The sequence below is a fragment of the Nicotiana tabacum genome, chromosome 1, assembly GCF_000715075.1.
Source record: "Nicotiana tabacum cultivar K326 chromosome 1, ASM71507v2, whole genome shotgun sequence".
NCBI lineage: Eukaryota > Viridiplantae > Streptophyta > Magnoliopsida > Solanales > Solanaceae > Nicotiana > Nicotiana tabacum.
In genome coordinates this window covers 187,383,077-187,455,165 of record NC_134080.1, presented here as the reverse complement: position 1 = coordinate 187,455,165, position 72,089 = coordinate 187,383,077, and the positions used below count along the sequence as shown (strand labels likewise).

Here is a 72,089-nt window from a genome sequence, read left to right as displayed (position 1 = left end):
AATCTAATATTTCTAAACTACAATTAAAAGTTAGTGATGTTAGTCATTGGGTTGCCTGCCAACAAGCGCCTGATCTAACGTCGCGTCACAACGTGAATCACTTTTTGATTCCACCTTGAACTTATGAATTGTACCCCTAACAGGGTATCCAGTCTATGGCTATGCTCATTTGGTGGGGCTACAAAGATAACCAGACCAAGTAATAAATTTTTCACTCGGCACTTCTCGGCCTTTAGATGAGGAATGTAATTTTTGCTTTTTGGCACAACAAATTCAAGAATATAGGTACTTTCACCCTCACTCTTTGACTCCCCCATAGGCTCAGATAGCTCGATTACTATCTTACTATCTAAACACAATGTGAAAAAATGATTGGAATGAGGTCTAATGCTCCCTAACTCATGAATTTTACTACTATTTACATCCTCATTTATACACACACTCAATTCTCCTAAAGTAATGTTATCTACTCCCTCACATGACTCTAGAGCACTCTTCTAAATATTGGCATCCTCAAGAAAAACATGATCTAATGATTCGTATTCTTGTTTTAGCTCCTCAATTTGGTCTAGAAGATTTTTTTCAGCTTCATAGAACTCATCACTAAATTGTTGGCCGTTACACGCATCAACCTTTGCACTCAAATTTGAATCCAAGTTATGCACGACCAAGCTAAAATTATCAATTTTTTGTGCAAGCTCATCTCTTTCCTTAGACCACTCTTTCATCAATGTTGTTAGTAAACAACGTTGTTCCGTAGATTTCCCTAATCGAGAATATTCGTCCCAATACCAACCCTTACTCTCATATTCAAATTCAGATCTCCAAGAGGTGAGGCCATGACTATCCCAAAAATACGGGCCATAAAAATCTTCCATCAACCAAGCGTCTTCATCATTAACCTTACCTCCGGATATTTCATCTCCATATGTCATCCTGAGAGAACTAGAAACATACTAAGAGAAAAATCAAATAGTTATAAAAATAAAATATTTACAAAAAAAGAAGAAGAAAAATAAAATCTTGTAAAGATAAGAATAAAAGTCTGATCTAGAAAATAGTTAATTTCTAAGTCCCCGGCAACGGTGCCAAAAACTTGTTGCGACCAAAACACTCACGCAAGTGTACGCGATCTTCAAGTAATATAGTAATAAGTAGAGTATCGTTCCCACGAGGACTTGTGATTAACTTATCGACTATGCAAACTCAAACAATTATCAATTCAAGCTAATTCATCACAAAATACATAAATAACCAATTTACAATTTAACTAGTAATCGAACAATAAAACAACACAAAGTTTATTACACCACTTATGAAATTTCTTTTAACAATTAATAAGAGAGATATTTTAGGGTTATGGGCTTGCTAGAGATCATGCTATGCTTTTAGCTTAAAAATGATTTATTGAATTATCTGGATTATTGATTATAGGGTTGATAATATCCATAAGAATCTGTCAAATTCTTATGCACCTATTCAAGTTAAATTAATACCTATATTTATGTGGCATTAATATTAACTCAAATGCATTTACAATTCCTATTTTTCAACCAAACAAGGCAATTAAGTATAGTTCTATCTTAATTGCGAATCTTTCACCTGATGCCCATGATCCAGATCTTGCTCTATTTGATTCTATATGCATTCAAGAATTTCCTTTTTCAAGTTTAACTCAAGATTCATAAATAGTATTTCACTGTTAGCTACGCAGTAAAATAATTAACAGCAGAATCAAATAAGCAACCCTTAACGATAAATTCAAGATCATCAATTTAAGCTTCAAACAACATAATCATCTAACACCTATAACCCCAGAATATTTGGGTTTTTAGCTACTCATAACCATACAAACATCAACAATATAAGTCTTAAACATCAAATAAATAGATACTAGAAGAAAGTTTACAAAAACTCTTTTAATCCTTGCTCCAAAGTGTTGTCTCCTCTTGATTTTGATCCTCCAAGATGGATCTCCTCCTCCTTTTCTCTCTCAAATCAGGTCTGCCCCAATAATGGATGCTTTTACCCTTTTTAATCGTGTAAGAAGGGATTTTGACAATTACACCTTTTTAGACCGAAATAGAGTAGTTCTGTGATTTTTACACGTCTGCGATGCCCCGTGCGACGCGTACATGGATTGGATAGAGGCAGAATACATTTTAATGGAGCAAAACAATGCAACACGAAATTTTGCACTGCCGCGGCTCCCCACACGACGCGGCAGTGCAAATTTCTACGCTGCTTTATTTTTTCATTTGTTTTGCTATCCGGGCTTGCTTTGCGACCCCTGAACACGATCCTGACTTGATTTATTTAGCTTTTACTCAGACTTCAAAGCCCCAAATTCATCCCAAATTTAATTCTTAAGTCGGAATCGCTTCCTGCAAGGCATAAAGCATGAATTTAGTACAATTCATTATTATGTAAGCTCAAATCTTTGTAAAATGCAATAATTAAAGTGTAGTTACAACGACTAAAACACGATTTTTTAGCTTGTGATCAAAAGCCTTGGTTTCATGATATCAAGGAATATTTGACAAAAGGAGAGTACCCGGAGCTTGCTAATCCTATTCAGAAACGCACACTTTGGAGATTGTCCAACAACTTCTTTCACTGCGGAGGAATCCTGTATAGGAGGACTCCTGATTTGGGATTACTGAGATGTGTCGACGCAAAGGAAGCATCCAAGCTGCTAGAGGAAATTCATGTTGGGACCTGCGGTCCACATATGAACGGTTTTTTGTCTTAGCAAAAAAGATACTCCGGGCTAGTTACTTTTGGATGACCATGGAAACAGATTGCATCCAATATGTACGGAAATGCCACCATTGTCAGATACAAGCAGACATGATAAAGGTACCTCCAAATGAGCTTAATGCAACAAGCTCACCATGGTCGTTCGCCGCTCGGGGGATGGATGTTATTGGACCAATCGAGCCTGCTGCTTCCAATGGGCATAGGTTTATCCTGGTAGCCATAGACTATTTCACCAACTGGGTAGAAGCAGCATCTTACAGAGCAGTGACTAAGAAAGTCGTGGCAGATTTTGTCCGCGACCGCGTTGTTTGTCGATTCGGAATTCTAGAGTCAATCATTACTGATAATGGCTCCAACCTCAACAACGACTTGATGAAAGCTATGTGTGAAACTTTCAAAATCAGACACAAGAATTCCACAGCCTACAGGCCTCAAATGAATGGAGCAGTAGAAGCCGCCAACAAGAATATCAAGAAGATATTGAGGAAAATGATAGAGAAGCATAAGCAGTGGCACGAAAAGTTATCATTTGCTCTATTGGGGTATCGCACCACAGTCCGCACATCAACTGGGGCAACTCCCTATATACTGGTTTATGGTACAAAGGTTGTCATTCCCACTGAGGTAGAAATTCCTTCCCTAAGGATCATACAAAAAGCTAAGCTCGATGATGCAGAGTGGGTGAAAAGTCGTTATGAGCAACTAGCCCTTATAGAAGGAAAGAGAATGAATGCAGTCTGCCATGGTCAACTCTATCAAAACAGAATGTCCAAAGCCTTCAACAAAAGAGTCAAACCAAGACAGTTCACACCGGGACAGCTGGTGTTGAAGAAAAATTTTCCGCATCAAGATGAAGCCAAGGGGAAGTTCTCTCCCAACTGGCAGGGTCCATACATGGTTTACCGGGTTTTAACAGGAGGAGCCCTCATACTTGCAGAAATGGACGGAGAAGTCTGGCCAAAGCCGATTAATTTAAATGCAGTCAAGCGTTACTATGTGTAATCTTTATGCTTCCCTTATATGATGTAAACTGAACTACGCCTGACCTGATTCCCGTTTAAGAGGGAATACGTAGGCAGCCCTATGGGTTCGGCCATAATTCAATAAAAATTTCATCCCCCCCTCCGATTGAAAACTGGGGCAGAATTTTGAGGATGACCCTCAAAATTCCGAAGTAATTTTAGCCGATCATCGCAAGCAACAGTCAGAAGCATCAACCCATTACACTGGGGTAGAATTTTGAGTAGGACCCTCAAAATTCTGTACCAAGAGAGGTTGCAATGTCCCGAACCACGTCACAGTCGTCGGTTCATCTAAAAACCATTTTTAATTATACACTTATGTCATACTTTTACAAAAATCTTTGCATGTTTATTATCGAAACTGCTTTGTTTAGCAACACTACCCCAATGATACAGACAGTATCACCAAATCAAAGCCGAGCAAGTCAAGCAAAGCCAGCAGGTATACGAACTGACCTTCCCCCCTTACAAAACTCACGATTTTTTCTTTGGATGCAGGCACTAGGATTGCGAAATCATCAAACATACTATACACCCATGGGACAAACAGAACCGTTGCACTTACCAACATTTGCTATCCGCACACACCAGTGATTTTCCATCCGACACGATGCTCTCAGTAATCACAATATTACAATCTGCTATCAGCTAAGAAAACTCTACTATCATTCGTCATTTCATTTTGCATAAAGCTATTATTCTGCTTTCCGAGACTAAACGCTATCTCCATCTGCATATGTATTGCATAAAGGCTACCATTCTACCTTCCGAGACTAAACGTTGTCTCTAGCTACATTTGCATTGCATAAGGCTACCATTATACCTTCCGAGACTAAACGTTGTCTCCATCTGCATTCTTGCATAAGGCTCTCATTCTGCCTTCAGAGACTAAACGTTGTCTCCATCTGCATTTGCATTTCTGCATAAGGCTACCATTCTACCTTCCGAGACTAAACGCTGTGTGTATTTGTATTTCTGCATAGGGCTACCATTCTGCCTTCCGAGGTTAAGCTCTACCTCTCTCTGCATTTGCATCTTGCATAAGGCTATCATTTTGCCTTCCGAGGCTAAGCTCTGCCTCCCGTTTTCTTCGAAACTAAGCACTATCCCATGCACTATTTATTTTGCTTTTCTTACGGGCTAAGCTCTGCCATTCAAATCGCAAGACTAAGCTCTATTTTGTCCGTATCATACTACTTAATCCTTCATGGGCTGAAATATCGCCAACTTATCCAAAGGCGTCATCATTCGGAGGCACCATCTTCATAGTCCGAGAACACCATGTCATAGCCTGAGGATCCCTTTCAATTTTTTTTTGCATATCATTATTCAAAGGCATCATGGTTCGGATGCACCGTCCTCATAGCCCGAGAGCATCATTTCATGGCCTGCGAATCCTTTATCATACGCTTCATGGCCCAGGACATCATGGTCTGAGGACGTCATCCTAACCGTCCAAAGACGACATTCATGGTACGACGAGAATTTGCATCATGTTTAAATTTATGCACAGTGTATGCTTGTATTGTTCCTAATTGCAGGTAAACCGGCCAGCAACGGCCATCCCGGCAGGAATGATCCCGCTCCAGTTCCTGCAGCCATATCAAACCTAACCATTCCCACAAGCCATCCACTCACCCCGCTCTGGATATTACGTCCGTTCTTGAAAAGTCTCCATCGGCATACTCCGCTGACGGATCTTGAACTACATACAACCTGATTTATGTAAAACCAGGGATATGTAGGTAGCTCAAAAGCCAAGGTGCGACCTAAACCTCTTCAAACCATTTCGCTCGGTCAAAATTGGCCATCATATCTTTACCCGACAACTCTTTCATCCTTCCCGGGTAAAGAGGGGCAGCTGTTGATACCCAATTTTTTCTTATATATTTTCAATATGCAAAATAGCTTCAATACCATATAAATGAATACATAAGCATGTCCAAATATTTTATTATTTTTTCATAATTTTTAAAGGTTTTTAAATCGATTTATTTCCCCTTTTCATCCATAAAATCCCAATAATTATGTCCATAATTATTATTTTTGATGATTAGTATATTGAATCTTTATATTTATGCCAAAATATGGCTAGGGTAATTTTTACATATTTCTACAATTTTGTTTAGTATTTTTTAAAAGCTAATTGCATATAATTGCAATATTAGCCTTTTTAAGATTTAATTGTGTTTTATATCCATAAAATTAAGCCCTGTATTTTTAAATTGATATTTACATGCCATGAACCATTTTAGTGTTTTCAATTTATTCTCAGAAATTTATTTACTATTTTTTATAATTTAAAAACGGGAAAATTAGCTATTTAAATAACAACCCATTTGTATTTAATTTTTAGCCTAAATTTAACCCCAAATCACCCCCAATTTCCCCGGCCCAATTTCAATTAAACCCGACCCCAACCCAATTTCAACCAACCCAAACTTGGATTCCCCACCTACCCTTTTAATCTAGGTCGTTGATCATTCAGATCAATGGCCACCATTCACCCTTCCATAATTAAACTCAAATGACCCCTTAACCTAATTCACTTTTTGCCAAACGCCACCCTTGAATCCCTCTTCTCTCAATTCTCTCTGCAGCCTCACATAAACCCTAGCCACCGCCACCCTAATTCCTTGCAATCCCTACCTAATCCATGGACTCCCATGGCTGCTTGAGAGGTGTATCGGCCTCCTATGGCTCCTGGGTGTTTGCTTCCGTGATTTCATGGCCAGATCTCAAAGAGATCTGGTCCAGTCCTTGCTCAACCGCCATCTCTGGTCTTTTTCTGGCCACCTTTGACTGTTCAAGTCAGATCCACGGCTTTTCTGGCTAGATCGGTAACTTTCAAAGTCTTTCTCACTTTTCGGGGTTCTCTGAAACCCTAGCTTTAAGGTCTTTTGATTTTCTTTCAGATCTATCTTAGATTTGTGCTTATTACGAACTTCTCAAGTGTTTTCTCTAAGGTTCTTCGATTTTCTTTCAAAATGACTCTTCATTTTTCAACGATTAGGGTTTCTTAAAACTCTTTTTAAGGATCTCTCCTTCGATTTTCAGCATCGTTTATGATTTCACTATGTTCAAACGACTTATTTACGCTTTCCTTCTACCTAATTCAGTATGTTGAAAACCCTGGGTCTTTTTGGTCTTATCCTAGTTCTGAAACTGTCCTTGTTTGTTTGAATATATACTTGTTCGATTAAGTTCTTTTTTCTGACTATCTTTTCCTTGTTTGACTTATCTGATTCTGAGTTCTTATCATCTCTTAAACTCGACTACTGTTGAAGCCCTAATTTCTTAAAAGAGTTTTCCTCGCTTATTACTATGAGTTTGAAGGTCTTTACTTGTTTCTGACTTTCTTACCTGTTACTATGTTTTTCTTCACTTTTGATTCTATGTGACTACTTGACCTTGTTGACTATTGTGCTTCGAGTAGTTCTCTTTTACTACTGAATCCTAGCTTATTCCTGCTACTACTGTATGTTTGTGTTGTTTCTTTTGCCAATGTGTTTGGCCTTGCATGTCTGATACTTTTGTTCATTCTATTTATATGTTGAAGTGCAGAATCATGTTTCTTTCTTGATTGATCTTGATTTCCTCAATCTCATGACTGATTGCAAAGGGTTCCCTTATAAACCCTAATTTTTTTACTCATTCGTTTAAAATTAATTGATTCCTTTCCTTTACTGTGATGTTTGATCTTGCTGAACCTTTTCCCAAAACTAAGCATATTTTGTACTTAGTCTCAATTATTTACTTTATACTTTTACTGCCCCCTTATATGACAATAATCAATCTGTCCCAAACTGATTTCTTTCCTTAATTAACCATGTTAGTATCCGTTAAGCAGTGATTCCTTAATTAAAGGGAATCACCTGTGTTAATTGATTCTGATTGTGATTTTTTCCATGTTTGTGTTAAGACTTTACTTATTACCTTATTCTTCACTCGTTTTCAAAACTATAAATACCCACCCTCTCTTCTTTCAAAGACAAACAATTTGAGTTCAGAACACACACTTACACTCAAAAACTCTCTCCTTCTTTACTACTACTTGTGCTATTTCTTTGTCTAGCCGGCTGAAAGCCAAGGCTAGACTGTGGAATCTTGCTTGCTTTATCTTTCTGCACTTTGTTTCTCTACTGGTATGTCCTAGTTAATTTTTTAAGCCCCAACAGCTACATACTTCTTTAGTTGCTTTAGTTTCTTTCACTCTTGCCTACTTCTGCTCATGTTTCTGTGGTTAAGTTACATTATTAGCATGCTGTAATATGTTCCTTTTTCCCTTAGATTAATGCTTCTCCTATGTGTGTTTTAAAGCATATTATGTATTATGAACCCCAAACCCCCATATCCCCTCTATGTGCTTGTGTTCCTTTGACTGGTTTATGGCCATGCCAGCATTAGCTATTGCTATGCATGAACAAACCAGACCCCTGCTGGGTTCATGTCCTTATAGACAAATGTATCCCCAAAACCCCTTGACCCTTTTGAATGACTACTGATTCTGTGTAGTTTTGAGTTTTACTACTACTACTAATTTAAATCGCCTTTGTCACTAATTGCTTTCAAAATGGACTGTAAGTCTAGTTTTTAAAAATAAATCTCTTTTTTCAAACTATGTTATGCACTTCCACTATATTCTTAGAATATAGGTTCTGCCCCTCTTGTGTGAGCCTTGCCTTGGGATCCTTGAGCTCCCTCTGAACTTGGACACATAAGGGTTGGCCCTTCCATACTGCACTCATTCTATTTGGTTATGTAAATCTGGGTGTGAGCACTACCCGGGATCCTTTGAGGTCCTTAGGGAACTCTGACACACCCAGGTATGAGAAAAGGATTTGAAATATTGGCATTGAAGTGGTTCATTATATAACTCAGAGATGAAGTCAAGATTAGGCTTCCTTTGGTTATAATTTCTTATTTCTGCACTTCTTTTGTAATTCAATCATTTGGTCTGTAATAATTTGTAAACAATTATGGGGTGATTAGTGAAAAGGGTGGGTAGTTGTATATAGTGGGTAAATTGGGTAGATAACATGCCTATATGGTCTATTTTGATTCCAAATATGGTCTGTTAGATAATATGCCTATAGGATCTGCTTTGGTTTAAAATAAATTCTGCATGCTTTACTTTCACAATTAGAAACCATGTCTATAAGGTCTAAATGGCTTTAATAGTAGAGATCATGCCTATAGGATTAAAATTCGTTTTATAATTAGATAGCATGCCTATAGGATGTAAAGTAATTGAAGTTCAATTTTTCATTATAGCATGTATCCAGATTCGTTTCCCTTAGAGATCATGCCTATAAGTCCAAAGTCAGTTTTTAATAATTAGATACCATGCCTATAGGATTTAAAATCAGCTGTAATAGAAATCATACCTATAAGGTCTAAAACCAGTTTAGTTAAAAATTAGTTTGACTCGTGCCTGTCTGAATCAGATTAAATAACCTACTCTTTTTGTGTTAATCAATATCATTAGAAAGCATACCTATAGGATCCAAATCGCCTGTTTAAAATTAACCACTGCTCTACTGCATTCTTAATCAATATAGATATTATGCTCATAGGACATCACCATTGCGCCAAGGCAAGCCTTAGGTAATTACTTAAATAAAACTGGAACTACCTTTGTTAATTACCAACTGCTACAACCAGCAGGCAGGTCTGATTCAGACTTCTTTTCTGAGTTATACAATGAATCTGGTTCTGACTCAAACTCTGCTTTAGGATTTTAAAATTCAGACCTTAATTGTGTTTAAGTCATGCTATTTATATGAATTGTTTGCGGAGGTATATATGAGCCCTCTAATTGTTTATATGTTCCCCTTAAAATGCAGTCCTACGTGTTTTGTATGTCGCATTAGCCTTTTTACCTTTAAACCTAAGAGTCAACCTAAAATCCTCCCTCTTATAGGAATAGTAGTCCTAAATTCCTCTGGGACTGATAGGAATGGGACGGGTAATAGCATGCAATAGATGTCGAGACCAATGTGCGCTTTAATACCTTAATGGGGTGGGAAGGGTAGATATGGATATGATGACCGGTGCGCTAATACCACGTGTATCCCCTCTTCTGAGAAGTGTCATACCGGGTATTGCATTGAGGTGATTCATATTATAAACAAACCTAGGACCCCCCTTTCATTTTTTACAAGCATGTCTAGCTTATAACTCTTTTTCCAAAACCCTGCCTTTTAATAATTGTTTGCACTTGTGTATTTAACCTTAAATCCCCTATTACTTGAGTCTTTTATTTGATTACTTGCTAATTGCACAAATTCACAAAAAACTATCTGGCTGGGAACCACACTAGTGGATCCTGAGGGGTGCCTAACACCTTCCATTTGGGATAATTTCAAGCCCTTACCCAATCTCTCGTTATCAAACCTAGTTGTAAATGAACTCTATGGGTGTCCTAATGCGCCTTAAATCATTAGGTGACGACTCTTCAAATACCCAATTCCCAAAAGGAACAAGTCATTATACCCCATGAATGTCAAAACCCGGACTCATCTCCGTTGGAAGGGAAAAAGGGGGCGCGACACATAGGACTGAAGATTTCAGACAGCTCCAAGAAGAAGTAGCCCGACTACTCAGCAAAAGACACCTCCGAGAGTTCCTTAGCGACCGAGCCAAAAATCAGTTCCGGGAAAGAGAGGCGAACATGAAAAATGAAACAGATGAGCCGCAACATTTCATCCACATTATCATTGGAGGGATCGACATCCCGCAGGAACCCATTGTCAAAAGAACAAAAATATCCATCACTATGGAGAAACGAACTCGGGGTTACATACCCAAAAATGCTCTCACATTCAGCGACGAGGATATCGAAACCCTGTCTCAACCTCATAACGATGCCTTGGTAATTTCTTTCCTTATGAATATATTTCAAATTAAGCATGTTCTTGTTGATCCAGGTAGCTCGGCCGATATTATCAGGTCGAGGGTGGTGGAACAGCTCGGACTGCTCGACCAGATCGTGCCCGCCTCTCGAGTCCTCAACGGATTCAACATGGCCAGCGAAACACCGAAAGGGGAAATCACCCTCCCGGTCAACGTGGCCGGCACGACCCAAAATGCCAAATTTCAAGTCATCGAAGGAGACATGAGGTACAACGCCTTGCTCGGAAGGCCATGGATACACTGCATGAGAGTAGTGCCATCAACCCTTCATCAAATGATGAAGTTTCCGACGAAGGACGGAATGAAAACCGTGTATGGGGAACAACATGCAGCGAGGGAGATGTTCGTGGTGCACGATGTGGCACCGGCATCGACGCCTTCAACATCGAAGGAGCCAAAAGACAAGCAAACAGTAAAGTAGCAATTGCGAGACACATTCTCGGCTACACCCGAATAAAACAAGCAAAGTACCATGCCACTTTCCCAAAACAAATGTTTGAAGCATATCGAGGCTTAAAGAGCCATCACCACTAAGGTATAACCATCTCCCTTTTTATTTACATCTTACACTAAACTTTGTGCAGGTGTCCGATCAGAACAGTCGAAGTGATGTCCAGCTCGAAGACCTTAGGTTTCAAAGCATGCGTTGCACTCTTTTCCTTCGATCGAATTTTATTCCAAGAAGGGTTTTACCGGCAAGGTTTTTAATGAGGCAACACCTATATGCTACCTAAGGAGAACTCAACAAATATTCAAGGCTTCTCTTCAATCAACCTCGAATACTAGGGTATCCCGCCCCCGGAGATCACCTCCTCGGAGAAGTCAAGAATGTGCCAAAAAGGGTCTCGATAGGAAAATGATGTATCAGGCCAAACGGTCGAACGAACCGTGTCCACATATAATAACCGAACCCTTGACAACGAAAACATGTATACTTGTGCCAAGTAATCAAAGAATATTTTTTCCTCCAACGAGACACTTTGCACTTCAAAGAAGTATGCTACATTTACGAGAAATGGCTCCAGATCCAAAAAATCTCCCGAACATTTGGGGACCGACATCAAAAACTCGAAGCCACATGACCTCCGGGTCGGAAACTTCGAACTCGTAAGCCCTCAATGAGGCAACATCAAGTTTACAAAGAATAGCTCCAGAGCCAAGAAACTCTCAACGTTTCGAGGACTGTCAAAGACTATCATACATCGAGCTATCAAAACTCAAGGGCGTAAGACCCAAGCGGGCAACCTCGAGCCTGAAAGCCCTCTATGTGGCAATACTAGAAAATGTAAGACCTTCATGAGGCATTATCAACAGTATAAGACCTCTATAAGGCAATACCAAAACTGTAAGACCTCAGGCAAGGCATGAGTTACACTTGTACCAAGTAACCAAAACTGTAAGACCTCAAGCAACGCATGAGTTACACTTATACCAAGTAACCAAATCTATAAGACCTCAAGTAAGGCATGTTAAAAATTATAAGACCTTACAAAAGGCATAAATCCCGACCTTAAAGTTAAGGCTATACATTCGAACTTGTAAGACCCCTAAAAAGGCATACCCTCGATATAAATGCCGAAGCTACTTCACTCGGGGACTGAAAGGCTACAGCCAAATGCAATGACTATGGTCACAAGGCTTCGGCCAAACTAACGCGACTCGGGGACGCCCGACCGTCACTATAAAATTACATGCCTTCAATTACTTCGAAAAAACTTTGAAAAGAACTAGTTAATCAGGCTACCCTCGGCATAAGCAAAAGAGCTTCGATCATATCAGCTCCAAACAATAGGCTTCAAAACAATTCAGCCATCGAGCGAAACCTCTTAAGGTGCTCATTTATCGCTATATAATGGCTCACAATCGAGGCTCTTATCGAGTCGTCAAAGAGTCGGGCGATTAACGAGGGAAAATAAAGCCCACATTAGAGGTCGTACCGATCCAATGTGTAAGAGCCACTATCACCAGCCCACATTAGAGGACGTACTGAACCAATGCATAAGAGCCACTGTCACCAGCCTATATTAGAGGTCATACCGACCCAATGCGTAAGAGCCTAAGAGCCAGCTTAAAATTCAAAAACATAAGGGTCAATGAGCTCGAGTCTATCCCGATTCAGAGATTGAGCCCAAAACAGTTAACTAAAAATACTTAAGGGCAAATGCGTAAGAGCTTACGAGCCAGCCTAACAAGCCTCAGGGCAAATTTGCCAACCTAAGGGTTTTTACCTCGATGTCCAGTTCACCTGGCGAATCATCGACGAACGTGTAAATTCAAAACAAAAAAGACATACTCAAGCAAATGGAAATTCACGGAATGACAAAACCAAAAAGTTTCTTTGTATATGCATACATGAAACAATGCAAGGCTACATTTACAAAGTTCTCTAAGAACACTGTACAAAGAATCAAAAAGAAAAAAGCCTAGTCTATTTTCCCCTCGGGGACTGCGGCCCCATCGGCCTCTTCTCCATTATCTTTGACATCAGATACAAGAAATTTGGTGTTGTATTCATCCGCCTTGGCCTACGCTATCTCTTTCAAGAGATCGAGCCCCTAGCGTGAATTTATTTGAGGGTTTCCCTCTGAGATTTACACCCGACGTATTCATTGCTTCTGCTCTCCCGATCGGAAGCCCTTCTCAACTTAGCTCGAGCATCTACATTGTCTTTTAAATAGACGGCCACTTTCTTGTCGGCCTTAGCCTGAATCTCTTTAGCTTCAGCCCGGGCGTCCACGACCTCGGTCTTTATCTCCAAAAGGTCAGACTCGAGCCTTGCAATCCTGCTCGTCTGAACCGAGCTATTTTCACAAGTGTTCCAGAGCTGTATCTCGAGGGAAGACACCTTGGCCAAAACATTCTTCTTGGCCTCAGTATGGGCACCTATCTGAGCCCTTAGCTCGTTACACTCATACTTAGCCTGGCCAACCTCGCCCCAAAGGCATTCCAGATCCTCTATCTTGCTCTACAACTTAAGTATCAAAATATTAATCTTTGAGGATGGAAGAAGAAGCATGCATTCCCTTGGAGCAAAGGTTACCTGTTTCTCAAGGTGCCTTTCGTAGTTAAGGCTTCGATTCGCCTCATACCGCAGGTATATCAACTCATCTCCCCTTTTGTCATAAAGAAGCCTGAGGGATTTCTCCCCGTCCAAGGCTTTTCGCAACTTGGCTTCACGACGAAGCATCTCAGACTTAAGCTTGTCAAAGGCCTACGAAAAAGGAGCTCAATAAGGAAATAAAAGTGCAAAACTGAAAAACCAATACAGTCAGCCAAAACTCACCACAGAACAAAGCCGTTGAGCCTCCTCAAAATTTGAACGCACACCTGCTGGCTTGGTTTCGTTGGCTCCAATAGAACCGCTCCTAATAGGAATATGATCGTTCGAGACCTCGCTTGAGTTAGGCGGCCCCTGGCTTCGAACACCCCTCGAACTACCTTCGACGGGAAAAGAAGACGGTGGCAGAAAATCCTTGACCCTCAAAGTACCTTCGATGGGAAAAGAAGACAACGACAAGAGGGGAACCATCTTTCTAAGGCCAGAAGCCTCGGGTATTGCAAGCTCAGTCGAGATATCTTCTCTGGGCCTCCGAGCAGGGCTTGCCTCGCTATGATCACCCTCATTCTTCGAAGACTCCTTCCGTTTGTTATTAGTCCTTGATCCAAAAGTCGATGACTCTTCCTCCTCCCCGAGGGGCACGGTCTCTTCTCAGAAAATTCTCTAATGCCTGCGGTAACGGAGTTAGTACACATAGAAGAAAGTACATTTTAAAGAAAACAAGTCACATAACACGTACCTTGATGTTTTGCCTCCCATCTACCCTTGGACAGATCTCGCCACTTGCGCGTGCTCATCATAGGTCGATCAAGCTGCCAGTTCCTGAGACAAATTTGCCAGGTCGGGAACCTCGTATGGCATCCACGGGATTGCTGCAAAAAAGAAAAGAAAAAGAAAGCATCTTTACATAATCCGCCTCCACCATGGACAAAACTAATAAGAACACGAGTGTACCACTTACGTGTAAAATTCCATTTCTCAGGAAATGGAAGGAACTCTACGAGGATAATATCGACAGTCTGCACTCGGATGAAATGACTCATCCACCCTCGATCCCCATCTTTTTCATTGCTGGCAATAAAGGGCCGAGTGGATCGACATCGTAGAGTAATCATGCCTCGATGATGCAAGGTTCGGTACAATCTAATAACATGGCTGAGTGTGAACTCGAGCCCGGCTTTATTTGAAAAATACCTTATCATCAGCACTATCCTCCAAAATGACGGGTGAACCTGTGCCAGGGTAACCTGATATCTTCTACAAAATTCGAGCACGACCCTATCGAGAGGGCCCAATGCAAAAGGGCACGTGTATAAGTTCAAAAACCCCTCGACATGAGCCATGATGCTCTCTTCCGGGGAAGGTACCTGCAGCACCACCTTTTCTCCCCATCCGCAGTGTTTTCTAACTACCTCTAGGTGTTCCTCCCCTACTGAGGAGATAAACCTCGATGCATGCTCCCGATGGCCCTGAACATTGGGAGGTCTCTCTAACGTAAAGTCCCTCATCGAGACAAAGCACCTCGAAGTTAGCTCACCAGATATCGGTGGTGTACCACCGACCGAGCACGAAACAGAAGCGGAACTCTTCTCTCCTTGGTGAACAGATTTGGACGTAGCAGCCATAGCTATGGTAAAATAAGAAACGGAAGATGAAGACTTGGGCGAAAGCTATGAGTTAAAATGGTAAGAGAACTAGCACAAAGAATAAGAGCTCTATAAAGGGGACAGTTACTCAAAGTAGTGGAGTCCTCAGATAAGAAATAAGAAAATGCATATATAGAGCAAGCAACGACTGTTTGCTTATCCTGAAGGCCAATTAATTCTAACCATGTCAGTGCTATTTTTGGGGAAGGGTATCCAATGGGACCACCCCGGTCGCTGCACAACCGTGTCACATAAATGATACTGTCACACAGCGTTCTGAGGCCGTTGAGACCCCAAGGATTTCTGTTATTATGAGCATCGATTCTTAAAAGCTATCGACCTAATCTCGAGATGGTGCCCAATCTCGAGGGTCCCGATTACTCCAAGTTTGGGCTCCGAAGAGCCAACATCAAAATCCAAAAGCTAACTTCGCGTAAACGCTGAAATATAAAATTCGAAGACTTGAAGTAGAAATATCTTCTTACATTACCAAAAATATATTTACAAGGGGCATCTTTACAAAGCCTCCCCCCCCTCCCGAGAAATTCATATATAAAAATAAAAAGGGAAGATGACGTGAGTCTATTCTTCACCCTCACTACTCTCTGGATCGTCTTCATAATCCTCGTCCGAAGTGGCCGAAAATACCGATTCTTTCTCCAAGGTTCGGGCTTCCTTAATCTCAGATGAGAGATCGACGCCTTTAGCGCTTGCTTCCTCGAGAGCCTTCCTCATTGCCTTTGAACGAGCGTAAGCGATGGCCCAAGTCAGCTTCTACTCAACTTTCTCTGATATCTCTTGAGCTCGTTCATTCGCAGTAGCTGCATCTTTCATGTATGAAGACACATTTTCTTTGGCCTCAGACTTGGCGGTGGATAGTGCAACAGCCTCCTTCTGAGCACTCCTAAGAAGACCTTGGATCGATGCCAACTCCGACCGCAAAAGGTCTCTCTCCAAGGTCACAACCTTATTTGCCCCCTCAGCTTGAGGGCCTTCGCATTCTTGGCTGCAACCTCTTCCTGAAGTTGCCCCACTAGGGCATCCTTTTGCCCAATCTGCAAAGGCAACACAAGTTGGTGAGCATCAAATTATAAGAATAAAAGGCGAGTTCATAGATTCCATGTTACCTGCTCAGCAAGGCCAGCCCTTTCACGGCGCACTCCCTCCAAACTCGCCCGAAGCCCGCTCAACTCCTCCCCCTTTCGGGCAGAGGAGTCCTCCGACTCCTTCAGCACCGAGGTGAGCTTCTCGAGCTCCTTCTCGCAGCACAAAAGCTCATCTTGAAGCCTAGAGAAGGCATGATGGTACATTTTCTTAGCCTACAACAACATAGAAAAGTTAGAAAGTCAATAACAAAGATTTAAAACACAAATGATATGTCACGAGTAGCACCTGCTGCTGAAGACTCTCTGCCTCCTCGAGAGCAACGGGAGCATCGACATCAATGTTCTTATCAACTCCGGCGAAGAGGTCTCTGAGCACATCTTCCCCTCTATGAGAGGCCCCCCACATTGGTGGTATCCGAGTCCTGTGCATCCCTGATTTCCCCCTTTGAGTACGAATGGCCCAAATTAAGGCCACCCAAAGCATTAATTTCTCTAAGGGTCTCATTTTGCCCCGAAAAACATCGGGTTCAGGCTCTCCAAAATCACCAGCCATGAGTTCATCAGCACGAACTGTACTATGTCCAACTTGAAACTCGGGGACTGTGCCTGCACCCTCCTCGAGGGTCTCCTCAGCACGGGTTTGGTCTATATAGACCACCTCCGATTTGGTGGCTTTCCGCCCAGCAACTTGCGGAGCATCTGCACCTCGTCTCGTCCTTTGTACCAAAGGGTCTTCTTCATCATCATCATCACTTTCAACCTCGATACGGAGACTTGCCACAACAGCAGAAGTCGAGACTTAGGCGTCTGCCCGAGGCCTGCGAGTTTAGGTTTCTCTGATTTGGGAGACTCGGCGGATGCCTCCTTTTTCCTATTCTTGCCCTTACCGGGTTTCGAGGTCCCTTCCTCGACATAAGGAGACGACCTCATCGACACTCCATCCTCGAGGCCTACACAAGCATGAGGCATCAATTTTACCACCACAAAAGATATTCATAAGGAAACCTGGTAAAGATATCAGTAAAGAGCATACAGTGGTTCTTGGCCTGCCACCGCGTTTTGGCCAAGTCATGCCAGGAACGCTCGATATAAGGGAAAATGGAGTCCAACTGTCTGATCCATCTCGATAGGTTCTGAACCGCGCTGGGGTACCAAATGATTGTTGCATAATCAAAAGAAGATCATTTTTCAGAAGGGGATGAAAGGGCAATAAAATATGCTCGAGGTAGGGGCACTTACGGTTCATATTCCATTCCTCCGGGAATGACATCCTATTAGCCGGGATGATGTCCAAGGTCCTCACTCGGAAAAACCGACTCATCCACCCCCGATCCTTGTCCTCATCGATGCTCGAAAAGAATGGCCTCGCGAATCGAGGGTGAAGCTTGATCAAACCTCGGAAGAGACGAGGGCTGTATAATCTGACCAAGTGATTAAGGGTGAAGGTCATACCCTTGATCTGGTTGGAAAAGTATCAGAACATATAAATGATCCTCCAGAAAGAAGGATAGATTTGACCGAGTGTCACTCAGTACTCATGGTAGAAGTCGAGAATTACTGGATCTATTGACGGGGAAGAAGGATCCGAAGAATCTACGGGACCTAGAGCAAATGGGTATGTATACACACTAAGGAAGCCAGCTTTGTGGTCTACTATGCTTTCCTCAGAATTGGGGATCTCTACTAACACTGCCTCCTCCCATCGGTAGTCTTCATTCACTATGTTCGTATTGGTCACCACGCTGATGTATCGAGACACGTGCTCACATCGGCCTATTGTAAAAGGGGGATTTTCGATAGAAAAATCGGATACAATATCGAATTGGGTAGGAGTACATTGCTAGACAGTTAGGGTACTTTTGGTTAACCCCTTGATGCGCGAGATGAAGAAGCAGTGCCCTCTTTCTGAGGTACCATTCTAGAAAATTGAAGATGATGTAAACGTGTGAATAACAAAACGGTTGAGGTATTTATAGAAGCCATATGTGCAGCGTTAGGGAAGCGGAAAGGCCGAACCAATAGCGGTTCGTGGGCTTCTCGATAATCGTGTTGACAGCAACTCTTGCGCAGCCTTTGAGTCATGGCATTTAATGCTCTGATGGACTGACGTCATGATGGTAGTATCGAAGAGGCAAGAATTCAAAACTATTTCTTATCATTTTCATTCTAAGAAACACTGGGACTATCTGTATACGGTAAAAATTAGAGAGTCTGATTTTATGATCGTTATGGCACTTCATAGAGACCGCCCCCAAAAGGCTCGAGGCTCAGTCCGGGGTTTGACCCCGAGGATTCTCAATGATCGACCTCGAGGCAGTGTAAATCAATGGCTGTGATGGACAAACGGGAAGTTCCTAAGGCACATGATTAAAACTAACCAAGTCTATTAGGCTAGTTTAAGCCCGTACCGTGGCATTAAGTGGCTATACCAGCCTCAAATCCTTGTAATAAATGTGTTTGTACTACGTTGGGATTCCCCCTCATATATAAAGGGGACCCTTGTCATTTTGTATGATATTACACACAATACTCAATACAAGAACATCCTCTACTCTCTAACTTAAACATATTCTCCCTTGATTCTATTACTTACATTTATTGCTTACATTTATTGTGTTCCATTAATTGTTCTTCATTTATTACTCATTATTGATCATAAAGAGCTCAGATCAAAGCTCTTAGAATTGTTAGTCCTTCATCGGCCGTCCACAGCCTAACACTTAGCTCGACCTCGAGACCCCGTATAGGCCGACTCGAGGCCCCGATTCTCTACCTCCCAGTTTGCTTAACATACTGCCGTCAAGCTTTTATCTTATTTTTTTAGTCTCACACTTAGCATCTATTGCCTAACAACTAACATAAATAAATAAATCACGTATTTTTAGAATCACAAAATCAAATTTTATTGTAATTACCATTTTCAAGATAAACAGAGTTAAGAATCATTAGAGTTAAGAATCATTACCCAATAGCCTCCTCTAAAATTCCCCTAAATTATAGCATAAATTCGAGCTCTCAAAGTCCAAAAATGGAAATGGGATAAAAACCCTCGAACTTTGCCTTTTCTACCTAGCGATCTCGCTTCTGCGAGGGGGTTCACCGCTTCTGCGGTTCCGCACTTGCGGAAAAAATATCGCATGTGCGGACTTAACTTAAGTCCAAAATTCCAAGGTTTTCCACTTCCGCAATCCTCAAGTTTCAAGGACTTCCGCTTTTGCATTCCATCTTCCGCAGAATGACTCCGTTTCTGCGGTCCTAACCTCGAACCTGCGCCACAGGCCAAGCTTCTCCAAGCCGCACCTGCGCTCCTCTGCTGGCACGTACGAGTCCGCACCTGTGGTCAACCCCACAGCATGTGCGATTACACCAGAAGCTGTAATGGTTTAGCAACTCTTCCAACTCCCAATTATATTCGTTAACCATCCAAAATCAACCCGAGGCCCCTGGGACCTCAACCAAACGTACCAATAAATTCTAAAACATCATACGAACTTAGTCGAGCCTCCAAATCACATTAAACAACTCTAAAAATATGAATCACCCTCCAATTCAAACTTCTGCAACCGATGCCGAAACCTATCAAATCACGTTCGATTGACCTTAAATTTTTCACACAAGTCATATTTGACATTACTAACCTACTCCAACTTTCGGAATCGAAATCTGACCCCGATATCAAAAAGTCCACTTCTGGTCAAACTTCCCAAAAATTCAACTTTCTCCATTTCAAGCCTAATTCAGCTATAAACCTCCAAAACACAATCCAGACACGCTCCTAAGTCCAAAATCACCCAACAGAGTTAACATGACCGACAAAACTCCATTCTAGAGTCGTCTTCATATAGTTTCAACTATGGTCAAAATCCTAAAACTTAAGCTTTCATTTTAGGGACTAAGTGTCCCAAATCACTCCGAAACCACAAACAAAACCTCCCGACAAGTAACATAAGCAGAAAAAGATACGGGAAAAGCACTAAATAGAGGATCGGGGCTATTACTCTCAAAACGACCTGCCGGGTCGTTACAATAACAACAAAATATAATGATTAGCACCACATGCGCCCATATGCCACTACATTTCTTAAAAATAATTTCAACGCCATAACTACAGATAACCCCCGGCTCAACGGTACTGAGCACAAAAATAATAGTAATGACAACAACAACATAACACGAGCAAATGACGATTAAATCAACACAAGAATTACAACATAGTGAAACAGAAAATCGAACTCACAATGCAAGACATAACAAATAATAATAATAACTCAATAATAAGAGAGACAACATGTAACAAAAGTTTCACGTAAGGGTAGATTTAGCAAATAGAAAATTTTTACATGATAAAACAACTTCATCTCAATTAACAACATGAACGTAAATATAACTCAACAAAGAAACACATCTCCTTTTAACATAACTCCAAGTAAAATAATTCAATGTCGCTTGATAACTTAAATTCTCATTTAATTTTTTGCAAATTAAAATCAATAGTGAAAGTATTTCCACGAAAAGGCAACTTAACAATAAAAGTATCCACGAATTGATTTAAGTGGTAATAATTTCAAATAAATATATAAGAGCAAACTTGGCTAGAAAGAATGTACATGTAACTACAACTTCAAACAAAGCATATAAGAGTGGACATGGCGAATAAAGATACAATAATGTGCCAACAATTTCCAATTACATGTATAAAAGATGCCTTATATTTTAAACCGATAAAATTTTCACATATAAGCTCAAGTACGTACTCGTCACCTCGCGTACACGGCTTTCACATTTTACAAATAGCACAAACGACTCAATTCTTAAGGGGTAATTTTTCCGCACAAGATTAGGCAAGATACTTACCTTTACGAAGTTAGGTCGATACTCTAAAGTAGCCTTCTTTAGTGAAATGACTCCCGGACGACTCAAATCTAAATTTCGCCCCTTAACGATACTACTACGATCCGCCACACGAAGGAACTTCAATCTACAATATCAACATCCAATGGGACCAACATTAGTTATAATTTTCATTGTTTAGGCCATTTAGGCATTTTATCAAACACCTAAAGTGCATAAATTTCTACATCTCTTAACCATAAAATGAGTTCATCTAACTTATACCATCATTTACCAATAATTTATCCCACCATCATTCTCAACAATTTATAACTTTCAATCATCACATACGTGACCATTCATCCACACCCAACTAATAAAAATTCCATCAATTAATTACCTTTCAATCTCTACAAGGATTATGTATTTAAATTGGGAATTTATGGCTTCCAATCCATACCATGAGTTTCAATACTTAATTCATACTCATATTTCCGTAATAATTTCGTACATATAAGTCTAAGGGTGTATGATTACCATTTTGGAAGAAATTTAGCAAAACAAACAAACAAAATATTACGGAAAAAATAAAAAAAGACAAACAAAAATATGAAAGAAAAATAAAGAAAAAATGGAGAAAGACCTTTGGTGAAGCCTAGAGAATGGAGGGGGCATCCTACTATTAAAATCTTCAAAAGGGGCATGTTTTGTCTTTTTCAAAAAAGAAAAGCATTTTGATCATTAAATCTTTAAAATTGCTCTATCATTTTAACGATAAAATATGCCACTAGGCTCAGTACTATGAGTCTATGCCCAAGTAGTATTTGTTCACAAGGAATCATTTTTTTTCCAATTTTTCTATCGAAAAGAAAAAGAAAAGAAAAGATTTTTACCGTAAAGGCCATGCTTTCCTTTGACGTGCAGAGGATTTTGGATTGACTTTTAAGCTAGTCAAATTAGATTTTAAATTTCTTTTAGTGTTTCGTAAAATTAAAAAAATACTTAAAACAAATTAAAACTGCTTAAACAAACCAAAAATAATAAGCTAGGCAGCATCAATTAATTATTATTTTTGACTTAAAATCTATTTATGTGAAAATCAAGTCAATTCAAACGGGTCTTTTCGGTCTCACCCTGGGTGGCAAACCTATACTTGGACATAAGTCACCTTTTTCTTCCTGTTTTATCTGTTTTGCCGCTCTCCAATTTGATCTAGAGCTTTCACCTTTAAGGGTAAATTGATAATTGAGCTTCTTTCCTTCTTTCTGTATTTTTTCTGTTTACACATTATTTGTCCCTTTTGTACTAATTGTATTTTGATTTTGTTGCTTCTCAACTGTTGCTTCTACTGCTCTTTCAGGTGAGTTCCATTCGAATTTTCTTCTCCTAGTGCTTGGTTTATTGGCAAATTTTGCATATGTATTAGCTTTGCTCAACCGTATGAAGAAAAATCGTATCAGTTTTGGTCGCTGGTGCACCAAGGTTATTTGATAATATGCCTAAATCAACTGACCGTGCGGCAGTTGACTATGCCATCTAAAACTGAAACGTTTTTACACGGTTCTAGAGGAAAGGAATTGCAGACACTATAAACTTGAAGGAGAAACTTAAATACAGAAGGTTAAAGTAAAGAAAAAAGGTGTTGCCTAGTGGTCAATGAAGAGGAAGGAGAACATATGTCTCGAGTTCAAATTCTAGGGAAGGCAAAACATATTAGGTAATTTGTTCCCATCTGTTTAAGCCTTGATGGATGAAATGATACAGTATTGTTGGGAGGTAATAGGTATCAGGTGGAATAGTCGAGGCGTGCCTAAGTTGGCTCGGACATCACGGAGGCAAAAAACACTAGGCGATTTCTTTTTATCGGCCTAAGCCTTGGTCGGCATAGGTACCCGGTACTTGTGCTGGTGGGAGATAGAAGGTACGCTGTGGAATAATTGAGGGGGTGCAAGCTGGTCCATACACCAATCTCATAAAAAAAAGAGAAAAAGAAAAAACCATATCAGATTTTTTATATCACTTTACATGTATTAATAAACTCTAAATGATGTGGCTGCTAAGTATTTTACTTTAGCTTCCTCTGCGTTTGAGGTAAATTACAAGTTACATGATGTTTGGGCTCATGCTATAGGTGATACTGGATATGTCCTCTTTGCTTTTCTAATGATAAAAGTACTTCTGTAATATATACATGATGTTGCTTTCTCATTCTTATCTGAATGCAAATTTTCAATGTTTAAACATAACCACCATTGTTCCGATCCATTACTTAACGTATGATGAGGTTGATGAAATGGAATAGACCTTGCAAATGGGGCAAGCTTGCCTTAACTATGTTTAAAATCTTGAATTTGTTGACAGTATAGGCTGGCTTTATCTTGATATCTGTCCTCTGGAATTGAAAGTTACCACATCAACTCAGGGCCAATGTAATTTTCCTGGTCCTTAAATTAATAGGTATCATGTTGTTATTTTTGTCTTTACTGGAGTGCCTGGTCTAATTTGAAATGCGATATACTTCTGCCTCAAGCCTTTATAGTGTTAACCATAGCTAGTACATACATATATGTACAGTATATGAATTATTTTGAAATTTATTTATTTTTAAACCATTTGTTACTTTGTCTTAATACTTGTTGTGGATTGAAGATGAACGTTGTAGGTTGAAGTTAAAAAGATTTCATTTGAGACATAATTTGCTGGTCAGACTCTATTTGTTGATGGCAGCAATTAGGTTTTCAACTTTGGCAAGAAACCTCAGTTCCTCTTTAAGAGTAGCTAATCAGATTGATGTCAGACCTTCATTCGCTTGTGTAAATAGTAACCACTACGCTAGAGAACCCACTTATTCCAAAAGTTATGCTGCCCCCAAATGTTTCGATATGAGGGGTATACACTCTGCTTGTGGGCCCAGTCAGGTTACTCCATATAGTAGGGGGCTATTTGATAATAAAAGTTTGAGGGGAAGTATCTCAATTGTTCGGACTAGCCCCGTATGGAATAGTCGATGGTATTCATCATCTGTTAATAGTAAAGGAGATATTCTTAAGGGTTCAGAGGTTTCAGCTGGTGCAACTGGGTCTGATATGGATACAAGTGGTGTTGGTGGAAGTGAATGGATCGGTAAGGTTAAGGAAGCTTGGCAAACAACCATAGATGCTGTGACTTATACCGGGGAAAAGGCGAAAGAGGCATCTTCTGAAATGACTCCTTATGTTGAACAAGTGCTTGATGCACACCCTTATTTGAGAGATGTAATTGTTCCAGTTGGTGGCACTTTAATTGGTACCTTGATGGCTTGGATCGTGATGCCAAGGCTTTTGAGGAGATTTCACAAGTACTCAATGCAAGGCCCAGCTGCTTTGCTGCCTGGAAGCTCAATATGGGGGCAGGTTCCTTATGAGAAAAGTATTTGGGGTGCTATGGAGGACCCCGTTCGATATTTGATCACCTTCATGGCATTTTCACAGATGTTAGTAATACGTTTCTTACTTGTTCTTTTTCACATATTAGCTTTCGGTTTGATGTTCTATCAGTTGTCTTTATCGTTGATTTATATCTGTGTGCAGCGCGGTGATGGTGGCACCAAGCACTGTTGCATCGCAATACCTTCTTCAGACTTGGAGAGGTGCTGCTATTCTTTCATTTGTCTGGTTTCTACAGCGATGGAAAACAAATGTGATAAGTAGAGCTTTGGTTGTCAAGAGCCTTGAAAAAGGTGACCGTGATCGGTTGTTAACTTTGGACCGAATCTCTTCCGTTGGCCTCTTCATCCTTGGGCTAATGACTTTAGCTGAAGTTTGTGGAGTAGCCGTACAATCTATTCTGACTGTTGGTGGAATTGGAGGTGAGTTTTCTTCGCTTGATTCCCACCTGCCTTGTTCTGTGAGCGAGAAAAACAAAAGATCAGCTTAGTGTGCTAAATATTGGATCTTATATTTGAGGAATGGTGTGTGCAATAGATCATTTGTTGCAAATGGATTTTTCCAGTTACTAATTAACCATGGAATCTTACTAATGTAAAATCTTTAAGCCAGTGTTTTGGATAGCGTGAGGCGACAAATAGCGACGAGGGCCCGCTTCACTGAGGCGAGAGGCGCGCAGCGAAGCGCTCGCCTTTTTGATGTAAAGCGGCAATTTATACAAAAACATAAAATATTATATACATTTAACTAAAAACTCAATAACAATAATATATTACTCCCTCCGTTTCATATTATATGAGGTAGTTTGACTTGGCACGGAGTTTAAGAAAAAAGGAGAAGACTTTTGAAAATTGTGGTCTTAAAAGCTTAAGGGGTAAAAAGTTTGTGGGGCCATGACATTTGTGTGGCTATAAAAGCTTCTCATTAAGGGTAAATGGGTAAAATGAAAGAGTTTAAAGTTGAATTATTTCCAAATTTAGAAATGTGTCATTTATTTTGGAACAGACTTAAAAGGAAAGTACCTCATTTAATATGAAACGGAAGGAGTAATAAATATATCATTCAAAAATTAAAGACTCAATAGATAGTCATAGACTCATAGTAGATTCATAAATTAAAGACTAATAGTCTAAACTCTAAAACAAGCAACATCTATTCTTCTTCAAGATTTTCAAATTCTACAACTTCATGAATGTTAACATTATATTAGCTATCATCTTCTTCATCCTCGGACTCTTCATCAATTAGGGACTGGCTTGAACTTGCTACCCTCTTTCCCTTATAACTTGAAGAACTCGTTCTAAGTCCATAGATATTCTCCTCAACTCCAACGGCCATAGAAACAGTACCCCAATCAAGATCATCTCCTTCATACACTAGTTCATCTTCATGATTTTGGGGGGCTCCAGTTAACCATTCATTTGCCTCGTCAATGTTGTCCAACATAATTGGATCAATGGTATCACGAGCTTCATAACGTCGCCTCAATGTTCTATTGTATTTAATATACACTAGATCATTGAGACGCGATAGCTCAAGCCTATTCCTTTTTTTGGAGTGAATCTACGCATAAGTTATTTAGATTAATTAATAGATACTAATAATAATACAATATAGAATATATTAATATAATAAATCTACTTCTTACATGCTCAAATACGCTTCAATTTCTCGCACATCCAGATGCACTACAAGTTAGGCTTAATACTTTGATGGCAAACTTTTGCAAGTTTGGAGTTTGATGTCCAAATTGCTTCAACCATTCCACTATAAAAAAATATTTTAAAAGTTAATAAGTATAAATCAAATAAATTAAATTAAGGTTATAAGGATATCTATATTAAAGTTAGTTACCTGGCAACCTTATGTATCTGGCTCTAATGGCAGCCGGTAAACCAAATAGGCCCTCTGCTTGTGAGTACCTACCAAACTCCTCCCCTATTTGATCTACCGTCGCTGAATCGGGGATCAACTTCTCAAGACACTCATGGTATCCAATCCACACCTCTGAATCCAAAGTTTCATCTCTAGTGTTCTTGTAAAATAATCCCGGGTTCAGAAGATGGCCTGCTGCATGCAAAGGACGATGGAGTTGATTCGACCACCTGCTATCAATAATCTCAAAAACTTTCTCATATTTCCTAACATCTTCCCTCAAATGACGCTGCAATACTCTCTTTGGCTCTATCCATTGCTTCATAAAGATAGCCCATTGGTGGTTTTTTCTCCCCATCCACCATACGAAGCACCCTAATCAAAGGACCACCAACTTTAAGAGCCCGAACGACATCATTCCAGAATGATGGAGAAATAAGAACTTTGGCAGTTTCTTTACCCGCAACTTCCTTTGCATATTTATTATCTTTCCATTCAGTCGAAAGAACTAGCTTTCTCAAATTTTTCTTTTGCAAGTAAAAACTATGCAAAGTTAAGAAAGCCGTTGCAAATCTAGTCTTGGTCGGTCTCACCAAATTTCTTTCATTTGTGAATTTCCTTATCAAATTCAACAACGGCCTCTGACTGATGTAAGCATATACCTTGACGGCCTTAGTGAAAACTGTAAAAGTAACAATAACAATTTTATAGTTAATACTTAATAGGATAGGACATAAGTATAAATAAAGTTAAAGGCTTTAAAGATAACTATATTAAAGTTACCTTTAGCATATGGGTTTTCCTTGAATATGTCACCAAACATCAAGTTGATACAATGAGCAGCACATGGAGTCCAATAAATGTTTGGATAGATAGCTTCCATCATCTTCCCCGCACCAGTGTTTTGGATAGCGTGCAACGACAAATAGCGATGAGGGCCCGCTTCACTAAGGCGAGAGGCGCGCAGCGAAGCGCTCGCTTTTTTGATGTGAAGCGACAATTTATACAAAAACAAAAAATAAAATATTATATATATAACTAAAAACTCAATAACAATAATATATTAATAAATATATCAATTCACAATATGCAATTAATTCTACTCTATAACTGAAAAAGGAGGAAATTTCAGGTTTGAAGTTTTGAAGTTCTCTGCCTCTTCCCAGCAGTGAAAGAATTGAAAAAACAGAGCAAAAACAATAGCAAAAACAGGGTGCAGTACTACTGCTCAATAAAAAACAGAGCAACAAAAAAAGAAAGAAGAGAAGATAGAAAGAAGATCAGAAGAAGAAGAAGAAAAACGAAAAAAAATAGAGCATAAATAGACTCTCTTCTGTTTTTTGCTGCACTGTTGCTCGATAAAAAATAGAGCAAAAAAAGATAGAAAGAAGAAGAGAAGATCAGAAGAACAAGAAAAACGAAAAAAAACAGAGCAACAGACTCTCTGTTCCGCACTGTTGCTCGACAAAAAACAGAGCAAAAAAATAGAAAGAAGAAGAGAAGAAGAAGGAAAAGGGAGAAATAAGAAAGAAGAAGGAAGAAGAAGAGAGGCATACCTGGACTGGGTCGACATGGATGAAGAAGAGGATGGCAGAAACTTGAAGCTTTCAGGTCAAAATTGTCTACTATGGCTGCTCTGTTGTTTAAAGGTCGAAGAAGAAAGAAAGTGAATTCGCTGCAAGCCCTAATGTTTTAAGTCGCTGGTCTTTGCGCCTTTTTCTTTCTATTTTTTCAAAAAGCGAAGCTACAGCTCGCCTGTCGCTACACAGGCAGAGGCGCTCGCCTTTTATAATCGCAACGCAACAGAGCCAAAATAGCGCAGGCTGCTCGCATCGCCTCGCCTCACGCTATTAGCGTTGAGGCGAGCGCTATTTATAACACTGTGACAATCATTTTATTTTTTCTAGAAACAAATAGTTGGGTTCAAATATTACCCAATAAATTTTGTGTACTAACTACATCTACAATTTGGGGTCTCCTTATGATTTCTGTATTTTTCGATTTGAGTTCCAATATGAATAAGATGAAATTCATATTAGGTACTTGAGCAAATAAAATTTGTTCTTTAAGACCATGAAAACAATAGTATTGTTGCATGATATTTAAATATAAGTCAAAAGAAAATGCACGACTCATATATCGAAGTTATAATATTGCATTAGAATACTTTTGTGTGACATAGTTTTTCACTTTCTTAAGTTGGCTAAATAGGATCGATATTAATCATTTTCAAGAGCTTATATTTTAGTAAAATTTTATATTATAATTAAATCACATAGTTTAATATTATTTGTGTGTTTTTTAAAATTTTATACTCATTGAGAAAAGTATACGCGCAATGCGCGTATCCTAAAACTAGTATAATATAATTATATAAAATACTTGAATGCTTTGCTATTATGCGAGATATCTTATGAAAAATTTTTTAGTAGATGTTATAAAAATTAAATTTTATTTATCTTAGTTCAATAACTTTAATTAATGAAGTATATACTTTATATGTCATAATATACATTTATTGTTTGTATCTTGGCACTTGTATCCGCACTCAGATCCATACCTCCAAATTCTAAATTTTATGTGATAAAGAATCCGACCTCTGGATTTGCACCGGTATCTGATACCCGCATCTGAGTCCAAGCAACATAGCTCCCAAGAGTAGGAATGGGACCAAAAAATGTGATTTAAAACAGAGGACAGGTTTGCTTATTGGCGGACATGTGAAAATGTGCATAAATTTTCAAATCATTGTATCCAGGAAAAATGTTGGGTCCTGGAGGGCCATAAGGAGTCATAGATAATTACCAGACCCATCCAGTTAAGGCCACCCACTTTAGTTTATCTTACCCAATTTTCTACTTATCCCCCGAAAAGAAAACATTAATACTGTAGTGATTAGGGTACTAAATAAGTTTCCATGTTATGAGGTATAAATACTTCTACATTATAGTAGCAATCATGTCAACAATGATATTGATAGATAACATATTAGTTTATGGTGGTATATATGTATGAAAATGCTATGTGGGCAATGATTAACTGGAAAACTATAAAATTATTGTACTTATTATCACTTGTTTATGTTCCAACTCGCTCTTCATTTTTGCCATTTATAAATAATGCAGGGGTGGCTACTGCTTTTGCTGCTAGAGACATCCTTGGTAATGTTCTCAGTGGACTCTCCGTACAGCTATCACAACCTTTTTCAGTTGGCGACACGATAAAAGTATGTCAAAAGTTTTCTTAATCGTTATCAACATTTATCTTTTTGTTTTGTTTTATTGCGAGTATCTAAGGAGTTGGAACAATTTATGCAAAGATTAGAAGTACATGGCAAGCCTTTATTCAGTATATAACAGCTATCATTGATTGTTTAGTGTAAGACATAATGGTGGATAATGAAAATACAATGTGAAGGCCAACTAGACGCACACTTTTTTTTGGGGTCCATAACTTAACACACACTGTATATCAACAATTTATTCAAGTTCTAGAGATGCATCTATTGGCATGATGTCGTAATAAGGAGGAGGTAGTTAAAGCGAAAGGAAGAACAACAACAAAAACAACAATAAACCCAGTTTGATCCCAACAAGTGGGGTCTGGGGAGGGTAGTTTGTATGCAGATCTTACCCCTACCTAATGCAGGTAGAGAGGCTGTTTCCAATAGACCCTCGGCTCAGGAAGGGCAAGAAGAAGAAGAGGAAAGCAAGGAAGGAAGGAAGAAAGAAGGAAGAGAAAAGAAAAAGGGAGAGATAAAGGATAAGTAGTATATGAAGTGCTAAGTAAATGAAGACTTGCGGTGTTGAACGTGATCCTAACGGAGTTGAGTGGAAAAGCGGAAATCTTGAATCCATCCCTAGTTGGCAGAATTAGTGTTTAGTTGAGTGATATATTCTAATATATATGCGGTATTGCAAGTCAGGTCAGCTCCACTATAAGTATTCTTGTGTAGCAACATTCGCACGGATAGACTGTGCTGAGGACTTAAGCTTATGCTGGCAAGATTGTTGAGGTAGGCAAGGGAGTAATACATTTATGTCTCAGGTTTCAAACTCAATCCTGCTCACTATCTGAACTTGAATGAATAATTACCGGTCTAGTTCTGATGTATATGTGCGTCAAAAAGCAATTAGTAGGACAGATGGACCCACAAAAAGTGATTAATCATGATAACTAGAAGATAAGAGAAGAAAAGTAAGATTTAATTATGACTGGAAGTTAATTACAAAAACAAATAATTATGACTGGAAAGCTGGTTTAACAATAAAATGATATCTAACTAAGAATAAAAAGAATACTTGCGCAACAACAATTATAATTGAGTTCCCAATGAATAGATCTACCAGAAGTCAGAACCCAACTCCTGTTTTTCTGACAACATCTGACATTTAATCAATTCCATGGGTTGTTTAAGTTTTAACAGCTACCTACTTTTGCAGGCTGGATCAGTGGAAGGTCAAGTGGTTGAAATGGGGCTCACCACCACATCATTGTTGACTGCAGAAAAGTTTCCCGTTATTGTCCCAAATTCACTATTTTCCAGCCAGGTAGGTTATCTTAGTTATTTGATGCTCTACTACTTTGCTTCATTCCTTGGGGAGGCTATAATTTTGAGAGACCTTTTACTTTAGATCTCTACCCAATTTAACTTGCATGGTTGTGAACAAGGGCGTATCTATGTAAAACCAAGGGGGTTCAATTGAAGAATCCCCTTCATCTGAAAATTATATTGCGCAAGCAAAAACAAGTTTATTTGCTTATATAAACTGCAGAATCCCCTTGACATAAAGGAAGATACTATTGTAGTGGCAAAGGGGGTTCAAAAATTGCTTTTAGTCTTACGTTCAATTCCCAAGTATATCTGAAACTTTGCCGGCCGTGCTGGATCATGTGTCAATTAGATCTTATAGGTTATTTGCTCAGCAGGATACCTTCTTATTATTGAAGGCAGCTTCCACTTCTTAACTTCTATCGAACCAGTGTGTCAGATACTTCCAGATATCCAGAATCTTGGTATTGTGACTAGTGTTGCTTAGTGGCGAATCTGCTCAAAACATGTCTTAGTGTTACTGTGTCTATATGCATACTTCTTTTATGCGGCTGGATACTTCAATGGATCACTTAAGAGAGAGCTTTCTACAATTCTTTTGTAAAGGAGCTGAATATAATTCATTTCTCTATCTTGTGTGAAAGTGAAAAATAATCATATAGATTCTTAATTTATGGATCTCTAACACCTTCAGTTTTTTTGGCTCTGATAGTTCTTACTTTGTTGAAGTTTCCTCCCTCTCTCTCCCGTTTGGGCCCTAAAAAATTAAAAGTAAAGAAACGGAAGCAACAGAAAAGGAGGAGAATTTGACAGACTGTTTTGTGCAAATTTCAGGTGATTGTGAATAAATCACGTGCTCAATGGCGTGCTTTGGTCACTACAGTTCCTTTCCAAATTGAAGAATTCGATAAGATTCTCCAGATTTCAGATGATGTAAAAAACATGCTCAGATCTAATCCAAGTGTTTTCTTGGAAAAAGAGGCACCATACTGCTACTTGTCTAAAATAGAAAAAACATATGCAGAGCTGACTCTTGGGTGCAACTTAAGATATGCGGTATGCCTTCTCTGTTTCGGTCTTTCCTAATGGAATTCATTTGATATTTGTTGCTCGAGTTTCATGTCTACTTTAAATACTAGCACAATATTTATCAATTTATCTAGTGTTCAATGCTGAAATATGAGATAACTTTCTTTCAACTATTTTATAATAGTCATGTAATACTTGAACGATTTGCATATGAGGAAGAAGGATTTGCATATGGTGTTTATTGACCTTGAGAAAGCATACGATAAAGTACCGAGGGAGGTCCTGTGGAAGTGTTTGGAGGTCAGTGGCGTTCCGGTAGCGTACATTAGGGTAATTAAGGATATGTTTAATGATGCTAAGACTCGGGTGAGGACTGTGGGGGGTGACTCGGAGCATTTCCTTGTGGTGATGGGGTTGCACCAGGGATCGGCTCTTAGCCCATTTTTATTTTCCTTGGCGATGGATGTACTGTCGCGACACATCCAAGGGGAGGTGCCTTGGTGCATGCTATTTGCCGATGACATAGTGTTGATTGAGAGACGCGTAGCGGAGTTAACGTGAGGTTGGAGGTTTGGAAACAGACCTTGAAGTCTAAAGGTTTCAAACTGAGTAGAACCAAGACAGAATACTTGGTGTGCAAATTCAGTGACGGGACCTATGATGCAGATGTAGAGGTTAAGCTTGATGCTCAAGTTATCCCCAAGAGAGCGAGTTTTAAGTATCTCGGGTCTATCATCCAGGGTAACGGGGAGATTGACGAAGATGTCGCACATCGCATCGGAGCGGGATGGATGAAGTGGAGGCTCGCTTCCAATGTTTTGTGTGATAGGAATGTGCCGCTAAGACTTAAGGGTAAGTTTTATCAAGTGGTGGTTCGACCGGCTATGCTGTATGGGGTTGAGTGTTGACCAGTCAAGAACTCCCACCTGCAGAAGATGAGAATAGCAGAGATGAGGATGTTGAGATGGATGTGTGGGTGTACCAGGAGAGATAGGATTAAGAATGAAACTATCCGGGATAGAGTGGGAGTAGCCTCCGTGGAGAACAAGATGCGGGAGTCGAGGCTGAGATAGTTCGGACATGTTAAGAGAAGAAGCATTGATGCTCCTGTCAGGAGGCGTGAGAGGTTGGCCATGGAGAGTTTGAGAAGAGGTCGAGGTAGGCCTAAGAAGTACTGGGGAGAGGTGATTAGACACGACATGGCGCTGCTTCAGTTTACTAAGGACATGACCCTTGATAGGAGGGTGTGGAGGTCGAGGATTAAGGTAGAAGGTTAGTAGGTAGTTTGTAGTTGTTCACCGATAGTCTTAGTAGCATGCATGTCCCTTCATATTCTTAGATTTCTATTAGGTTAGGTGGTTGTGTTCGCCTCAGGTATTGTATTCCCTGCTCCTATTATTTGGTACTACTTATCCCTTATCCCCCCCTTTCTTTTCTCTTCCTTCCTTGCTTTCCACTTCTTCTTCTTGTCCTTCCTGAGCCGAGGGTCTATTGGAAACAGCCTCTCTACCTGCATTAGGTAGGGGTAAGGTCGGCGTACAGACTACCCTCCCCAGACCCCACCTGTTGGGATCAAACTGGGTTTGTTGTTGTTGTTCTTTTCATGTAATACTTGAACGACACTCAGAGCTTGATAATATCTGTTCAAGTGTATAGATCCTTAAACTTCTGATAGCAAGTGTTCTCCTTCAAATTTTGATTGGAGCAAGTTCAGTTATGGCGGTGTCTGCCAAAACCTAGATAGACCCGCATGATCCCCTCTAAAGAGAAAAAACAAAAATAACGAAAATAAAAGGAAATTTAATGGATAAACAAGTTGAAAATATAGGTAGAATAGAGACAATCATTGATAGATAGTAAGGATTTCTGAGGACAAAGTGATCATGGTAGACTCGAAGAACTGATTTAGGTTACACTGCCTTTGTATTTCCTTGTTATTCCAAACCAGAGCCCTATCTGGCACCTCAATGTTTGATCACATGACATAAAAAAAGGAACAAAAGCCATTTCTTTTTCTAAGGTCTGCCTTTGATTTCTGTAATTGATACACAACAAAATGTTTGGAACAAATGCTGACATGATACTTGCCATTGAATCTTTAAGTTGTTCTGTTTTCTGTGTATCTTGACGATTTCCATGTGTAATTATTTCACTGATCAGTTTCCATTGAATTGTATGTTTTATTCGCTGTGTATCTGAGGATTTCATGTGCAATTATATCACTGATCAGCTTATGCTTCCAATGTTTCCCTTCGGTCAGCTGCTCATGGATCTTGTTTATGGGTTTCACTTTATTCATCTAATAATTGTCTTTTATGAATATAGAGCAAGGACAAATTGTTTTCAACACAGCAGGATATTCTTCTGCAAGCAGCCCGAATAATTAAGCAACATGGGGGCAAACTGGCTGATCCATGGACTCAGTGATTCGCTAGATAGAAGATGTCTTGCCTTTGAGGTTAGATATTTCTTGATTATGTCTTTTGCATATACTCAACACAATGTACAGTTTTGAGGAATGTGTACAGTTCTGAGGAATGAGTGACGCCGTAGCTTGTGAATATCTTATGCAAGCTTGTGCTGTTTGGCCAAAAAGGGGCGATCATGTAATATTTTGATAGTGCATCTTAAACATTATAGGAGCTATCAACTCTTACACTTCCGTGAAAATAAATCCTTGATACTTTAGAAAGGCAGTTCAGCTAGTTGATAGATATTGAACTGGGTGAAACAATTTCTTCAATTTAGCATAGAATATAGGCACATGTTTTAAAATATAACTGGTGCATCCTAAAAAACTGAATATTCTTACCTACCTCACTGTCAAGGATTGCATGGGGGTAAGGATGGTAAAAAAAGGTTAAGAAAAGGAAATGCATAATCTGTGTGATACGTACTTGGGAATTGCTGAGCAGCTGGCAATACAGTTGTAGATTAAGATTGGAGATTGACATGCATTGACACATAGAAATCGTTTGTGCTTTGCTGGTTGATGACTAAACCTTTATCTCACCATTACTTTTCGAATATTCAACAAAAGTTTTTGATGTAGAGAGTTATAAAGCGTCTGGTCCCCAAAATTGGCTGCAGCCTTTCTTGCTCAAGCTCTAAGCTCTTCCCCTTCCTCTGAGACCATTGCTTCTTAATGACATTGCGATTTCATTTCCATTAAAAGATCCATCTTCTTTGTTCCTCTTCTCTTTAATGGTTACTCCTTTTTCTATTAGCAATCTTGCATTCAATCCTTGGTCAAAGCAAAGAGCAACACCACAAGAACATGACCGTGCTTCAAAGTTTCAATGGCTGAACCAAATTCTGCACGTAAGAGGGATCCTCCAATAGATAAATGTTCTATAATTTCCGTCTGCGGTGCCCAGCCAATGTGCACCAACCCTCTCCCTTTCATTATCAAAGCCTGATGGTAAAGCATCAATGTCGTTCAAAGCGTTCTGGGCTTCTGTAGCATCCACAGAAATGGCAGTCCAAAGAGTTGAACTCTGTTTGCTATTTCATATAGTTGATTCTTGGTAACTTTACATTCAGTGCCGAAGCCCACAAACACAGAATATTTTGGCTTCTGTTCATCGAGCCATTTTGGAGAGCTTAATCCAATGTGGCTGACAAGCAAGATTTCTTTCATCTGCTGGTAATTCTTCGGGCGGTAGCAATCCAAGGGGAATCAGTGGCTTTCTGTTGACTTTTTATGTCTCTAAGTAATCACTTTATAATTCAGCGCAAGTACGTATAGCCACAGCTCTACATGTGTCTTCTGCTATGGCATCATGTCCCAGTAAAGCTCGGGGCGAACCGTTCTCTCCATATACGGCATATATTAGTTCTAGAGCCTCATGTTTTCGTTATGCAACTATCAATGGGAAATCCACTGATGGTGGCTGTGATGTCAAAAGTTCATGTATTGGCTTTGATCTTGAACCCTATCTGGGACAGCTCTGGGGTTTGGGGCCCCGGAGAAGACCTGTGAAGCAGCAAAGAAGACTGAATTTAATGAGGGGCATGTCAAGTTCCTGAGCAATATCAGCCACCCAGTGGGAATGAATTCAGCAATGACCCAATCACATCTTTATCAGCAATGAAGCGTATGACGGGTTCTTGAGGGAGATCATAAGCTTGCTTCAACTCTATCAGAAGGAAGTCCAAAGTTGACTCAGCATCTTTTGGCAAAAGACTCCTAATATGAAGTGATGGTAGTGGAAACTGCACTACGTTATTAGTGGTGCTAAGTTAGGAGGAAGTTTAGGAAGTCTCGTAATGTTCTTGGGAGTGGATAAGAAAGAAACCTGAACTCCTCCTTTGGCTAAGATTACGGTGATTTGAAAAAATGGGTTCAGGTGACCAAATGCTAACATGGCACCATTACAATGTGAATATTATCTCCGCTCATGTTCTTTTTCTTTTGCTGCTTTATTAGTCTCTGCGGAGTCAAACTTTTTGCTTTATGTTTGTCTGTATTGCGTGGTAAGGGATAAACATCCCTTTATATAGGGAAAAGTTCAGGCATGATGCAGCTGTAAGAAGTGTACATGCTAGCTGCTGTCAAAGGGATGTGAGACCACGCCAAATTAATATGGCTAAAGCACATAGCTACTTTTATCTTTTTTGAAAAAAAAATCCTTTACTTTGATGATGGCCGCAACAAAATATAGCCCTGAAAAGTCAATGTTGTAAGTAAAGGTTATAATTTCTCGTCTAAGTACTGCTTTTTAAGCAGTTTGGACTGTATTCTTCATGCTTGTTCATTTATTTTCTGACATGTTTTCATTAAATTGGGTATTGCTAACTTTTTGCAGGGACCTGGAGGAAGGATGGGGTTCGGTGGTTCGGTCGTGGAGGTGGAGATTTGGTGCTAGTTCCAGTGGGAGTTTTGCTTGAAATTGTTGATTTTATCATAGGATTTTAGTATTTTACTGTTGAGCTATTGTTATGGCAGTACCTGAATATGGTAAATACTACTATTGGCTATGTTCTGTTGTAGGATTTCGCTGTTGAACTTTGTCCGCAATCACGAGCTTGATGACGGCTTTTTAAGCTGAGAAAAAGTGTGGGCTTTCGTGTGGTAAATGGATGGCTGTCGCATGTAAACTGAAGCCATTTAACAATTAAGACTTTTCAGAGCTATCGCCTCCCCCTGAGCCGTAGCGAAAGCGAGTCTTCATAGGAAAATTGTCAATGCTTATGGACCCAAACTTGGGTGATCCATCCATGACGAGGATGAAGTTGGTGATAATATGTAGATAAGATCTTAAGGTAATTCAAATATTGTGCATTTACCCTTTTGAATTTTTGAAATTGGATTATGCTTTATTGACTTATTTCATATCTTGGTTTGTGCTTAAAAAGTCGATGGGATTTACTCTTCTTTTTTATGCACGTCGCCTTTATGGCATTTGGCCATTTCTCCCGCCATAATGCTTTTATTAACACTTGGTAGCTTTTCTGATCCACCAGTTTAGTAGGTGGCTGGAACAGCCTTTCAACCACTAGATCTTGTGTTTCCTCGTGGGTGAAACTAAGTATAAAGGTATGTCACAACCCCAAATTCCCTGCTTAGGATGTCGTGATGGCCCTAACACATATTGAGTTATTAACAGACTTAAACCAATTAACCATTAAATATGAACCAGTAATTGCTATACATAGCCAACAATCATCAGTAGATATACAATATCCTAAAACCGATAGTACGAAGTCATAAGCTTTTTTAAGAGTAGCTAAGAAAATCAAATACATCTCTGCTTAGAATAGTAGTAAACAGTAACAAAGTGAAGCATCCAGGAGGTGACTCCGAGGCTTACGGGCGTAGTGGCAGGTATATCTTGAAGTCTCCGTAGCAAATCTCCAACAACTAACTAATGACCGGCACGCTTAGGGGTACCTGGATCTGCACAAAAGATGTGCAAAAGCGTAGCATGAGTACACCATCGTAGTACTCGGTAAGTATCAAGACTAACCCCTGGTGGAGTAGTGACGCGGTACAGTCATAATACCTAGTAGACATAATAACATGTGCAAGTATTAATATAAAGCTAACCGAGAAGCAAATATCAATATACAGCTAAACATGGAAAGAATAACGATATAAAACTGGCAAATGGAAAGTAGAAGCAACGAATAGCAATAAGGGGTAAACAAGTGATAATGCCACAAAGTATTCAGAACACAGTTAAAGTACCAGTGAAACCAAATAAGGAACACAAATGACAACCAAATAGTCAACCGTTCATACACAAGGTTTACACAAGAATCACCTCGAGGTACCACACTTCATAATCACAAATCAAGGGTCCCCAAATCACGAATCATAATCACATGACATCTTGTGCCCACATTACCAGTCACAACAGCATAGACGACTCACGTGCTGCGTGGATAACTCATGTGCCAATACCATTAATACCTCAGATTTGTACGGACAACTCACGTGCCAATAGTAACAATGCCTCATATCTGCACGGACAACTTATGTGCCACCACTAAACTCATGTGCCAATAGTAACAATACCTCATATCTGCACGAACAACTCACGTGCCATCGTCCAATCCACGCACAAAAGGCAAGTATACAAGAATACATGTACATGATCAATAAACATCAAGATTCATACTCCTGGACTGATGTAGATGACATGTTACGGTGTATGCTTGCGCAAGTGTACTATCACAGCTCAAGTCAACAGGTAAAATCAGAGACACCGAGTAGCACATTGGAAACAACACAACAAAACTCGTAATATGCATGACAGACACAAGAAAGTCACACCACCACACAAAATATCAATAATAACAATGCCCCCATGCCATCACAATTTATCCCCGACATAGCCCACCTTGTCTCGCCGGTGTGCAACAATAAAGTAAATGCCCGCTTTATCCCGCCACACGCGCATCAATAATATCCCGCATTGTCTCGCTACATACGCAAACCCAACATATATATAGCCTGCTTTGTCTCACCGCATGTGCAAATATCAATGATAACAAAGTGCGGACAACTCACGTGCAAACACCCCGACAATCCTCTCAGCAGTCCCACATGTGCCAAAAACATCACAACACAATATAACGACTCGCACCACATGTGCCCATCTGCCACAACATTTTCGTAACAACATTTCCAATACCACAACCACACATAGCCCACTGCTCAACAACACTGAGTACGACAATAACAATAACACGGGAGTACGGCAAGTAAATCAACACAAGAATTACAGCAACACAATGAAACGGAGGAATAACCTCAACAATGAAAGAGATAACAAGTAATAATGACTTCAAATAAGAATAACTCCACAATGAGTGATAAAATGTAAATAAAAGAGGCAACAACTTCAATTAAAGCATATAAGAGTATATTCAGATGCGGATCTAGTATTTCTAGTACATGGGTGCACTACTAAAAAAAACAAATAAAAAATGCATCTAGTGAGATTTGATCCCTATACCTCTTGGACCATAACTCAACATTCATCCAAATGGACCATTCAATCTTCTTGGAGCATGGGTGCCAACATTTAATATTATACCAATTTTAAAAATATTTACATAAAATATCTAATTTTACGGAGAGACCATGGGTTCACGTGCCCCATATTTAAGCCAATAAATCCGCCCCTGAGTATATTTGACAATAAAAGATAGAACATGTACTAACAACTTCGAATAAAGCATATAAGAGTAAATCTAACAATGGAAGATATAACATGTTATGACAATTTCAATTAAATGCATAGAAGAAGCTTAAGAGTCTAAATCGGTCAAATACCACATGTAAGCCCGTGTACACATTCGTCACCTCGTGTATATATCTTCCACATAATTCAAATAACACAATCAATCCAAATCCTAAATGGTAGTTCCCCCACACAGACTTAAGCAAGATGCTTACCTCAATTAGGCCAAATCAATCCTCAAAATAGCTTTTCCCCTAAAATGCTTACCTCAACAAGAGTCCAAGGGTAGATTCCGACTACCCATAATCCCACGAGTATATATATGCGTTTTGTTTCAAATCCGAGTACAATTCGACTCTCAAATTCCAAATTCTCATTTTCAAAACATAGATAAAATTTCTCAAAATTTCACTTTGATTCTCAAAATTTGATGTTAAATCTCATATATAATCATGAAATATAGTTGGAAATTGATAAAACTATTTACCTATTGATTGTAGGTGAAAATCCCCTCTCCAAATCGCCTCCTACCGAGTCTAGGGTTCAAGGATATGAAAATGAGACAAAAATCCCGATTTCCAGCCCTTATGTTCAGGCGCAGATGTCGCAATCGACCTGCGAACCCCACAAATGTGAAGAATGATCGCACAAACGACATCCATCACAATCCTGCTAATGTCGCAAATGCGACGATTTTATTGTAAATGCGAACATGAACACTTCGCAAAAGCGACCGTTATGATTGCAAATGTGATCTAGCCCAGCCCAGGCACCCATCGCAAATACGGACCTAACAAGTCCCAACATAACTCACAAATGCGATCTCCCACCTCGCAAATGCGAACAAAAACTCGCATTTGCAAGACCTTTTAAAACAAGCAAAAATGAAACTCTTTCAAACACTCCGAAACGCGTTCGAAACTCACCCGAGCCCTCGTGGCTCCACACCAAACATCAACACAAGTCTAAAAACATCATACGAACTCTCTCGCACCATCAAAATAACATCCGGAGCCATGAATCAGACATCCAAACACATGAAATTTTACATTAAAACTCAAGAACTTCTAAAAACACAACCACATGTCCGATTCCTATCAAATCAACTCGAAATGACGCCAAACTTTACAAACAAGTTCCAAATAACATAACGGGCCTATTCCAAGTCCCAAGATCAAAATCCAAACCTGATAGCCATAAAGTCAAACCTAAGTAATTTCTAAACCTTCAAATTGTCAACTTTCGACAAAACATGCCAAATCAACCAAGAAACCTCCGAATTCAATTTCGGGCACACTTCCAAGTCAAAAATTACTATACGAACCTATCAGAGCCATCCAAACACCGTTCCAGGGTCGTTCTCATAAAAGTCAAAACTCCGGTCAACATTTCCAACTTAATCTTCTAAAATGAGAATCACTCATCCAAATCAATCCCAAAACATCCGAAAATCGAGTCCGACCATACACACAAGTCATAATACACAATATGAACCCACTCAAGACCTCGAACTACTGAACGGAATGCTAAAGCTCAAAACGACCGGTCGGGTCGTACAAGGTAAGAACCGACTAAGGTTGAAGAATCAATAGATGAGTTGTGGTTAGGGGTGATATGCCACTTAAAACTAGAGCTAGCCGGTTCTCCCCGAAATGCATTGAGGTGCAGCAATTGGCTGGACATCTAGGGGTAAAATATTATTTGGTGCGGGCCGTGAGAGTGGTACCAAATCGATGCGAACTTTCCTGTATTGTTTTTTCACTTGAGATCCGATATAAAATAATACCAGGATTAACTAATAAGTTAATTTATCAAGATTAATATAATGAAATTGAAATTGTGACCTAACATTGGATAAAATAAAGGTTATTTATATCTTGATTATCGTTACTAAAATACATCAAACCATCCCCTTATTGTTTTGTGTAGGAACTCGGGGGCGTGTGATCACAAATACTTATCACATTAGGAGTCGTCTGTTAGTCTGCAATTATTAGACCGAACTAAAAGAGGAATTAATAACTTTAACTATGAGTGCAAGAAAAATCTATCATTGTAACAACAAAGTAGTTCATTTATTGCAACCCATACATAGTTTTGATTTTTTTCGGAATACATAGTTGTCCGTTATTTCAATGCGTACAAAGCTAGAAAAATATTACTCCAGTATAATTAGATTGACATGCATTCAAAACACAATTTCTTTTCTAATTTGCTGATTGATGGCTAAACCTTCATATCAGCATTATTTTTCAGATACTCAACAATGTTTTTGATGCAGGAGTCATGAAGCTTCCTGATGTTGGGCATATTTCTATATGTTTTTGTAAGCACGTGATTTTTTCCCTATGAAAGAATGAATCCCAAAAAATTCAAAATAAAACGATTTTTCCTTTGGGTACAATTTTTGAGAATTTGCGTGATATTTTGGTAATTATTTTTGTCCGTAAATGTTTACCCTTGTTATAGTTAATTGAAAAATATAAAAATACATGGTGCATGCATATTTAGGATTTAATCATGCATTTAGGAATTAATTAAACCATCATTTCGCCCTAAAAGGGAAAAATCAGAAATACATAAATATATATACCTTTTTATTCTATTTGTTGTCTTTGAGTGATTTTGTTTTTAAGGTTTTAACTTGTGTATTAATTATTGTAAGTGTTAATTAACATTTGTGTAGTTTTATTTTTAATTTTAGGAATTGTGTTTAAATTAAATTAAAAGAAGAAAAGGAAAAAAGGAAAACTCGGATTGGGCCAAAAAATCAGGCCCAAAACCAAGACACAGACCTAGTCCAAACGCCTGGTGCCCGGTCCATTCCCATAATCACTGGAACGACGTCGTTCTGTGGCAATCGATCCTAGCCATCGACCTTACATGATCCAACGGCTCAGAATCCGTCCCCCTTACCCGTTCCCAGAACCCTACCCGTTGCTTAGTTCGAACCGACCCCCCGACTTAAACCAAACGACGCTGTGTTGGTTAAACCCTCTAATCCTGGCCTTTGATCTTGATTGATCCAGCGGCCAGGATTGAACCACCCACCCCGTATAAGAACCCCAATCCCTCACCCCACGCACCCAAACCAAACCCCCCCACCTACTGTTCACCATCGTCCCAGAGACGACCCTTACAAACCCTAGCCGCCTTAGGATTCCCCCACCGTAAACCCGGCAACCACGACGCCGATGACCACCAGACTAACACCCCTGAATCACCATGACCCCTTCTCTCCAAATCCACACTCAGTTTACTTCAAATCTTCCCCGAACGTCTCGAATCTTCGTTTGAAGGTTCGAGCAAAAACCAGATCTACACCCACCGACCCCAAATTCATACCATAACACCTCCTGACCTCCCTCACACCCTAAACGCTGTTGGTTCCGTTCGAATCTAACCGGAGCTGAACGAATCCCAAATCGAACCACAAAGAACCCTAAAAAGACTAAAAGTTGAGGTCTGTCCAAATTAAAAGACGATGTGGGGTCTAATCGACCTTAGTCGAAGTGTTCTCAGTTGAGAACACTCGATTAAGGTCCATTCGACCCCAAAAATGGTCGAGTCCGAGTTCGAGCCTGGGTCAGTTTTGATTTCGAATCCCTAAGGTAATTTTTCCCTTTTTTTTGTTCTCCTATGAATTTTATCTGTTTTTCATGTTTAGTTTGGTTTGTTTTTGTTTTTCTGTCAAGTCTGTGAATCCTGAGGTAATGTTTAGTTTGTTTTGTGTGTTTTATTGATTGTTTGCTGTCTATTATAGCTTGTATAGTCGTTTAAATAAGTGTCGTCAATTAATCTGTTTAAAATTAGAGGAAACAGGATAGTAGTTCATTAATGTCCTCCATGTATGTTTGCCAGCCCTACATCTGTATGCTAACTTGTAATGAACCTGTGGAATATGTTCAGTTCTGTCTTTGAACTAGACTGCTCATTCATTCAGTAACCCCATGATCTTCATAGTTTGCCATGAAAGCCTGTTCATTACTGCTTTGATCTTAGCCTGTAGGCTGTTGCCTGTTTGCATTTTGACTCTGAGTTGGTCAGGTTTGGCTCCCAATATGACCAACTCATTTGGTTTGATTGACACCCCTTTATGATCTGATTTTGAGTTGAACTTAGGCTAGGAATTGGATATAGCTGTAGAAATCTAGGAGATCAATCAGAAATCAGTGTTAAGTTCAAGCTTATATAGTTGGTAAGTTCAGACAAGTAAGGCTTAGGGTAATACAGTAATATGCCAGAGTTAAGGGGTAATTTTGGGAGTTTAGTAGGATGTTAACAGGTTGTAAAGCTAAGGTCTGCCTAGGGGTCATTTGTTAAACTTAGTTTAATTATCAGTGGGGTACATAACATGAGGGCATGGGTTTATGTGAATACTATAACCCCTCCCATGACTCTTGATTAAAACAAATAGGACAAGCATGGGGAACGATATAGTGGGCATCAAGAAAAGACATTTAGGCATGAGAAATTAAGGGGTATGGGCAGAATAAAAGGCTGAAGGCATCAAGGCAGCTGGGCTGGCCTTCTTTGATTATAAATAGGCTCCTTTAGAACAAAAAAGGGGGCTGGACAGTCAGTTTTTTTTCAGAGAGGAAAAAGAAAAAGAAAAGCAAAAAACAAGGCTGCTCTTTCAACTTTTAGTAGGGCAGTCTATCTTCAGAGTGATACAGAGTGAGATTGTGCTGGAATTTGAACATAATTTCCAGAGGTTACTGCTTTCTTGCATCTGGTTCCATCCCTGCTTTGCCTGTATTTATTTTGGTATTGCTGGGCTGCAAACTGAATTTCTTGCTTGGGTTTTAAAAAATCTGTTGCTGGGTTTTGTTGCTGTTGATTGCTGGTTTCTGTTATTGCTGTTGCTGTAAATGCTACTGCTGCACTGATCACTCCTTTTCTTCTTTTGGCTTTCCCAGTACCAGGTACACAACTGATACATTGTCAATGTAAGCTGAAATTTGAAGCATGAATACAAAGAAAACTTGAAGAGTTGAAGTTATTTTGAATTAGCTTTAGAAATGTACTGAAAATTGGATGTTTGTATAATAGTTCACTTTCTCTCCTAGAACCATGTAGTTAGCTGTGGTGTAGCTCATTTATACATGTCGTTTAGTTGATGAACTCCATGTTTTGTTTATAGTTAAAGGAAGGGATTGATGGTGTGTTCCTTAACGTACTGTTATTTCGATTTGCTTATTAAACAACCGGTTTCTAAAGCACGACAGGCCTTAGGTAATTAACTATTGGACAATTTAAGCTATCTCAATTATCGAACCGCCTAATCTAACTCGCGATAATATGTTTGATTATATGTTCTCATTTCTACATTTCTGCCTCTCAAATGCCGAATGTATGTAGGATAGTGTAACCAGGTAGTAAGCATGTAAACAAAGTTGGACCCTTTTTCTCCCTCCGTTATTAGAGACAAACTTAATAGAAAACATAGTCATTATAGGACGACCTTTTAAAATAAAATGAGGCGCGCCTCGCCAAATAAATTACACATCGCTGGGGCCCTCAATAAACACATAACCATTTGTTAGACTTTGGAGTTGGCCGTTTAGTGAATCTTCACGGTCTTTCCTAAAATAACAACACGTTAGTTTCTTTAGGACGCGTCTTAATTATCTTACTTTCTTAAACTCGGGTGCACATTTATGTGACCCAAATCCAAATCTCAACGGAGTCAAAATGTGTCTCTAATCGCGGGTACATTGATGGTGATGTGGTTCGAGGTGCACGTCCATGACGTTGCAAATTCCTTTAAAAAAATAAGAATGAGATGAGCCTCGCCGAATAAAAATACAAAATTGCGGGGCCCTCAGTAAAAATTTGCTTTAAAATTTCTTAGATTTCGGGATGGACCGTTTAGCAAAATTTCACGGCCCTACCCAAAGTAAAGGATACGCTAGTCGCTTTAGGCGCGCCTTTAATAATTTAATTTTCTTAAACTCGGGTGCACATTTATGTGACCCAAATCCAAATCTCAACGGAGTTGAAATGTGCCAACAACCACGGGTGCATTGATGTGATGTGGTTCGAGATGTATTTCCACAACGTTGCAATTCTTGATAAAGAAAAATAATAATAATAATAATAATGACAAAAGCGGTTAAAAGTTAAAACTCGCACATGAGCTCATAATTATAAAATCTGATAAACAAGACGAATATGACAGTTGAGCGACCGTGCTAGAATCACGGAACTCGGGAATGCCTAACACCTTCTCCCGGGTTAACAGAATTCCTTATCCGGATTTCTGGTTTGCGGACTGTAATACAGAGTCATTCTTTTCCTCGATTCGGGATTAAATTGGTGACTTGGGACACCCTAAATCTCCCAAGTGGCGACTCTGAAATAAATAAACAAATCCCGTTTCGATTGTCCTTTAATTGGAAAAACTCCTTCACCCCTTGCGGGAGCGGATAAAGGAGGTGTGACAGCTTTGGCGACTCTGCTGGGAATACGTTAACCCAGAACCACTGGTTCAGGGTTAGAAATTCGAGATTAGATAAATTGTTATATTTGGTTTTATCTGATTTTGTTACATGTTTGGGCTCAATGTGCTAAATGATGCTTTTACCGCTTTGATATTATCTGAACTGTATATAAACTGTGCCGAAACCCTTCTCTTCTTACCTCCGGGGAGAAGCTCGCTGGTCGAGGCTCCCTATTCTGTTAGTGTCCATACCTGAAATAAGAAAGAGGCTGGACAAGTTACAAAGCGGGACGATCCCGCGGGTCCCCGGTACGTAGCCCCCTCCTCAACTCGAGTTGTCCGCTCGGGTACACAGTCTAGAACAAATACCCAGGTTATGAACCTAGAATAACTCAGCTTCATGCCATATCCCTAGTAGGAACGCTTGTTTGCATCACGTGCATTTGACCTTGGAGGCTCAACACAGGGGTTAGGTCTGTCTAGGATAAGTGTACCAAAAAAATAAAAATGACCATCCTGATGCATCTTACTTGCTTCTATTTGTGCATTTATTTGATTCAGACTTGTGTGTTGACCGGCTTTTGAATATTTTGAGGAAAGAGAGATAGAGGTACGAGGGTTAAAAAGCATTAAATTGCCGGTTTTGAAAACTAGTGTCCAAATAGTATCGAAACTCTGCTGAATTTTTGAGAAAATGAAAAAAAAAGAGAAAAGAATAAAAAGGGATTTTTGTTAATGAAAAATAGTTTTATTTGCCGATAAAAAAAAGAGTCTTGTTTCAAAAGAAGTTTGTTTTATCGTCCCGAACTACGCGGGTCTGATTCTCACCGGATGTGAGATACGTAGGCAAACCTCTTCGGTTCCGGCCCACCATATTCCAAAAAATCCAAAAAATATTTTCCATTACTGAGTCTTTTAGACCTCGATTAAAAAAAGTAATACAAAAATTTTCCTTTTAATCTCTCTCAAAATCCAAAATATTTGTTTAAAAATTCAAAAGAAAATTGAAAATTCAAAAATATTTTTTTCTTTTCTTTTGTAGTATTTCTTTCAGAAATTCAGAGTAATAGTCCAAAAATATTTCCTTTTTCTTTAGAAATTTTTTCGAACTTTCCAAAAAAAAAAAAAAAAAAGAAGTTAAAATCCAAAAAAAATATATTTCTTTAGTCGCCGTTTCTTTTCAAAAATAATAAAAATAATAATAATAATAAAAAAAAATCGAAATTCAAAAATATTTTCTCTCTTCTTTGTAAGTATTTTATTCGAAAAAAAAGAGTTAGTTTATTTCCTTTATTTCTGATGGGCGAATTACGCCGGTTTGATTCTCACCGGATGTGAGATACGTAGGCAACCCTCATCGGGTCCAACCTCCCCTTTTGCAAAAAATAGCAAAAAAAAAAATATATGTCAAGTTTTAATTTCATGATAAAGAAGTCGGGTGACGCTGTTTTGTGAGAACATAGCCGAATGTTCCCGAAAGGGACGCCGGAAGGCTGACTTTGCATAAACAGCCATCTTTGGGTCATTGTTTTAGATTTGGTCCAGTTGACCCACACAGCCTTAAAAATCTTCGTCCCCGAGGCGTTGAAAGGCCGTGTTTGCAATATTGAGTTTTTTATTTTGAAAAACAAGAAAAGGTCATAAATATGTCGGTTGACGCTGTTTTGTCAAAACATAGCCGAATATTCCTGAAAGGGACGCCGGAAGGCTGACTTTGCATAAACAGCCACTTTTGGGGTCATTTTTTAGATTTTGACTGATTGACCCTCACAGCCTTAAACATTTACGTCCCCGAGGCGTTGAAAGGCCGTGTTTGCAATATCGGGTCTTCTATTTTGAAAAACAATAAAAAGAGTCATAAATAATTCGGGTGATGCTGTTTTTGTCAAAAATAGACGAATGTTCCCGAAAGGGATGTCGGAAGGCTGACTTTGTATAAACAACCACCTTGGGTCATTTTTTAGGATTTTGGCCGGTTAGCTAACGCAGCCTTAAAATCTTTATCCCCGAGACGCTGAAAGGCTGTGTTTGCAACACCAGGTCTTTTATTTTAATTTTTTTTTTAAAAAAACAAAGAGTCAGTGACCAGGCGAATATTGTTTGGATTTTTAGTCAAAATAAGCCGAGCCAGCTTCAACAGTGTCTTAAACCGTTCTTGCCGAAATAGCCTTAGAGTATCTTTCAGTTGTCGAAAGGCTATTTTCGTAAAAGAACGGACGAGTTTGTAAAGTGTCGTAAAATAATCCTCCCCGGCCTCAAAATTCATAAGAAATTTGGAAGGGGCCATATTTGCAAAAATAACCGTTTGGTTGCATTTGTCAAACAGAGAAAGGGAGCTGGCCGTTTGTTTTTGAGTTTGTAAATCTTTTGATTAGAATATGTGGGTTATTTGATTTTCGAGTTTGTAGGTCATCTTTAAACCTTTGAAACCCAGTTTGTTTTATTATGAAAATTGATAATAATAATAAAAAAAAATGTTTCATTGTTGTTACCTTTCATTTTGGCTGAACTACGCAAGGTCTGATTCATGCGGGGTCATGATACGTAGGCAATATCCATAAGATTTGACCACCACTGAAAAAAAGGGAATAATAATAGAAAAAAAGAGAAATAAAAATAAAGGAAAGCGCGGGTGCATTGTATCTCTAACAGAACGGTTTAACTGCTTAGGTGCATTGCATCTCTGATATATGATTATCTGTCAAATGCCCTAACACTAACGTGATGGTTTCACTTTGCTGTGTTCATATATAGAAAGGTGGTTGGTTGTGGTAACTCCTCCCTGCAAAGCAAAAAAGGAGAATGACACAGAACCTCAGAACCGAGTGGGTCAGTACCGATGACCGACAACAACTGGTCAAACGGAACAACGGGTTGGTAGAAGAAGTGAAAATGCTGAGACAGCATGTGGCAGACATGTATCGGGCGTGGATGGCTCGGAAAGCACCACCCCCGCCACCACCTAACTTCCTGGAATATGTCCTTACCCAAGTACCCAACACCATAACGGATGATCTCCCGTACTCTCCATCCCAACCCACTTATGATAGCTTTCCCAGCCACCCGAGTAGCTCCATCACTGGTCAACGCTATTTCTCTCCACGAGACTCCCAAATACATGCTTCGCTTTCCCAATACCCAGCTCCACAAAATGCCTATCCACCCCCACTAGCCTACCGAAAGCCATCTAGATCAGGTTTCCGGCCCAATCAAGCATGCAAGAATGAGAGGTTGCTGAAAAAAAGAAAGGCTTTCACCCCTATTGGAGGATCATATGCCGGTTTGTTCCAAAAGTTGAAGCAATTGGACATGTTGAAGCCGATTCATATAAACATGCCAAACCCTCTGTCAAAGAAGCTTGATTTTTCTAGAAGGTGCGCATATTGCTCAGATGCACCGGGGCATGACACAGAGAAGTGTTGGAGGCTGAAGGAAGCAATTCAGAAGCTTATTGATGCAGGTGACATTGTCGTGCAAAATCCGGATGCAACAGACACTAGCCAAAGTCCATCGCCTATTCGAAGTGAGATGCATAGGTCGAATATGATTTGTTTTGAAAAGGAGTATGAGAATTCTTCTGAGATCCTTGGAGATCCGCGCATGGCAAAGTTTTCGGTGCTATCAAAGGTTGTTCTTAAGAACGAGCCCGCAAAGGGAACCCAAAAGCAATTTGTTAAGAACAGTGAGACGAAAGTTGGTGGAGATCCCAGTAAGGTTCATGCCAAATTTAGTGGCTAAGATGCCGAGCTTGGCAATTGGAAAGACGCTCCATTCCTTGGACTGCCAGAGTAGAGCTTTTGGTGGTTCATTTTGTTATCATTTCTGTTGTCCGGGTTATTTGTAGGGTTGTAGTCCGGACATTGTCTTGTGTCAAATCCTCTTATCTTTCCATTTTTGTCATAGCGGTTTGTGTAGTTTTGTCCAGGTTTGTTTTAGGATTTTATTCTAGTTTGTTTTGTTTGATTTTGTTATTCAAACCATTTCACCGTTAGTCTAATGCAAAATCCAGTCTTTTTATTATTTCTAGTCATCTTTTTGTTTAGTTCTTTTCTCATTTTGTTCAGCGCCAATTCTAGTGACATGACATGCGCACACGGTTTAGGCCTAATCTTAAAAGTTAATCATAAAACCATTGAGAGGTGATCAAAACATTTAAAAGAAATAAGGACAGTTTGAGATTATTCGGAGCTCGAGTCATGCGGAACTGGGGCAAGTAAAACATAAAGAAAACCGTTAAAGGCAAGATTCGCCAAATTGACATGAGGGTCGTTCATAATAATGAGAGTAAGAATGTTGCCCAATAGTGCTTTAGAGATGACAAATGAAAAAGCAAATGTGTGAATATAATTGTCAAGTCCAGCACCATCAGAAGAGTCTACAAATCTTTATTTAATTGTGTTGTTTGCACTTGGCATGTTTTGAAGACTGGAATGATGAAGACATTTTGTTCTGCTACCTAAACACTTTATCCTTCGTTACCCCTTTTGAGCCTTATTTATTTTTCTTTTCATACCCCTCATTCGGAATCGGTAACAACAGGTTAGAAAACACAAGCATGGAAGGTAAAGAAAAAGAAAAGAAAAAAAAAGAAGAAGAAAGAAAAGAAAACGACAAAACGACAAAAGAAAAAGGAGAAATGAGAAAAAGAAAGAAAAGAAAAGAAAATATATAATAGGTAAATGAAAAAAAGGAATTGGGAATTACGTTTGACCTGATTCCTCAAAGAGGATACGTAGGCACCTCACAGCTCGGTCATAGTGTGCATAACGTGCACAGTGTGCATAGTGTAACATAGTGTAACAAAAAAAAAAAATCCCCAAGCAAGAAACTGGGGCAAGGGTTGCGCTTGTTGTAAACAAATATGGTTCCGAAGGTTGTAATTTTGAACCCCAAATTGATTTGTTTTTGAGCCTTTAATACCCTTTCTTTCTAGCCCTATCCAAAACCCCACGTTACGGTGCAAAGAAAGACCTTATGACCAGTCTTAGAAAGATGCCAAGTCATACAAATGGAAGTCGGGGATATCACCCCGCTTCCCAACAGAGAAAGGATCATGGATTGGAAATGAATTAATAGCCGGAAAGAATCCCCAGCAAAGAGAGTCATATCGGCAACACTCCGAATCCCCAGCGGGAAAGTGACAAATGAGAGAGTCTTATCGGTGAAAATCTTCACGGGCACCATAAGGCGATGAAAACTGAGAGAAAAACCAAAATGAGAGAGGCTTGATAATGAAAACCCTTCGGGCACTACAAGTCGAATAAGATTAAGAATCAGATGGGGAATCGCCCAAATGAAGATCTTGAAAGACGATTGACGGCAGAGGATAGGCCACATGTGCATGTCATGACCATTAGAGTTGGTATCTGCGTTTGATAGGTTTTTATTTATAGTTTCTCTTGTTAAAGAGTCATCTTTTTCCTTTGTCTTTTATTCGTTTCCCTTTTTGTTTATCTTTCTCCTTTCATAGAAAAATTCCCCAATAGAGTCTGTTTGATCAGAACAAGTGAGAAATGACTTCAAAATCTACCATCAGCTTTCCAATTATGCAAGACGAGATATGACTAGTACATCCAAGTGGTATAGTCAACAAGGAACAAGCGCGAGGCCAGTGTCAAGAAAGATATCCCCCGCAAAAGGAGATTGACCAAAGGATGGACGAGTGTCAAGAGGGATATCCCCGCCAAAATCAAAGGTTATAGACCTCAAGGCCGAGGCCCATGGACAAATCAAGAAAGAACAACGCGGAGAGAAATGGGCATGATTTGGGAAATTCATATAAGACTAAAAAGTCGTGGAAATGCCAGATTCCGAGCTATGCCACAAAAGAAGAGGGATACCCCAGCAGAAAAGGTTGTTTCAGTGACACGAATAGACAGAGAAAATGGTTAATCAATGAACACGCACGATCTTCAAGTTACATCAGCTGTCATGAAAATGCGTGAGGTCAGACAAGGAGACCGGGAAAACGGTTAAGAGGTTTGGGAATAAGGAATCGTCAAGAAGGTCGGAAGGTATCAGCCCACGCTTCAAGATGGACAGACAACGCATAGATGGAGAATGGTTTATGGCATCCCCAGCAGGAGTATCACAACCAACTACCACGTTTTAAACTGACCAAATTTTCTTTGATTTGAAACAGGGATAGGGAATGCTACCGATGACAGAAAGATGCGCCGCAAGAAAGATTGTCAAACTGGGGCAGAAAATTTTCGTTCATTTCAAAAATTTTCGAGAAGTCTAACGTGAGTTTGGCGAAAATCGGTATCCCCAACAGTTTTCAGGGAAAGGCAAAACGAGTTTTAAGGGAGGTAGTCTTCGAAGGAGGAAAATAAAAAACTAAAGAAAGATTTGTTTTAAAAAGAAAAGAAAAAAAAAGAGAAAGACCAGTTTTGCAAAAGGAAATAGTTTGCAGAGGAATGAAACATCCTACTTAAAGGAAGTAGTCTTGGAAGGAGTAAGATAACATATTTTGCTCAGCAAAGTTATCCTCAGCAGTGTTCTCCCCAGAAGTGTTGCTCAGCGGTTTGCAGTGTTATCCCCAGCAGATCATCTAGATGTAGAAGCATCCTCGACAGATTTTCGACCAAGTTCGTAGAGGGTCGGACAACACAGAGTGGGGAAGGAAGAGAAGGAAATTCATCCCCAGCAGAAATATCATCCCCAGCAAGTAACGTTATCCCCAACCAGTTTTGGGAACGCAGAGCAAGGGATAGGGAAAGGAAAAACCATCCCCCAGCTGGAGTGACATGATCACTCACCATGTTTTGAACTAACAAGGTTTTCTTGATTTCTACAGGAAAATAAAGGTTGATGATGGCAGAAAGACACACCACAAGGAAGGTCACCAAAACTAGGGCAGAAAAGTTTTTGCCGTTGTCGGAAATTTTCTCGGAGGAACGAGGAAACAAATTCAAAATTTTTTCATGTTTTTAGATAAATAGGCGTCCACCTGTATAACTAGAGGAATACTTTTCATGTCTTAGATAAATAGGCGCCCACCTGTATAACGAGATGAATACTTTCATGTCTTAAATAAATAGGCGCCCACCTGTATAACGAGAGGAATACTTTCATGTCTTAGATAGATAGGCGCCCACCTGTATAACTAGAGGAATACTTTTCATGTTTTAGATAAAATAGGCGCCCACCTGTATAACGAGAGGAATATTTTCATGTTTTTTTAGATAAATAGGCGCCCACCTGTACAACGAGAGGAATACTTTCATGTTTTTAGATAGATAGGCGCCCACCTGTATAACGAGAGGAATACTTTTCATGTGTTTAGATAAATAGGCGTCCACCTGTATAACTAGAGGAATACTTTTCATGTTTTAGATAAATAGGCGCCCACCTGTATAACGAGAGGAATACTTTTCATGTTTTTAGAAAAATAGGCGCCCACCTGTATAACTAGAGGAATACTTTTCATGTTTTAGATAAATAGGCGTCCACCTGTATAACGAGAGGAATATTTTCATGTTTTAGATAAATAGGCGCCCACTTGTATAACGAGAGGAATAATTTTCATGTTTTAGATAAATATGCGCCCACCTGTATAACTAGAGGAATACTTTTCATGTTTTAGATAAATAGGCGCCCACCTGTATAACGAGAGGAATACTTTTCATGTCTTAGATAAATTGGCGCCCACCTGTATAACGAGAGGAATACTTTCATGTCTTAGATAAATAGGCGCCCACCTGTATAACTAGAGGAATACTTTTCATGTCTTAGATAAATAGGCGCCCACCTGTATAACGAGAGGAATACTTTTATGTCTTAGATAAATAGGCGCCCACCTGTATAACTAGAGGAATACTTTTCATGTTTTAGATAAATAGGCGCCCACCTGTATAACTAGAGGAATACTTTTTATGTCTTAGATAAATAGGCACCCACCTGTATAACGAGAGGAATACTTTCATGTCTTAGATAGATAGGCGCCCACCTGTATAACTAGAGGAATACTTTTCATGTTTTAGATAAATAGGCGCCCACCTGTATAACGAGAGTAATACTTTCATGTTCTTTAGATAAATAGGCGCCCACTTGTATAACTAGAGGAATACTTTTCATGTTTTAGATAAATAGGCGCCCACCTGTATAACTAGAGGAATATTTTCATGTTTTAGATAAATAGCGCCCACCTGTATAACGAAAGGAATATTTTCATGTTTTTAGATAAATAGGCGCCCACCTGTATAACAAGCGGGATATTTTTCAATCCTTACATTTCAGGTCTTGAAACCAGCAACTCATCGGAAAGCAGAAGGTTGCAACAAGAGATCCCAGCGCAAATTCAAGCGCATGAGCCAAAAGGAAGATAAGACAAATCTCGAGAGAAGCAGCCTTTGAACATCAAATTATTCCCAGCATAACAAAAGCTTAATGAAGGAAGCCATATCCCCAGCGGACCGAACCAGACAGTGAGAACTGGCATTCAGAAAAGCAAAAGGCCAGCGCCATCCCCAAGTCTATGAGAAGGAAAAGCAGCGGAAGATGCACAAGCCGACAAGAAAGCAAGACATCAAGAACAAATGGAAGATAGATGGGATCTTGTAATCCGTAGTCTAGCCTAGCTTCTTGATTTTTCTTTTAAGCACGGTGTAATAAGGAGATCGGTAAGCAGTAATAACAACATGCAACAGCAGTAACATTGTAGTCCCATGGTAGTCCCAGCTACCAAAACTTCCCGAACTACATTAACCTGATTCCCTTCTAGCCAGGGATATGTAGGAAACCTTTGAAGCAAAGGTTCGGTTAAATCTTTTTCAAAAAATGCTTCACACGGAGTACTCGGATGGGCAAAAATCGCTCACTTTATCTTTGCACGAAAACCCTTCGTGTCTTCGGACAAAGAGGGGCAGCTGTAACCACGTGATTTTTGCCCTATGAAAGAATTACTCCCAAAAAATTCAAAATAAAACGATTTTTCCTTTGGGTACAATTTTTGAGAATTTGCTTGACATTTTGGTAATTATTTTTGTCCGTAAATGTTTACCCTTGTTATAGTTAATTGAAAAATATAAAAATACATGGTGCATGCATATTTAGGATTTAATCATGCATTTAGGAATTAAACCATCATTTCGCCCTAAAAAGGAAAAATCAGAAATACATAAATATATATACCTTTTTATTCTATTTATTGTCTTTGAGTGATTTTGTTTTTAAGGTTTTAACTTGTGTATTAATTATTGTAAGTGTTTATTAACATTTTTGTAGTTTTATTTTTAATTTTAGGAATTGTGTTTAAATTAAATTAAAAGAAGAAAAGAGTTGGAAAAAAGAAAAACTCGGATTGGGCCCAAAATTCAGGCCCAAAACCAAGACACAGACCCAGTCCAAACGCCTGGTGCCCGGTCCATTCCCATAATTACTGGAACGACGTCGTTCTGTGGCAATCGATCCCAGCCGTCGACCTTACATGATCCAACGGCCCAGAATCCGTCCCCTTTACTCATTCCCTAAACCCGACCCGTTGTCCAGTTCGAACCGACCCCCTATTTAAACCAAACGACGCCGTGTTGGTTAAACCCTCTAATCCTGGCCTTTGATCTTGATTGATCCAGCGGCCAGGATTGAACCACCCACCCCATATAAGAACCCCAATCCCTCACCCCACGCCCCAAAACCAAACCCCCTCACCTACTGTTCACCATCGTCCCAGAGACGACCCTCACAAACCCTGGCCGCCTTAGGATTCCCCCACCGTAAACCCGACAACCACGACGCCGATGACCACCAGACTAACACCCCCGAATCACCATGACCCCCTCTCTCCAAATCCACACTCATTTACTTCAAATCTTCCCCGAACGTCTCGAATCTTCGTTCGAAGGTTCGAGCAAAAACCAGATCTACACCCACGGACCCCAAATTCATACCATAACACCTCCTGACCTCCCTCACACCCTAAAAGCCGTTGGTTCCATTCGAATCTGACCGGAGCTGAACGAATCCCAAATCGAACCACAAAGAACCCTAAAAAGACCAAAAGTTGAGGTCTGTCCAAATTAAAAGACGATGTGGGGTCTAATCGACCTTAGTCGAAGTGTTCTCAGTTGAGAACACTCGATTAAGGTCCATTCGACCCCAAAAATGGTCGAGTCCGAGTTCGAGCCTGGGTCAGTTTTGATTTCGAATCCCTGAGGTAATTTTTCCCTTTCTTTTGTTCTCCTATGAATTTTATCTATTTTTCATGTTTAGTTTGGTTTGTTTTTGATTTTTCTGTCAAGTCTGTGAATCCTGAGGTATTGTTTAGTTTGTTTTGTGTGTTTTATTGATTGTTTGATGTCTATTATAGCTTGTATAGTTGTTTAAATAAGTGTCGTCAATTAATCTGTTTAAAATTAGAGGAAACAGGATAGTAGTTCATTAATGTCCTCCATGTATGTTTGCCAGCCCTACATCTGTATGCTAACTTGTAATGAACCTGTGGAATATGTTCAGTTCTGTCTTTGAACTAGATTGCTCATTCATTCAGTAACCCCATGATCTTCATAGTTTGCCATGGAAGCCTGTTCATTACTGCTTTGATCTTAGCCTGTGGGCTGTTGCTTGTTTGCATTTTGACTCTGAGTTGGTCAGGTTTGGCTCCCAATATGACCAACTCATTTGGTTTGATTGACACCCCTTTATGATCTGATTTTGAGTTGAACTTAGGCTAGGAATTAGATATAGCTGTAGAAATCTAGGAGATCAATTAGAAATCAGTGCTAAGTTCAAGCGTATATAGTTGGTAAGTTCAGACAAGTAAGGCTTAGAGTAATACAGTAATATGCCAGAGTTAAGGGGTAATTTTGGGAGTTTAGTAGGATGTTAACAGGTTGTAAAGCTAAGGTCTGCCTAGGGGTCATTTGTTAAACTTAGTTTAATTGTCTGTGGGGTACATAACATGAGGGCATGGGTGTATATGAATACTATAACCCCTTCCATGACTCTTGATTAAAACAAATAGGACAAGCATGGGGAGCAATATAGTGGGCATCAAGAAAAGACATTTAGGCATGGGGAATTAAGGGGTATGGGCAGAATAAAAGGCTGAAGGCATCAAGGCAGCTGGCCTGGCCTGCTTTGATTATAAATAGGCTCATTTAGAACAAAAAAGGGGGCTGGACAGTCAGTTTTTTTCAGAGAGGAAAAAGAAAAGAAAAAGCAAAAAACAAGGCTGCTCTTTCAACTTTTAGTAGGGCAGTCTATCTTCAGAGTGATACAGAGTGAGATTGTGCTGAAATTTGAACATAATTTCCAGAGGTTACTGCTTTCTTGCATCTGGTTCCATCCCTGCTTTGCCTATATTTGTTTTGGTATTGCTGGGCTGCAAACTGAATTTCTTGCTTGGGTTTTAAAAAATCTGTTGCTGGGTTTTGTTGCTGTTGATTGCTGGTTTCTATTGTTGTTGTTGCTGTAAATGCTACTGCTGCACTGATCACTCCTTTTCTTCTTTTGGCTTTCAGTACCAGGTACGCAACTGATACATTGTCAATGTAAGCTGAAATTTGAAGCATGAATACAAAGAAAACTTGAAGAGTTGAAGTTATTTTGAATTAGCTTTAGAAATGTACTGAAAATTGGTTGTCTGTATGATAGTTCACTTTCTCTCCTAGAACTATGTAGTTAGCTGTGGTGTAGCTGAACATTTATACATGTCGTTTAGTTGATGAACTCCATGTTTTGCTTATAGTTAAAGGAAGGGATTGATGGTGTGTTCCTTAACATATTGTTATTTCGATTTGCTTATTAAACAACCGGTTTCAAAAGCACGACAGGCCTTAGGTAATTAACTACTGGACAATTTAAGCTATCTCAATTATCGAACCGCCTAATCTAACTCGCAATAATATGTTTGATTATATGTTCTCATTTCTACATTTCTGTCTCTCAAATGCCGAATGTATGTAGGATAGTGTAACCAGGTAGTAAGCATGTAAACAAAGTTGGACCCTTTTTCTCCCTCCGTTATTAGAGACAAACTTAATAGAAAACATAGCCATTATAGGACGACCTTTTAAAATAAAATGAGGCGCGCCTCGCCAAATAAATTACACATCGCTGGGGCCCTCAATAATTACATAACCATTTGTTAGACTTTGGAGTTGGCCGTTTAGTGAATCTTCACGGTCTTTCCTAAAATAACAACACGTTAGTTTCTTTAGGACGCGCTAATTATCTTAATTTCTTAAATTCGGGTGCACATTTATGTGACCCAAATCCAAATTTCAACGAAGTTAAAATGTGTCTCTAGTCACGGGTACATTGATGGTGACGTGGTTCGAGGTGCACGTCCATGACGTTGCAAATTCCTTTTAAAAAATAAGAATGAGATGAGCCTCGCCGAATAAAAATACAAAATTGCGGGGCCCTCAGTAAAATTTTGCTTTAAAATTGCTTAGATTTCGGGATGGACCGTTTAGCAAAATTTCACGGCCCTACCCAAAGTAAAGGATACGCTAGTCGCTTTAGGCGCGCCTTTAATAATTTAATTTTCTTAAACTCGGGTGCACATTTATGTGACCCAAATCCAAATCTCAACGGAGTTGAAATGTGCCAACAACCACGGGTGCATTGATGTGACGTGGTTCGAGATGTATTTCCACAACGTTGCAATTCTTGATAAAGAAAAAAAAAATAATAATAATGACAAAAGCGGTTAAAATTTAAAACTCGCACATGAGCTCATAATTATAAAATCAGATAAACAAGCCGAATATGACAGTTGAGCGACCGTGCTAGAACCACGGAACTCGGGAATGCCTAACACCTTCTCCCGGGTTAACAGAATTCCTTATCCGGATTTCTGGTTCGCGGACTGTAATACAGAGTCATTCTTTTCCTTAATTCGGGATTAAATTGGTGACTTGGGACACCCTAAATCTCCCAAGTGGCGACTCTGAAATAAATAAACAAATCCCGTTTTGATTGTCCTTTAATTGGAAAAACTCCTTCACCCCTTGCGGGGGCGGAAAAAGGAGGTGTGACAGTTTTGATATTACTTTACCCATATTTTAACCGTTTTTTGTTGCTATTTGGTGTTAAAAATGCCCAACATGGTTTAATTATTGGTTTTATGACTAACGGAGTTGTGTGTGATGATTTAGGGTGTTTGGAGTGCAAAATATGAAGAAAAGATGTTCCAACTAGAGGAAAAGAGGAAGGTACTTGGTACGCCCCTTAGCAGTGAAGTCAGCCTATAGCATCCCCATAGCATCCGCACCTGGGCAAAGCTGAGATGGAGGAATTCGTATCCACCTTAGCATGCAAAGCTGATAAGCGGAGGATGAGGTGGATGCGAAGCATCCACCCCAGCGTCAATCCCCGAAGCAGATTCGGACTAGGATTAGGAGAACTTTGGCCCACGACTTTTGTACGCAATATATAAGCCAAAACACCTCTTTTAGGTCATCTAACATACTTTTAAAGGGAATTCAACCTAAGGAGAGCAAGGAGCCGCCGTGGAGGCCGAGTTTCATCTTTCTTTCACCAAACTTATTAATTTTTATGTTTCTTTGTATGATTTGTTGTTCTGCTACCATGTCAATGTGGAGCTAATTCACGTTCTAGGGTTGTGGTTCTTTCATGACTATTGTTATTCGGATATTGATTTTGCCTTATTGATTTGTCATATTGGTTTATTTATTCAATCTTGCGATTAACTATTTGATCGCTTGATCACCAACTGAATACTATCTACGAATCTAGAGTTGAACTCGAAAGTGGGAATTCTAGATTGCATATAGGATGGAATAGAGCAAGTTCTTGAACCTGGGCATCGGGGAACGGATTCGCGGTTAGGATAGACATATACCTAATTGCCTTGCTTGGTTGATTTTCAGGAACTATAAATGCATTCTTGTCAGTTCTAACTCCATAGACATATAGGTGTTAGGTTAGCATGAATAGGCGAGTAAGAACTTGACAGATTCTTATGAGAAATATTAACCTTTTTCACCAATAAACTAGATAAATTAGTTAGTCAATTCAATTGAAGAATACAATAAGATTATTAGATAGCCCATGACCTAGATCGTTTTCATTACATTGATAACATAAAAATCTACTCTTCCTTTGTTCAGAGTTCATTATTTATATTTATTTATTTAATTAGTTTATAATCAAATACTTCTAGGTTTAATTCTTGTTTAGATAATTAGGATAGTCTAATTTAGTTAATAGTTAATCACAAATCCTCGTGGGATCGACATCCGACTTTTAGTCACTTTATTACTTGACGACTGCGTATACTTGCGTGTGCATTTGGCCGCCGTGATTTTGTATGGTCTGTCCCAGTTTTCCCTCATTAGGGTCTTTCGCTGTTTGTGTTTTAGCTTTGAGGACGTAATCTCCGACCTTGAGCGGTCGCACTTTGTCCTTCTTGTTGTAATACTTTTCTACTTGTTGCTTTTGGGCTAACATTCTTATGTGGGCCATGTCCCTTCATTCCTCGACTTTATCCAGATCTTGTAGCCTACTTTCATCATTGTTTAGTCCGCTTTCGTTGGAGTATCTCAAGCTAGGTTCTCCGACTTCGACGGGTATAACTGCGTCAGTCCCGTAGGCTAGTGAATATGGCGTCTCGCCTGTGCTAGTTTTTGGCGTAGTGCGGTATGCCTATAGTACTTCTGGTAGTAGTTCAGGCCATAGCCCTTTGGCATCCTCGAGCTTCTTTTTCAATATATTTAGTATTACTTTATTGGAGGATTCGGCTTGGCCATTGATGGCGGGATGATATGGTGTGGAGAGTATTCGTTTGATGTGCCATTTTTCATAAAACGCGGTCGTTTTCTTTCTGAGAATTGAGGTCCGTTGTCACAACTGATTTCTTTAGGGATGCCGAAGTGGCATCTTATATTTTTCCATATGAACGCGATGACCTCTTGCTCACGTATTTGAGTGTATGCACCTGCTTCCACCCATTTAGAAAAGTAATCAGTTAAAACCAAAAGGAAGCGTACCTTACCTCGTCCTGCCGGGAGGGGTCCGACAATATCCATCCCCTACTTTATGAATGGCCATGTCGAAATGACGGAAATGCATGAGTTCCCCTACTTGGTTTATCATAGGGGAGTACTTTTGACACTATTCACACTTTCTGACGTAGTCCGCAACTTCTTTTTTCATGGTGGGCCAGTAGTATCCGACGCGAATGAGGCATCGAACAAGGGCGTGGTTTCTCGTGTGGGTGCCACAATGCCCTTCATGTACTTCTTCCAGTACTCCCCTTGTTTGATTTGGCCCAAGATATTTGGCCAGGGGGCCGCCGAACACTCTCTTGTAGAGATCACAATATACGAGGCTGTATCTGGTTGCCTGTATTCAAAGCTTTTTGGCTTCTTTCTTATCTTGTGGGAGCATTCCATCCTCCAAATATGTTACGAGACGGTTGCATCAGTCCCAAGTTAGGTTCACAGAATGTACCTCGACTTGGTCTATTGCGGAATGGAGAAGAGTGAACAAGGTTTCCTTGTTGATATTTTTGGTGGCTGTTGCTAGCTTGGCGAGGTCGTCTACTTCGATATTCTGTGCCCTCGGTATTTGGTCGAGGCGGCACTCATCGAATTCTGGCAGCAGTTTGTGAATTTCTGATTGGTACTTTTGTAGTCTTTGTTCTTTTATTTCGAAAGTCTCAGTGACTCGGTTCACCACGAGTTGAGAGTCGCAATGGAGGACGAGTCATCGAGCGCCATATTTGAGGGGTAATTTCAATGCTGCAATCACAGCTTCATACTCGGCCTCGTTGCTAGTCATCTTGGGGCATCGTATGGATTGGAAAATTACTTCGCCCGTAGGAACCTCGAGGACGAGTCCCAGTCCCGATGCATTAAATGCGCCGTCAGTGTAGAGGACCTAGAGGTCAGAATGTGTGGAAGTGTGGAGCGCCTCCTGCTCTACTTCAGGCAATATTTTCGCGCTGAAATCAGTGACAAAATCGGCGAGCACCTACGACTTAATAATAGTTCGTGGTTGTTATATTATGTCGTGCTCGCTTAATTCTATGGCCCATTTGGCCAATCTACCCGATAGTTAGGGTTTGTGCAGGATGCCCCTAAGGGGGAAGGTATATGGTCTAAGCTTTCGTAAAGCTACGACTAATGCCAAAGCTAGTTTCTCAAACTGAGGGTACCTTGTTTCGGCATCAATTAAGGTTTTGCTGGTATAGTAAATCGGAGATTGAGTACCTTTGTTTTCGTGGATCAAGACTGCACTTACCGCGACTTCGGAGACTGCTAGGTACACTAGTAGGCATTCACCCGGGTCTGCCTTGACGAGCAGTGGTGGCGAAGATAGATACACTTTCAGCTTTCTCAGGGCGTCGACACATTCTGAATTCCACTATAGTCCGTGGTCTTTCCTTAGCACATTGAAGAATTTATGGCATCTGTCCAATGATCGTGAAATGAACCTTGAAAGGCGGCTATTCGTCCTGTTAATTTCTGCACCTGCTTCTTGCTGGTCAATGTCTCCGGTATTTCTTCGATGACCCTGATCTGATCCGGGTTGACCTCGATACCCCTTTGTGACACCAGAAAACCAAGGAACTTTCCTGAAGTTATGCCGAAGGTGCACTTTTCGGGATTTAGTTTCATTCCGTATTACCTCAATATCTCGAAGGCTTCCTTTAGATGGCCAATGTGATCCTCTTTCTTTTTTGACTTTACTAGCATGTCGTTGAGGTAAACCTCCATGGTTTTACCGAGTTGTTCTTTGAACATCTTTGTGACTAACTTTTAATACGTCACCCTTGCATTCTTGAGTCCGAACGGCATTACCTTGTAGTAGTACGTTCCTCGGTGAGTGATGAAAGTGGTCTTTTCTTGGTCTTCTTCAGCCATTAGAATTTAGTTGTCACCAGAGTAGACGTCTAAGAAGCTCAGTAGTTCGTGTCCCGCCGTTGCGTCAATGAGCTGGTTGATATGTGGTAACAGAAAGGAATCTTTCGGGCATGATTTGTTCAGGTCGGTGAAGTCGACACACATCCGCCATTTCCCGTTCTTCTTTTTGACCATGACCACATTGGCGACCCATTGGGGATATTTCAATTTTCAGATGGAACCATTAGCGAGTAATTTATCAACTTCTTCGTTGACCGCCTCATTGATGGTGGCATTGAACTTTCTCCTCATTTGTCGTACTGGCGGGTAAAGAGGATCGACATTCAGCCTGTGTGTGGCGATGTCCCTTAGGATTCCTGGCATATCTGAATAGGAAAAGGCAAACAAATCGATGTTGTTAGTTAAGAACTCATGATACTTACCTGGTTCTGAGAGGTTGTGTCCGATATTGGCCTTTTTGCGCTATCTGTGTTGTCCAGTTGGATGGGGTCGAGATCTTCTACGGTTCCCTTGCAAGCTTCTACGACATCCTGGTCTTTAATGGACTCTATTTGTATGTCGGGTTTGGTTCCCAATATGGCTGATTGCTATGCTTTTGCACTTGCCCCTTTTAGTGGTTTGGTGTTTGCAATCTTGGGCGATCCGATAGCATTCTTGGGTAGTGCATTGCTTGCCTCGGATGCTAAATATCCCCCATGGGGTAGGAAATTTAATTATTTGATAGAAACTTGACGGGATGGCTCGCATGGCGCAATGGATGCCCTATGATGACGTTGTAGGCTGTCTCCTGGTTCATGACGTGGAACGTCGTCTCCAGGGTGACTCCTCCTGCCAGAATGGGTAGCACTATCTCTCTAGAGGTTCGCTCCACTAAATTATTAAAAACCGTTAGTGTTATGCAATGCGGTACTATTTTATCCTCGAGCCTCATCTTCTTGAGAACTCGTGGGTGAATAATACACGTGTCGCTTTCGTCATCCACCATTATTCTCTTTATGTCGGTATCCGCGATGCGTAAAGTTATAACCAAAGCATCATAGTGAGGGAAAGACAAACTGTTGGTATCCGACTTATCAAAGATGATACTATCTTCGAGGTCATCATACCGTTCGTGGGTGACTGTCCATTTGAGTTTGTGTGTGGTGGTGAGCTTCACGTGGTTGATTATCGTATTGTCGCCACCGCCAATGATCATTTGTATGGTACGAGCTGGCGACGATGGTTTTAGGGGTCCCTGAGGTTGATCGCGCCTACGAGCAAAGTTGACTCGTCCTCGGTCGCTTAGCAGTTCTTTCAGGTGTCCCTGATTTAGCATTCTTACCACTTCCTGTCGTAGACCTATGCAGTCCTCGATCTTGTGCCTCCTTTCCTGGTTAAATTCATATAGAACGTTCGATCTACGGGTGCTCGGATCTGACTTCATCTTTTGCGGCCACTGCACCTTTGTGCCGAGCTTTTCCAGTGCGTACACTATTTCTGAAGAAGAAACACAAAAGTTATGAGCAGATAACAATAGAGGCATACCTCTTTCATTTCGGGGTAGTGCGGTGTGTCGAGGTTCAACATCTGCATGTCACGGAGGAGGTGGGTTGGATGTTCGGATATAGGGCTGGTGCCTTTATCGATTGATACGGGGTAGTTGGTCCATTCGGCCATCGTTGCGGCGATCTCTCCTTGCTTCAATTTGGACCGATGTTAGTCACTGGATCGGACCGTTCAGGTCATCCTCATTTGCCCTCACTTCGGCGCAATAGGCAATATGGATCACTTCCCATGTGGTGGGGGGTACTTCATGAGTCTACTTAGTAGCTTTTTGGTTGCTTTTGACCCGTTTCTATTTAACCCATTTTGGAAGGCTGCTACCGCCATCCCTTCTGACATGTTTGGTAGGCTCATGCTTACCCTGTTGAATTAGGCTAGGAAATCCCAAAGTCCCTCGCTCGTCATCTGCCTGACGGCGAAGATATCATTTACCCTAACTTCTGCCTTTTTCGCTCCCGCGTGAGCGGTGACAAACTTATCTACCATTTCTTCGAACGTTGATATCGATCGCGTTGGTAGTTGGGAATACCATGTCAACGCTCTCCCTGTCAGAGTTTCGCTGAACATTTTCAACAGCACTGACGACACCTGTTCTTTCGATAGATCGTTACCTTTTACTGCTGTAACGTAATAGATTAAGTGATTCTTTTTGTTCGTGGTGGCATCATATATTTTCAAATATGGAAGCATTTTGAAGGTTTTCGGAATAGAGTGGCCTTCGCTGTAGGGTTGTTCGACGAATCGGCCTACATCACATTTTGGTAGCAACTTCGGAGCGCCCTGTATTTTATCAACCCTTTCCTGATGCTCTTTCATCTGGTCACAGAGTGTTTTGTTCTCATTTTCCATCTCTTCCATTTTCTTTAAGATGGCCGCAAGTGCATCGTTGCCTGTATCCATGACATTATGAGTGTTACCTGTTCGTGGAGTTTCTGGCTCATCAGCGAAAGCTGTGGTTTCTGCGGGTATTGTGCCTTCGATATCCCTTTGAACGGGTTTCTCGAGTATATTGCTCAAGGTGTTTGTCAACCATTCTTCTAATATCCTTCTCACGGCCGGTGTGCTTCTCCTACTGCGGATGTTGAGGTTTCCCTTTCGCGTGAAACAGTTAGGCCCTCGTACGGGAGGGTGGGGAATCTCTCCCTCAAGTGTAGCACTTGGCGTTGCGTTTTCGTTGTCTTCCCCACCGGCTTCGTTGAGGGAATTCAGGAGGTTGTTCGTGACACCTACTATCGTCTTTAGCCTTGTTTCTCCCTTTTCCGCCATTGTTGGCCTTTTTTAGGCTAAGAAGAGGTGATTATTTCTTCCAAGAATCTAGATGAAACTAAGATCTCAGCTATAGAAATCCCCACAGATGGCGCCAAATTGTTTGACTCAAAAGATATCGGAACCTTTTTGAATAAATCAATCAAAGAAAATGAAGGGGTAAATCTTAGCTAAGCATAATAATCTCTAGAACAAAAAATAGACCAGGAGAATGTAGAGAATAAGAACTCTTTATCTCTTGGAAAAGAAAACTTAAATAATCACCTAGTCAATTGTTCATGTAAGTGAGTTTACAGCAAGTATTATGAGTTAGGAAAGATGTCTAGAGAGCCCTCAAAGGTTGTTTTACGCTCTCTATATATAAGGGATCAAACCCTTCTAAGATCTAAAAGACAAGTTATAGGGAATATTCGAAAGAATATTCCTAAGGTCCCCTAATGGGCCTACCCTACTGCAAAGGTCGTACGACCTCTTATTTGCCTTAAGGCCGTCCTCTGCAAGATGTCGAACTTCGAGGATCTCGTCATTCGTCACACTCGTTAACGATCGTGATTGTTTAAATTTGGACCCATACAGAGACCTCAAAACAGGAGTTCACAGGCATCACGGATTAGTGCATGTGAACTAGTGCACGGATTAGTGCATGTGAAATATTCCGCTAGTTTCAATTTAGATGACATTTCGCTTATCAAGAATTGATTTAAGGGCGTGGGTGTACAACTGTGGTACATTGGGAGATTATTTGTACAATCTTTACCAGCATTTTTTACTTTTCCATTTCTTTTGTGAAAAATAAATATTAGTGTGTCTAATTGAAGACGAAATTTAAGAAATTAAAATTGATATATTATTATGTATCGCAATACTAAACGTAACATAATATATCATGGTCCTCAATATTTCATGTCACTTTTAGCATAGTTTTTAGATATAAAAAAGTGATAATATCTTTTGAAGTTTACTTTATATATATACACATAATAATTGTATACTGTAATTTTTTTGTGTAATTTACGACTCGTAATATGTCATTCACTATATTTTATAGGCTACTTTAGTCCACGCTCGTTTTAAATAATTGTGGATAACTGACTTTTAGCGTAAGAGTCTAATAATCCCCCTGTCTTAAAGTGTCTATCATGTTTCTATTTTACACGCCCCTTAAAAAATATTAAATATAAGAATTTTTTATACTATTTTTACCCTTATTTATACCCTAAAATATAATCTCTCTTCATTTAATGTTTACTCATAATTGAGATATTTGTAGTCAGAAAATAATTAATATTAAAGGTAAAATAGGAAAAAAATAATTAATTTAGTCTTGAACTTCTAAAATGATAAATAAATTTAGACGACTATTTTTAGAAATCATGACAGATAATTTGAGACGGATGAAGTATTTGGCTTAGCTAAATTTAAATATTTCTACTGTATGTGGTGGTGTTTGACTCAGTATTATATTTGAGAATGAAATAAAACCTTTGAATTTTATGACCTAAAACAAACCATAAATATTTAATGTGGTTGCAATTATTTCATTAAAGACAAAGTAGAAAATTTAAATATCCTTGAAGTTGTTAACAACAAAAACAACTTATTCATACGGTACAATATTTTAAAATATGATATCACAATTATTTTTCTGGATTAGGACTTCCTCCATTATTTCTCAACACTATCATAGATTAGTGCGATGTCACAATTTTAAAATATGTAAACCGCGTTTGTGTAAAATGTGGTTTTCGAGGTTCAAAACCGCATTTTACATATTTTGATAACTTTTTTTTACACCTAAAATGGTGTTTTGAATCCAGAAAGACAACATTTCGGTTCCGGACTCCACCAACCACATACACAAAAAACTACATACCCACCAACCTCTTTTCAATATTTTTAGAAGAAAAAGGACCGAAGGGTCATTATCAAAGTAGCAATGTACTAAATAATTGACGCATACTTCACAAAGGTGGTGGGCTATTGTACTTGGTAACTAAGAAAAGAGGAGACATGTGAACTAGAGCACGGATTAGTGCATGTGAAATATTCCCCCATTTTCAATTTAGACGACATTTCGCTTATCAAGAATTGATTTAACTAAACTTTAAAGCTAAATTAAATTAATTCAACTTAGTATTTTAAAATTAAAATTTAGATATACAAAAAAATACACGAAAAGTACTATAAGTTACAATTTTTCTCATGTCAATATGAATAACAAAATATATTTTAAAATATTGGTAAAACTTCACGTAATTTGACTCTCGATAGCGAAATATGTCATCTTAATTGAAACGGAGGGAATACTACATATATCCTTGCACTCGTAGGTGTCCTTGCACTTGCGCATAGATCAGATTACCATAAATGGTGGATGTAATTTATTAGTTACGAGTTCAAGTGAATATATTCGACACAAATACGAATAAATGTGTGAAAAATCACTGAATTTCAATAAATACTATATGTTTAACCCATAATTTCAAAAGTATGATAAATTTAATGCTACGACTTTAAAGATTGAACCAATTAAATTAAAGTTATGAATCTGTCTTTAACTACAACATTAATGCATGAGTGTTGCACTAATGCATGCAGTGCTGGTTAGGGGTGTTCATTAATTATGTAAAACACTATTACCAAATTAAAATCGATCAAACTAAATCAAAAAGAGGAAAATCTAATAGTAGTACCGAATTTAATTAGGTTTGTTCTTAGGATAATAATTTTAAAATTCACATGGAATAAAATATATAAAAAGAAAATATTTTATGACGATTGGAAAATCCTACAACAGTAAAAATAATTTAAAAAATATGAAGCGATTGGTTGAAAGCCCATCATATATTTGTGAGACATTGAGATCCACATGCATTCAAGGTGATGGCTGTATCATCTAAATCATCATCAAAATTGCACCAGACGCTCTATTTGGTCGCCCCCATTAAACCTATACCTATTTTTTAAAAAGTTTTAATTTGTACCTATTTTTTAAATAATTTCAGTCCCCTTTCTCCTCCTTCGTCTTCTTCTTCTTCTTCTTCTTCTTCTTCTTCTTCTTCTTCTTCTTCTTCTTCTTCTTCTTCTTCTTCTTCTTCTTCTGTTGGTGATGCAATGAAACTTCAGTTCATGGGATGATTGCCATAAATATGTTTATCAGATTATTTAAAAATAAATTATAAATAATTATGTAAGTTAGTAGACAATAATTTGTGAATATTTCCACATACGTAAGTTAGTAGACAATGATAATTCTGTTCTTTTCACGTTTATTGTTTCCAAAATTTATGATTTAGATACTGTTGGAAATTTGATTATTTATCTAGTATGTTAGAAAGCTTTTTCAAAAACTTCAGCTTATATAGTGCTGAAGTTTTTAAAATGAACTAAATAACTTCAGCATCTTCTGCTGAAGATTTTGAAAAAACTTTATAACAAAACTAATGAATCCAGGACAAAAAAAACTTCAGCTTTTAGTGCTGAAGTTTTTACAAATGAACTAAATAATTTCAGCATCTTCTGCTGAAGTTTTTGAAAAAGCTTATCCAGGACAAAAAACTTCAGCTTATTTAGTGCTGAAGTTTTTATAAATGAATTAAATAACTTCAGCATCTTCTGCTGAAATTTTTGAAAAAGATTAATGACAAAACCAATGAATCCAGAACAAAAAAACTTTATCTTATTTAGTGCAATTACAAACAAAAACTTCAGCAAATAGAGAACAAAACTTCAGCTACTATGCTTAAGTTCAGCAATTATAAACAAAAACATCAACAAATAGAGAACAAAACTTCAGCTACTATGCTTAAATTCAGCAATTACAAACAAAAACTTTAGCACACGTGGTTCAACACACTTGCTACTTCAGGCCTGTCTACTAGAATGCTGAAGTTTTGCGCGATTGCCTTTGCTACTTCAGTCCCGTACGCTAAAACGCGAAAAAGTAGGTACGCTTGCAATTTTTTTTACAAAACGGGCACAAGTTAAAACATGACCCAAAAAGCAAGTATAGATGCAAATGCCCCTAAATCATAGCTTTAAGTCCACATTGCATTTTGATTCGCCTCAGAAGACCATCATGTAATGTTCTTCCCATGTGTACATACCAAAAAACTAAATCGAAAATTGTCAAAACCATACCCAACTAACCGATTAACACCCCTTAATATGTAACGATTTGGTCGGTTTTTAAGCATTTGCATTCCATTTGATGGTTTGAGGTCATGAGTAGCTTCATATGGTGTATTTATGACTTGTGTGTATTGTCAGTTTTGGTTTTCAAATGGTTCAGGATTGATTTAGAATAATGATTCTCAATATGGAAGTTTTAAGTTGAAAGGGTTGACCGTGTTTGAGTTTTGTGAATTTGGTCTAGCATCAAAGTTTTTATGGTTCCGCTAGGTCCGAAGGATGATTTTGAACTTGGACGTATGCCCGGATTTGCATTTAGATATTTCTAGAAGGTTTTGGCACTATTTGACGAAAGTTGGCAATTTGAAGGTTTGGAAAGTTCATAGGTTTGATCGGGAGTTAACTTCGGAGTTATCGGGCTCGGATTATTATTTCGGAAGTTTGAATATGTTCATTGTGTCATTTGAAACTTGTGTGCAAACTTTGAGGTGATTTCGAGTTGTTTAGAGGTGTTCGGCATAAGTTTGAAAATTTAAAATAGTTCATTAAGCTTGAATTGAGGTACAATTCGTGGTTTTTATGTTATGTTGCGGGATTTGAGGCCACAAGTAGGTCTGTGTTATGTTTTGGGACTTGTTGATATGTTTTGACAAGGTTGCGAGGGACTTGGGTGTGTTTTGGATAATTAGTTGAGAGACTAGTTAAGTTAAGAAAATTGAAGTTTGACCATGGTCAATATCGGGTCAAGATGACCTCTTTTCAGTATTTTGAGTGTGCGAGTAGGTTCGTAGCATGTTTTATGATTAAAATGCATATATGATTTGTGTTCGGAAGGTTCCGAATGAGTTTTGGGGTGGTTTCAGATCATTTCGATAAAGTTTGGGATTGCTGGTGTTGGTACTTCGCAATTGCGAACTTTTTGTTGCAATTGCGAACTACTTCTTGTCGAGATTGCGAGCATGTGATCTCAATTGCATATATCCGCAACTGAAAAGTTTTGGTCGCAAATGCCACATTTGCAACTCGGTAGGAGGTGATTTGGAGAGGGAATTTTCATCAATCATTGGGTAAATGGTTCTAATTAATTTTCAACTATATTTCATGATTATATATTAAATTTAACATCAAATTTATGAGAATCAAAGAGGAAATTTGGGAATTTTTGCCAAAGTTTTAAAAAATTAAAACTGTCAAAGTTTTGAGAGTCTATATGGACTCGGCTTTGAAAATAAAATACATACATGGGCTTGCGGGATTATGGATAGTCATAATCTACCGTTGGACCCGAGTTTTGACCGGGCGGGCTTGGGGTTGACTTTTGGGAAATTATGTAAAGATCATAGCTTTATCTATCGTAATTGGTTTCCCTTGCATTGTTTGATGATATTAAGTCATTTTTGGTTAGATTTGAGCCGTATGGAGGTGAAATTTAGGGGAAAAACTATTTTCGAGAGTTGATTTGGCCTAGTTAAGGTAAATATCCTGCCTAACTTTGTGTGGGGGAACTACCCCGTAGAGATTGGTTTGATTGTACTATCTAAATTACGTGAACGACGTGTATATGAGGTGATGAGTATGTACATGGCCTTATTTGTGGAAATTTGACCAGTTTAGACTCTTAGGCTTCTTTCATGCATCTAATTGAAGTTTCCCTATTATATTATATCCTCCATGGTTAGATTTACTCTTACATGTTTTATTTGAAGTTGTTAGTGTTGATACCCAATTTTTCCTACATATTTTCAATATAAAAAATACCTTCAAAATAACATATATAAGCATGTCCAAGGTTTTTATTATTATTTTTTTATAATTTTAAGGTTTTAAATTGATTTATTTTTTCCCTTTTAATCTATAAAATCCCCAATAATTATTTCCAAAATTACTGTTTTAATAATTCATTTATTGGATTTATATATTTATGCCAAAATATGGCTAATGTAATTTTTATATATTTTTATAAT

At 39.2% G+C, this 72,089-nt stretch overlaps 1 protein-coding gene and 1 pseudogene across 10 annotated transcripts; one reads left to right on the top strand and one right to left on the bottom strand.

Annotated features, from left to right (window-relative positions):
- Window positions 1-22,418: 22,418 nt before the first annotated feature.
- Window positions 22,419-37,575, top strand: LOC107830614 (mechanosensitive ion channel protein 1, mitochondrial). Of its 10 annotated transcripts, none has more exons than XM_016658237.2 (9): window positions 22,419-22,570; window positions 22,698-23,054; window positions 24,065-24,809; window positions 24,907-25,184; window positions 29,763-29,863; window positions 31,080-31,187; window positions 32,024-32,245; window positions 34,544-34,676; window positions 37,027-37,575. In XM_016658237.2, exons 3-8 carry the CDS (start codon window positions 24,220-24,222, stop codon window positions 34,643-34,645), a joined length of 1,401 nt encoding a protein of 466 aa, XP_016513723.1. In that variant the 5' UTR covers window positions 22,419-22,570; window positions 22,698-23,054; window positions 24,065-24,219; the 3' UTR covers window positions 34,646-34,676; window positions 37,027-37,575. The 10 variants fall into 10 exon arrangements, with proteins under 10 accessions (XP_016513723.1, XP_016513718.1, XP_016513722.1 ...); XM_016658232.2 differs by having other exon boundaries at window positions 23,987-24,809; XM_016658236.2 differs by having other exon boundaries at window positions 22,698-23,258.
- Window positions 34,686-37,020, bottom strand: LOC142181781 (putative UDP-rhamnose:rhamnosyltransferase 1; annotated as a pseudogene).
- Window positions 37,576-72,089: the final 34,514 nt, after the last annotated feature.

What these genes read in the sequence shown, in the direction of transcription:
- LOC107830614 (XM_016658232.2), top strand. Translation starts at nt 24,058, where the DNA reads ATGGCAGCAATTAGGTTTTCAACTTTGGCAAGAAACCTCAGTTCCTCT. An exon ending in GACTGTTGGTGGAATTGGAG is followed by an intron (nt 25,185 to 29,762) that starts GTGAGTTTTCTT and finishes TAAATAATGCAG; the next exon opens with GGGTGGCTACTGCTTTTGCT. An exon ending in ATTCACTATTTTCCAGCCAG is followed by an intron (nt 31,188 to 32,023) that starts GTAGGTTATCTT and finishes TGCAAATTTCAG; the next exon opens with GTGATTGTGAATAAATCACG.